Raw genomic sequence first — 63,137 nt, forward strand, 5'->3', positions numbered from 1 at the left:
CACACTTATCTTACCACATCAGCCCTGCTCACCAACTCGCTGCCAGCTTCACTATCCCTTATCCTTTATCTTATCTTATCTTAAGTTAGAGTTGTGTTACTATTAGAAGTAGGTAATTAGGAGTTTGAGGAGTTGGATTACCCTAGCCTAGCCGAATCCAACAAGGAATTCCCTTCTGTAATCTCCTATTTAAGGAGCTACGAGTTGAAATAAAGTATTTAGTTTTCTAGTCAAGAAAAGAGTGAGGAGAGTTCGGGTGGTCTCTTGGACAAATCACCCATTCAGTTTCCGCAATAGGGTCTGCAAGCAAGGGAAGGTGCAAGGGAAAGAAGGGCTTCTCCCCGTGGACCGACCCGTGACGGGATCCTATGCGCGGGCTCATAACATATCTCACCATCCCATGGCCCTTTGCATAATGGGGCATCGATCTACTCGGGCCATTCCCGCCAGCAACGGGTGGAAGGAAGTTCTTAGTAGTGGCAGTGGACTACTTTACCAAGTGGGTAGAGGCCGAACCCCTTGTAACGATCACAACCCAAAATGTCCAAAACTTCTTTTGGAAGAACATTGTGTGCCGCTTTGGATTACCTCGGGTATTGATTTCTAACAACGGCAAGCAGTTCGAGGATATCAAATTCCAAGACTGGTCCCAAGACATAGGAATCCGACAGAATTTTACTTCAGTCGCACACCCTCAAGCAAATGGCCAGGCAGAAGTCACGAACAGAGCCATCCTCCGTGGACTAAAAGCACAACTGGACCGAGCTAAAGGATTATGGGCAGATGAACTACCCAATGTTCTATGGGCCTACCGAACCACGGAGAGGACCACCACGGGAGAAACACCCTTCAATCTCACTTACGGCACCGAAGCGGTGATCCCCACAGAGATCGAAGTACCTACGCTACGATTAGAAGCATACAGTGATCAGACAAACGAAGATGAGCTACGCACCAACCTCGATCTACTCGACGAAGTAAGGGACCTCGCGTACATCAGGACCGCAGCCTACTAGCAAAGAGTAGCTCGGTAGTATAACGCCAGGGTTAGGAGACAGAACCTCCGCATTGGTGACCTGGCCCTTCGTAAAGTTATGGTACCTGAGCCCGACGCTGGCAAGCTCGGGTCCAACTGGGAAGGTCCCTACCGAGTGAACGAGTGCTCGGGGAGGGAACCTACGAGCTCGAGACCCTCGAAGGGAAACAAGTACCTTGAGCATGGAATATCGTCAACCTAAGACAATACTATCTGTAAGAATTGAGTAGGCCACGAGCCACTCCCAAAGCCTAAGGGCCAGAATACCGAGCTAATGTGACCTCAGCACAATAGGACCCAGTCGCCTCTATGGCATGGGCAGCTCCGAGAGCGGGCCACGAGCCACTCCCCCAGCCTAAGGGCTGAAACGCCGAGCTAATGAAGGAACCTCGGCAGCATACAAGGCTAAGTTGCCCCATCAGCACAAACTAAGCGCCTGAGGTACAGGCGGATCGGGCACGAGCCTTACGACAAATAGCCTGCCCTGGCATGCGAAGAGTTAAACCCGTAAGGACAACCGACAACAAACTACTTCGGGTACAGACAGGTCGGGCACGATCCCTACTATGCCCCTCACCCAGGAATACACAAGGCTACCCCTACTAAATAGTTCGGGGCCGCGATGGCCGTTAAGGAACTCCCACCTCGGAAGTTCAATTCGATAAATTAACAGCTTGAAGCGAATAGCCACTTCAACAAGATGGAGTGCACAAAATTCTAAGCAAAAAAAAAAGAAAAAATCTCTTCATTACAGGAAGTTTGGTACACAAATTTCATTAAGAACGTCTTGATTACAAGGGAGATTAAGTTTACAAATACAGAGAGCAAACTACTTCGGAAGCTCGTCGCCTTTGTTAGGGACCTCCTCGGGGGCAGTAACTGGGCCAGCATCCTCTGCTTCATCTTCGGCACCCTCATCTTCAGAATCTGGATCATCTCTTGACTGGCGCACGATGTCGTTAGTGATCCGTGAAGTGGTGATGGCGCTCGTATCCAGGTCGGGGTAGAGGTGTCCGATCAGCCACGGACTGAGCTTGAAGCCCTTACGGTAGGCCTCCGTCATCACGTCGTCGAACTATGAAGAGTTGACGTAGTCGATGATGGCCTGAGTCTTGGCCTCCTCAAGAGCACCCTCGAAGATTGCAGTCTTCTCCCTTATGTCCTCCTGGAGGTACCCCACTTCATGCTCCAGCTTCCCCTTCGCCTCCTTGAGGCCTTGCACCTCGAGTTTCAAGGCATCCCGCTTAGGCTTGAGGCTGCTCACCTCGAGCCCTAAGGCCTCCTGACCGACCATGAGGCCGTTCACCTCGGCCCTCAACTTGTCTTTGTCTCGGGCTAGCTCCCCCTTCTCTGCCATTAACACCTCGATGAAGCTCTTTTGAGCCGAGGCGTCACTCTCCAAGCGGTGAACCTGACAATGAGCTGCCCTCAACTCGATATGGGCTGCGCGAGACGACTTCTCAGCCTCCAGAGCCTGCTTTAGGTGCCGATCTGATTGAAGGGTCAAGGCCCGAATGGCGGTGTTCACCTGCAAAAGGGAAACCGGTCAAAAAAAAAAGGAGAAAGAAGAAGAAAGAAGAAGAAAGACTCACCACCATAGTATGAGTGGCAGCTCGGGCGCCGAGCTGACCAGGAGTGAGTTTGGCCCAATCGCTGACCTCCCCCGAGTATGCAGCCAGCTTGCTCTTCTTCAGATTGCACTGGGAGTTCAGGACGGTTTGGCTCCCCTGACCCTCCGAGCTGGAAGTTGTCATCTCCACATCACGAGTGGAACCCTTAGAGGCCTCGGCAGCAACTTCGGCAGGATGAGCCCCGGCAGCAGTAGCGTTGGCCTCGGTAATGCTTTCTCTAGCAGGTCTAGTGGGCTTGGTAGTAGGCTCGGTGGGCTTAACGACAGGTTCCGCCATCACCTCGGGCCCCTTAGGCATGACCCCTTCTTCCAAGTCAACGACGGGCGCAGCTACCACCTCGGGCCCCGAGGCAGAAGTCTGCGGTGGTTGTGGCTCGGCTGAAGCTTGCGGAGACTCAACGCGCGCCTTCTTGGCTACGCGTTTCTTTCTCTTCATCTGGCGGAAGAGCTTCTGGTTGTCTATTCTTTCCGCCTCCATGGGACCTACTGTGAAACACGACATCAGCAACCCGAAGCAAACATGTAAACGGAAAGCCGAAGTGGGGGAAAACCTACCCGGGCTCAAGGTCGCCTGGATGAGCTTCTCCTCAGAAGTGAAGTCTTTATAATTCAACCCGAACTGAGCCAGTGACTAGAGCGCCTTCTTGGTCTTCCCGTAAAGGATGACACCAGGGTCTTGAACAGCTATCCTCCAATCGATGGGGAAGGGCCACCCCGTACTGCTCTAGAGTACGAAGTAGTCCCGCTTCCAAGCTGGGACTTTGCTCGGGAGCTTGTGCATGAGTTTGAAACCCGGGCGGGGGGACAGGTAATAGGACCGCCTATGCCTGGGGAGAGTGCCCGAAGCACTCTTCTTTATAGCCAAAATTGTACTGAGAACATCTAAATCTATAGAGAGGGAGCGATCGAAGCAAAGAGAGATGGACCCCACCACATTCCGTATGGAGTTTGGGTGGAGTTGGTCCAGGGTGATGTTGAAGTGTACCAACACCTCAACGATCAAAGGGTGAAGAGGAAGTCGGAGCCCGGCTATCAGTTGTTCCCTGAAGATCACGATCTCGTTGGGACCGTGCTCCCATGGGAAGTTGCCGGTGGGAAGGCTATATGAGTATTCCTTAGGGAGGCGAAACCTCTGTATGAGGTCCAGAAGCCTCTCCGAAGTCATTATGGAAGGCCCGAACTGATCCGGTTCCCGACCTCGGTGGGAGGTGGACGCCAGATGACCCGAAGCCACCCGTACTTCAGATGGCTGGGTAGCGGAGGAGACACCCCGAGCTGAGGTACCTACCTCGGGCTCGTCGATAAGACTGTCTAAGCTAGACGACATAGCGAACTAAAAGGAAGAAACAAAATGAAAAGGGGAAGGAAGCTTGGGGAGACTCACCAAAGGAAACGCGATCGGACTGGGAACAGGACGAACCGGAAGACCCGATCTAAGAGGCCTCCGACGCGAGCTCAAACAATAATGACAAGAGCTTGGTGGCGAAGAAAATGGCCAAGGGTCCCCCTATTTATAGCCAAGGCTGCAGGTTCCTCGAGGCGAAAACGGTTGAGCGTGTTTTTTACGTCCACGAAGTCCAAATCGTGTGAGATCTGTGCGTAACCCAGACGTGACTCGAGTCTGCTCTGATTAAACCGGGCGCTAGACCGGTCCAGTTGGATAGAGCGCGCGACAAAGCGGCATGAATACCGATGCCAAATCCACCCGGCGCGTCATGACCTCCCCGTGCTGGGTCACCGCCGCCAGTGCAGGGAGTGGGGGGCAATTGATGGAGGGTGATTTGGCCCGACCTCGCAGCACGGGTACACGTGGGCGTGAGCTTGCTCAAACAGTGACTCAGCATGACAGCGCAACGAGCGTGAGCACAACTTGGAGGGAAAGTCCCACCGAGTTCAGCTCGGCAACTCGGCAAGTAAACTACTCATCGGGAGTCGCCTTACCCGCACCTCCTTCCCGGGGTTATGGCACCTCGGGGTGTCCCGAGTTCGGGGTGCCCTGACCCCTTTTAAGACCCGAGCTCCTCCCAATGGACATCGGGCCACTCCCAGGCAAGAACGCACTGATCCTTCTCCAGACACCCCGAGGCCCAGGCACCTCGGGTCAGCTAGCTCGGCACAACCGGCTACAGGCGGCCTGTCACTCAAAGGATAGCCCGGCTCAGGGTATTTCGGTATACCATAGGAGGGCTTCCTGCTCGACCACCGTACCCGACAAATCTGTGGACAGTAGGCATGTCCCTCTCGCCGTGCCTTCCACCTTTAGAAAGGTGTCCCGCACCTGACAAATACGTACCCTGCAGCGACGGCCCTGCGCGTGCCACTTCTGCCTTGCCTGTAACGGCTGTGGCAGACTGACAGTGGCGGTTATATCTGCCCTGTCAGAAGTCAGAGGGCCTGAAGCAACGGAATTCAGTTATAAGGGGCTTATTCTCAAGGAAAAAGGTATCTTGGAATCATCTGCGCAACCTGCACTCTTAGCCTTCGTTTTCCTTTCGCTTCTTGCACACAATACTAACTTAAGCATCAGAGCGTTCCCGCCAGGAAATCCCCCGGGAGTTCTTCCTCTTTCCTCTCGTCTTAGGTACCTCTCAGGAGCCACGCGAGCGCCAGATAGGAGTGACCGGATTGCTTTACATCAATTCGGTTAACTAAATCATGGACAATTTTTTTCAAACCGAACTGGTCCTACTGGTTTTTGACCGTTCGGTTCTTCAACTTTTTGATTTTTTATATTTATAATATATTATATAAATATATGTATAATATTATATTAGAAATAATAAATGACATATAATATTATAATATTATAAAAATATATAATATATAATATATTTATAAATAGATTATTATAAATATAATATATATATATATATATTTATATACAATGCACATATGTTTATATATTATATAGAAAATATGTGACATATATTAAAATATATATAAAATATACATATAAATATATATACCGGTCGATTTGATTAACCACTGATTTTTTTTAGGTTAATTGAAAAAAACTGAATTGATCTTTCAATTTTTCCAAAATATCAAACCAAAACCAAACTGACCGTATTTTTTGATTCAGTTTTTCGATTTTTTATACACACCCCTAATTGCCATTCCTAATTGTCCTAGAAAATAAGTTTCAAGGAATTACATAATTAAGCAGGATTACGATACACAGTTTATAACTTAGGCAACCGGGTTAATGATCTTGTAGTCTTGTAGTAAGGGGTGCAACTTGGGCCGGTTGGATTGGGTTGAGATTATTGGTAAGAGTTCAACTTGCTGACCCAATTCAAGCACATAATTGTCCGGCCCGAGCTTTTGCAAAGATTGGGTTGTAATTTTTGGGGTGGGGAATGAGCGTAACCTGAAAATTTGTACCCATTAAAGGTAGCCCATTTGCATTACCCATAACCCGTAACTCAGATGAGAGTAGGATTTGATCCCAAATCTCTACTACAACCAACTAGAGACCTTACTAACTGAACCAATAAGCATCGTCCAATATTATCCAATGTTGGTCTTAATTACATGTGATTTTGGGAGGGGTGAACTTGATATAAACCTAACTCTTGGCTTTGTTTTGGATACAAAATGATCATTTTCAGATTTAAACCCACGATACAACAAACATCATTATGCATCCGATGTATATAAAATGCATGTTATATTTAAAAACTATACATATTTATGTACACTTATTGTTTACATATATATAGAGGAAACTTTTGAATTGAAAATTATAAAATTTGGATGCCAATTATTGATGAATTCAGATTTGGTGTGAAGATAAGTGCAGGAATCTAAATCATGATATAGACCCATGTGTATAGAATGTGATCCATTACTTAGTTAGGTTCGCTCATTTGTGTTCGTAGAAGACATAGTAATAAGGTGAATAATACGGGGCTTCTGTAGACAACAAGAATATGGTGATAAGGCATATTAAGACTAGTGAGAGACTTTACATGGTCATTTGATGGATGGGTTATTTAGTGGAATATGAACAACGCCTATATCATCCACATATAATAAATTCTAAAAGGGCCCTAGTAACACTTTATAGTCAACATTCATGGCACAAATTCCATATTAACACCACTATCTTTTGTTTAATTTAAAACATTTGGATCCACATACTAAGTGGGCCCAAATGGGCCCCACAGTTCCTCTGTGACGGACAAATTCCATTTCATCACCACTATCTTTTGTTTTTTTTTTCCTCTTTAATTTAGAACGCCTGAATCCACACAGACACAGTATTAACAAGGTTTTGGGCCCTCGTTTTGGCCCAAAAGGGCCCCATATATTCTTCTGTTACCAGTCCATTCCTTGGACAAATTCCACCTTAGCACCTAGACCTGTTGATGGGTCGGGCCGGACTTTTTATTCTTTATAAATATGATTTTGTTAGGCCTGAGTCCGAGCCCGGCCCGACCAACGGGCCTATAACATAGGCCCGAGCCTGGTCCTAATAAAAAGTCTAAAGCCCGACCTAACAGAAGAAAGAATTCACCATCAGTGAATGTGTCCGCCAGTGCTGAGTTCGCATCAGAGAGAGAGAGAGAGAGAGAGTGGATGCACCAGCCGGTGCTTAGTTTGTAGTGAGATGCAATTTTGATAGTGAAAAGAGGAGTCAGCTTGCGTCCAAGAGAGAGAGAGAGAGAGGACTCACTGCTGCCGCCGCCGGTGCTTGTGTTTGCCGCCTTGCTGGTGTCTGAGATTTGAAAGAGAAGAAGTGAGTAGAGGAATGAGAGAGAGAGAGAGAGAGAAGACTCACCGCTGATCTGACAGAGTTGTTGTGCCGGTGAATGCGGCTACTTGAGAGTGTGAGGAGGATGTGAAGAGAAGAGAGGTTCGGCACTAGGCAGTTTGGTTAATAGGAAATGTGGAAAGAGATGAATAAGAAGGGTTACGATATTAGGGTTTTTGGGTTTAGTCTATAGATCGGACCGGGCTATTTTGGCAAATCCCGAGCCCGGCTCGAATTTATTATGGGCCGAGCTTTTTGGCCCAAAGTCAAGCTCGTGGGCTCATTTATGTGTTCAAGCCTGTCCGGGGGCCGGGCCAGGCCAGGCCGACCCATCGGGCCACCCGATCCATGAACAGGTCTATTAGCACCATTGGCAATACGGCTAAAGTATGCCAATTCTTTTTTATTCTTTTATATTTTCGTTGAGCAAATAAATATACAATTGAGATAATAAAAGCAGAAATATGTACAGACACGAGGGACATCAAACCACAGTTCCTGTTCAACAAAACGAGAACCATAAATAGCTTAAGTAGCCATCAGATGAGCAGGCTTATTAGCCTCTCCCGACCTCAAAATAAGCATCCTAAAGGAACATAATTTCCAGATGGTCCAGAACTACAGAGATGTACAGCTTATTAGAATCTGATTCCACTTGTACAGCTCTCAAATTCCTTTCTTTAGCAAAATAAAGAGCTTTTCAAATGACATGTAACTCAGCTTTCACATGCTAATACGGTTTTGGTCTTGGTCTGGAAAGGGCCCCATCATCTTAGCACCATCAACCATTGGGCTAAAGTAAGCTATCCTTTGTTTTTTTCTTTGGGCTAAGTTTGGTTGCAGTGCAAATAAATGTAAAATAATGGGGTGCAAATAATTTGTGTGTAAATTTAGGTATAAATTTGCTTTACATTTGACTGTCTTATTTGTTTGTGAGAAGTGAAATGATATGATCCCATATATGCAAAGATGTAGGAGGGTTATTTATTTGAGAGTGAAGTAGGAACTAGGAAGCTAGATAATGTGGTCCTCAATTTATGCTGGAAGTTCTCTAGACGGTTTATTTGTGACAAGTGACTGTCCAAAATTTGATCAATGAAGATGGGTTGGGTATAGAAAATCTCTTTCTCTCTCTCGCACACAACGGAAATTGAATACAAGGAAATCATCCAACTGCCACCACTTCCCTCATTACAAGGGTTAGGGTTTTTCTTTGTTCCTACCATGGTTGGATGAAAATGTGGAATCACCTCTTGATTTTCATATTTAATCCAAACCCTCAATTCCTAAACATTAACCTTAAACCCTAAACCCTAAATAGGGCTGTTAATAGGTCGGGTCTGGTTTAGGACAAAGTGTACTAGTCCTCAATCAATTATTAATTGAAACAAAATCATAGACTTAGAATTGTCCTGATTATTAATCAAGATAATCAGGTCAGAACTGATTATATTGACATCTATAATTATCTATGTCAATAATAACTTAGAACTTCATATATAATATAACCAACCTTAATAACAATGACATATAATAGTAAATTCTTTATATGTTAATAAATTATGTGTTTTCAACCAAAGTTATCTTATATTGTATTTGTCAAATTTACTCTTTCAGACATTAAATATAATAAAATTACAAGAAAAACTAGGAAATCTTTATATATTATTAACTCAATAATCAGTTTGAAACAGACAAAAACCAGAATGATCCAATTATTAATGAGAGAAAATCATAGAACCAGAACCGATATAATCAGTTTGGTTTGATTGGGTGGAACTGACCAATTGACATTAAATATACTAAAATTACAAGAAAAACTAGGAAATCTTTATATATTATTAACTCAATAATCAGTTTGGAACAGACAAAAACCAGAATGATCCAATTATTAATCGAGAGAAAATCATAGAACCAGAACCGATATAATCTGTTTGGTTTGATTGGGTGGAACTGACCAATTGACAGCTTTAACCCTAAAGTCATAAACCCCTAAACCCTAAAACCCTAAAACCCTAAGCCCTAAACCTGAACTCTAAAAATTAATGAGTAAAATGCATTTGGTCGAATGCATGTCCTTGGAGTACTCCAAACCCCTAAACCTTAACCTCAAATTAATCCTAAAAAAGAGTACTAGCTTATTTTTCCCATAACCAGGGTGTAGACCCTTTACTAAAAATGAATCTGCCTGAATCATCCCCCTTTCATTAAGCTATCAAAATTAAAAACTAATCAGATGATTAATTAATTCAAGATTATCTAATATTTGCTGGTTTTGGTGTAAGCAGCTGATCAGCTGGCAAAATGAATTCATTTCAATTAGAGTTTCCAATCATCTTAACGGGAAACATGAAGGTGTTGAGAAAGCTAGGGTACTTCTCTCAGCTCTTATGATGAGGACACACCCTCATTATAACTGTTCCTTCCAAAGAAAAATCTAAAATAAAGAACAAAAGGCTGGTGCTACAAGCTTTAAACACGAACCTGCTTCTACTACTCTATCAATCAAAAGACCTTGCGAGTGTCTATCATACTAAATTAATCTTCCACAGTTCCTTTTCTGCTTTTGCAGTATGCTAAGCAGATCGATCCCACATTTTGTTAATAAAATTAATATATAACAAGCACCCTTTAGCATTTCAAAGCCAGAAAACCAGAAGTTACAATTTAACAAACCACATGGGATTGAGCATGATATATCCATGAACAAAGTTTTCTTTAGAAATCAATTCATTCACGTGAAAACAAGAAAATCCCAAGCTAGAAAATGCAAAAACATATCTAGTAAACTTGAAACAACAAAGCAGTTATAACCCGGATTTGTCAGCATGAGTTATCAATCTTAAGGTAGTAGCTAGAGTAGAGCCACAGTGAATCACTCCTCTTCAATTGTAGTGTTTACATTGAAGATACGAGGACAGCTATAGACTGAACAGAAAGCTTGTAAGGTCATCAACAGCAAGAGCATAAGAGCTGCCAGAAGTGTGAGGAGTTGCCATGAACCAAACACATAAGCCTTCAAAAACTTCTTAGCTTTAACCTTCCACCTACTACCGTAATACTTGTTTACATCTTCAATCACCTTATCGAAGAGCTCAACTTTCGTTAACTTGACAGACTTACTCATCCCATTCCACAGGTTTGCCACCTCTTCGTCACTCTTCAACCGGTTCAAAATAATACCTCTTTCTCTGAGCAGCTCTGCATCCTCCTTAGTGTCTATAATACCAGTCATTAACTCGGTGTACCGAGTAAAAATCAATGGCCCTGATGCCGCTGAAGTCTCATACGCTACTAAATTTCTTAATACTACTTCTGTGTTAACGTCCAAACTAATTTTAGGGAGATGAAATGTAACTCTCTTCACATCGAAACTGATGGTTGTGATGTCGCCATTGGTGGGGGAGAATCGGACTCCACACTTGTGAAGCTCAGTAACAGAGGGGATTGTGATCTCCTCTATCAATGGAGGTCTGTCGACACTGTTCGTCGAGCTTGAATCATCATCTTCGGGGTTTCCATCTCCATCACCTTGAGAGAAGAGCTCAGCAGGTTGTTTCAAGATGGCAAATCCAGGAAGACGAGAGAGGATCTCCCATGGGAGTTGTAGCACTACCTTAACAGGTTTTGAAGCTAGAACTTTCGTGACGGAATGCATCGGGCCTTTGTTTACGTTGGAGAGCATCTTCCAAATGAACTCCAGTACTTGTTTTACAGGACCACAATTCTTGAACGTTTCCTCTTTCCTCCCGTCGCCGGCCGGATTATTGCTCCCTTCATCACCATCAACTACTTCATCGATTTCAGAATGCTGTTCCTTATTCAACCTGGGCACAATCGTGGAGTACAGAAAATCTAACAAGTGATGAAAGTGTTCAGAGAAAGAGACACGCTTTCGTGTTCGTTGGAAGTTGTGTATCATCTTAAGCGGGGAGAGCTCCTTGCACAGATCCATTAAGATGGAATATAGAACATCGTCAGCATCAATCTCTGGCGATAAGCACTGGTAGTCCAGGATCTTCTTCAGGAGGAACAATGGAATTTGGTTCTCAAGCATCACTATGTCTCTAAGAATCGGATTGTAGTCCGACTTCGTTCTGGCATAATCAATGAAGTAAGCCATCCCAGATGAAACTTTGGTTAGGTTCCTACTACCTTTTCTGACGGCATTAATATGAAGGAATTCAAGCAAGAAGGAAGCATCGACAGCCATCATCCAGGCTAGTGTTTCACGGTCGAAATCAAGGTATTTATGGTAGGAAGAGCGGATCCTTGGCTCCTGCTTCTTAAACTCCTCGACGAGCTCTTCAAACCCGATGCTGTGTAGCTGTTTATGGGTTGTTCGAACTGCGGCATGCTTGTATCTCACCATCTCGTAGAGCTCCGGCCGCCGGTAATGGTAGGGGCCTAGCGTCACATGTTGGGGAATGTAGGAATCAGGCTTGGTAGATTTCAGGGTTTTGGGGACAATGAAGATGGAGGCATGATCGTCCTCGGGCTCTTTCTTGAGCATATGACGAATTATCATGATCCATTCTGCGTTTGAGTTCGAATTCGAGCGGATGGGATTTTCGGGTGATGATGTTGGTGAGGATGTGGAGGACATATTTGTTTTCTGGAAATGGCTTGGGGGTTTGATTGACGGTTTTGTGTGGAGTTGCAGGAGTTGTGGGATGTGGGAGGGAGGTTGAGTTAAGGCTAGCTTTTGTGGTTGTCACCTGATAGAGTGATATTTATAAATGTATAATTCAATGGAAACCGTCCCTTGGGCATTAATGTTGCAAAATATCCTTGGGCAATCAAGTCATTTGCATAAAATTTCTTCACCGTCCGATCATGCTGATTTCATGGGCTGGTTTTAATCAGTGTTTTTCAAACGTCATTGATCCAAACGGTCAGACCATTTGACTGAAACCATCCAAGCAATGGATTCAGTTTTGTTTTAATTTGAAACAAGACATCTATTCGAACCGGATGATGAAACCGTTAACCCAAAAACTGATGGCCAAATAATTCCGGTCTTGCGTCTGTTTTTAAAACATTAATTTAAAGTGGGCCCTTCTCTCTCTCTACATCACAAAAGTTTACAAGTAGAACTGTAGAAGCAAAAAATGGAATGGATGGCGCCCAAAAGCTCAGAGGGTGATGTTTATCTCCAAGAAGCTGAGGGTCGTATATACTTTTTTGCTTGAACCAGAAGGGGGCGGGCTTGGGGCTTGGGCATAGCCAGGGCCATGGACGTAATTATCGTCCAACTTACGTGCCTTATTAACTAATGATGCATAACGATGCAACGTGATTCTGCTTGAACTCCTAAAGCAGGGAGATTGGTGATGCGACAGAGCTTATGGGCTATGGCTCAAGAGTGCGATTATGTACTGGGGGAAAACTTGGCTTTCTGGAAAGAGTGGTTGCAGACAAAATTCTTTTTAATCAAGAAGAGATGACAAGCGAGCAGTGGTGGATCCAGGAATTTTCTTTTGGGGGCTTTTTTTTTGGTTTATGGAAACGGAAAAATTATATTAAGTTAATTACATTATAAAGATTCATAATAAATAATAGTAGGGGTGAGAGTAAGTTAATTCTAAATGTAATTGACTTATTTTTCACATTATGTGCCTTCTTTGAAAGGACAAGAAAATGATGTGATAAGACTTGAAGAGAAAGAGGGCAAGACTTCAATTCAGCTCTCCACTTCATCATCGGGAGATGTTTTCAATACATCCACAGTGAGAATGTGTTGTAAGACTTTGTAGGAGAGTTATCTTGTGGGGGCAGATTTGATCTCAAAGGGCAAGAGGTTTTTGGACTATTGTGGCCTAAAGAAAAATAAATATATATATTTTTTTTAATTTTGGGCGTGGAGGGACATTAGAGAGTTAGAGAGCGGTCCTTAACATTTTATTAGAACTTCCAATTTTTGAGGAGGCCGAGGACCAACTTTATTACCGTATATCGCTGACTCGCTGCTTCTAATACTTGGCTCCGGCCGGGCCTCCGCCCCTGTAAGCAAGGGACTGAAGGACCGTTTGATATCTGCTGAAGAAACTTATCTGAATTGGTGATAGTTGATCAGCGGATGATGAATGCTGATAAGCTGAAGTTGAACTACAGCTGAAACAACTACTAAATGCATTAAAGCTGCATTTGGCATACTTTTTTTTAAGAACTTTTCTCTTTCTTACTGTTAAAACGCCCCTATGAACATTGAGTTTTTAACTGCAAAAAAGGAGAGAAGTCCTTAAAATAAGGAATGCTAAAAACAATTTAACAAATTTACCCTGAAATCAAGAAGAGAAACACAAAGTTATAATCATCACCCATTATAAAACAGATTTGGGTTCTGGATTCTCAGAAAAAAAATCAAATAGAAAAGGCTAATGGACAATGTGTATATAAGCCAACAAGCTAAAAACTTCAAAACTAATTAAGGGTGTCAATCGACCGGTTTTGGATTGGACCCCGTATACTCCAAAATCAATTTGGATGGATTAGATGGACCAATGAGGCATATTGGATTGGATCAATCCAGTCCAAAATATTTATTAGATTGGATTAGACTTGGTCTGTCTGTAATAAATTTATATTGGATTGGATTGGATTAAGCGAATATCTGTTCCATTGATATAAAAAGAGAATATAGATGTTAATGGATTGAATTTGGGTTAAAACCAATCTAAATCAAAACAACTTTGAACAGATTGGACGGTCTAACATTGAATTGGACCGATCCAAAATGATCTAAAATATTCATTGGACTGTATTAGACTTAGTCCATTTATAATGGACTCACACTAGATTGGATTTAATTGGACCAAATCCAGTCTAATTGACACCCCTATTCAAAACAAATAAAAGCAAGATATGAATTCTAACATGCAAAATATCATGCTTAGGTTGGGAATGATGCTTTCACCGAATAAAAGAAAAGGAATAAAAAAAGTTATGACTGATGTATTCACTTTTCTTGGTGTTCCAATACCCACCAGCAATAATATTAACATGATTCTTCAAGAATCTTTGGATGGAATTAGGAAAATCTCCAATTCCAAAAGAAAAAAAAAAGATGATGGAAATGTCCGTCTCTTCATTAAAAAAAAAAAAAATCAAAAATCGTAACACCACAGAGACAAATTCCAAGATAAAATGGCTTCTTCAAAAACCTTAAAACTATGGTTTTCAAAATCGGGCTGGATCAGATGGTAGAACTGGAAAATCGAGAATGATCAGGTGGTTGGTTCCGTTTTGCCCCAGAACTGTTATTTCCCCAAAAAATGTTGATTTGGTTAGCAATTTGCTGACTTGGGCAGTCAACTATTCAAACTGTTCAACAGTTTGGCCGGTTTTTATTTTTAATTTTTTGTCAGAATGGGCTATCTATTCGATTTGAATGGTCAATCCATTCGACCCAGGAACTGGACCCTAACCGATTCGTTGTCTGATTCGATTTTAAAAGCCTTACTTAAAACAAAAAGGAGAAACGATGAGAACATGATTCTACACCCCTTTCTCAACCAAGAGGAGGTAGCAAAGCAGAGTAAAAGGGGAGGACTCTACCTGGTTTGTCTGGCCAATTTCAACCTCATAGTCCAGCAATCCTGTTCCAAACCTAATCTGAGAAGAGAGGATGATTCAAATGAACCCTTTTGGTCTCGGGCATTGTTTGTCATATTAAAAAAAATACGTGGGTATAAGAGTCACGTAATGACTTATTAATTCAGTTTTAGGTGGTGTTTTGTACCATTGCGGATTTCTTAGAAATTGTCACCATATTGGAGCCACATCAACTACTCACCAAAATTGGTTGAATCTGTTGTTTGGTTGACTAATGCCTGAAAAATCAGAAAAAATCACTTCTAAATCGATTATGCAAATAATTGGGCCTATTTTCATGCTGATTTATTTATTTATTTTTGTTTGGATGACATACCATCTAATGTTGCAACAATAAAAAAATACCATTGCCGATTTGTCAGAAATGGACTCACGTGGCAGCAAAACAAATAAATATTACCGATTTCTAAAATATCAGTGATTTCTGAAATCAGCAATGGTGTCAAACATGGTTTTTAAAACTGAACCGGTGATCAAACCGGTTAGGGGTCTGGTTATCGATTCGAACAGTCCGACCGTTTGACCTGAATGACCAGTCCAATCTGACAAAAATTAAAAAAAATTAAAAATTTTGAAAAACAGTCAAAACCGTTCAAACGATTAATTGACCAATTCAACGATTTACTGACCAAAATCAACGATTTTGAGAGAAAAAATGAGTTTGAGAAAAAACAGAACCAGTTCCCAATTTTTCCGGTCCAACCATCCAATCCGGTCCAGTTTTGAAAACCATCATAGCAAACACTTATCAGCTTTTAAGTAGGTTCTAGTCTCATTGCTTATGGACCTTTTACAGCGTGTTTCATGCTTGAACGACACAACAAAAAATGGACTTGTAATGGAATCTTATAAGCAAAAGTCTATAAGCCACACCTACGACAATTATCTAACGGTCCCCAAGTGAGGTACGTGTCATGTGCAAGAAAAACTTACAAACACTAACGCTGTAAATGGTATTCATTTGTCCGAATTCAAATTCGAATTTAATCCCATTAAGGGTGATCCAAATTCAGTCTGTTTATAATTGGATCGAATGCGGATATACACCTATCCGATTTGATAAAATTTAGATTTAATTAAATTTAAGTATGTATAAGTATATTGTATCTATTCCTAAAGTTGGTTTGAACATTGTGTTTTTACTAAAGTGTCATAGGTTCAAGTTTGATATATATTATTTTTGAATCATTTTTATTCATGAAATACAATATTAAAGTTACTTTTAGTTCACTTTATTTATAATATATGATATTTTGATAATTTTTAGTTTTATTTATTAATAGCATTCAATACTGGTTGCAATCAGCACTCGATTTGAATTTAATGGATATGATCCAATTCAAATTCGAATATAAACAAACCAAAATTGGATCTACCTATATCTGATTCCATTCAATCTATTTTCAGTCCTACTAAGGCTGTTTTCCCCCAATAACCAATGTTTCTCCATCTATTGGCCCGCATTCCAGATACCCCGAACTCTCTTTAAGAAATGGGTTGGTTGTGAAATAATCTTTTCGGGGTCAGTCTACTATTTAAGGCTCAGTTTGAAAGAAGTATAAATACAAATATGTACAATACAAATACATACAAAATAATATAAGATACAAGGTTTTACGCTCTACATATTTGTATTTATACTCCTTCCAAACTGAGTCTAAGTGTCAGGTTCTGTGGTAAATAAGTTGGACTGAATCTGAACTTGTTTTCTGTATAGGGGGGCCATGATTTGAGCACGTTCTGTCAAATGCACTCAAATAACTTGGTTTAGTAGATTTGGGCTTGTCCTGAAAAGCCTTGAACTCAATTACCCTGTTCTTAATTAAGCATCTTGTTCAAAAAATATTTAAATTCTTTCATGCATCCAAATGGGTATTGGGAAAATGAAAAGGGCCTGGGCTTGAAGCTTTATCTAGCTGTGCCTAACTCAGTCTCACTCAGCCCAATAGCATTGCATTTGCTAATGAGGTTGCTTAAAAGAAGTTAAAACTAAACAAAAATTGTGCATGATTAATCCAGATAAAAAACATACGATGTAGCTAGACACAAATTTCTCAAATTGAGAGAAATAATAGAGGGAATGAGATGGGTTTAGAAATACATATTTATGCATCTTTTGTACATTTATATATATATATATAGGCGGTATTTGAATTGAAAATTTGAAAGTTCAGATGCTAACTATTATCTGTGGGGAAGACACATAGTAAGGTGGGTCAAATGGGGCCTCCGTAAACCACAAGAATGACCATAAGGCAGATTTAGCGAGCATTTTATTACAAATGAATGTAATTGTTTTCATTTGTTTCTGAAATTTTCACGTAAGAGAAAGAATAGAAGAAAAGTTTTTTTCTTGAACACTGTCTGTTGTGAAAAGGAAATATAAATTGGTTTCGTATAAAAAACAATGGGTTTAACTATGATACCAGAAAGACATGTAATACGAGAAAAACTTATAACCAATCAGGTGGGTTTTCATTAAGATTCATGATGATTTTGATTGGTCAAATCCTTTCCGATTTCATGAATTTCCGTATGAAAAGGGTTCTGATTGGTTTTCATCAAGATTATTTTACTCTAGTACGATTCAACATTCTTGGGGCAAGTTTCATCTTAGCAGTTAAACCATTAGCATGCTGCTAAAGTAATGATTTGGCAAAGCAAACCCGATGATGCAGTAATCCAAATTGTTGTTTATCTGATGTCGTTTACACGGTCTATTTTGACTTGCCAAAATGTTTTTTGGACCAAAGTTTGATCGGTGATTATGGGAATTGGGTACCGTATAATGTTTTCGAATAGTCGTTGATTTGGACGGTCCAACCGTTTGGCCTGTGAATCGTTCAGACAACCAATTCTGTTTTACCTCAAACTCGGCCCCTGGTCAAAAAATTGTTGAATTGGCCAATGATTCATTGATTAGGATGAACAGATTATCGATCCCTTCACAACCTGCTCAATGGACGGTCAAACTGTCAACTCAGAAACTGCTAGCTAGAATGATTCTAATTCCGAGTTATTTTTTAAAACATTGATACCATATATGTTTATGCATCTAATATATATGCAAATATAGAAAATCTCTCTCCCTCTCTCATCACCATTCTCTTAAACTGCCACCTCTTCCCTGATTATTACAAGCTCCTAGGGCACTTCCATTCTTCAAAAAAAAAAGTACTTTACTTATTTTTCAATCATCCTCTTTCATTAAACCATCAAAATTACTAAGATTATCTCATAATTTCTGATTTTGGTGTAAGCAACTTAGTTTGCAAAATAAATTGAATTCAATTAGGGATTCCATTCATCTATAAGAACATAACAGAACATGTAAGTGTTGAGAAGGGCACATCTCTGAGATGAGGACACACCCTCATTATAACTGTTCCCCACATTAACTAAAATGAAAGAACAAAAGGCATGTGCTACAAGCTCTTAGCATTGATCTACTCCAAATCTCCAATTCAACATTTTATTATCTAAACCACTAGAATATTGAAGGCATCGCATAATGTAAAAGGAAGCAAGAGAAATATAGTTAATCAAAAGGCAATACAGATGTCTATTATACTAAACTAATCTTCCACATTTCCTTTTTCTGCTTTTGCAGTATTGCAAGCAGATCATGATTTTGTTCATAAAGTAACAAGCACCCCTTAGCATTTCAAACCCAAAAAACCAGGCTCTGATCACAATATTTTTTCAGTTCTGAGCTGCAAATTAAGAGATCATGTGATTGAGCATTCTTATTTTAACATTAATTCTCCACTAACAAAGCTTTCAATACAAATCACATCATCACAATCCCATCCATCCGAGTGAAAACAAGAAAATCCCAAGCAAGAACAAACTTCTTTCCTGTCTAAATTAAGCAAAACCATATCTAGTAAACTTGAAACAAAGCACTAAGATTATCTTCATGAATTATCAATCCTTAGGTAGTAAGAGTAAGTCACAGTGAATAATCACTCAACTCTGTTAATATGGAAGACTCGAGCACAGCTGTAGACTGAACAGAAAGCTTGTAAGGTCATCAACAACAAGAGCATAATAGCTGCCACAAGTGTGAGGAATTGCCATGAACCAAACACATAAGCCTTCATGAACTTCCCAGCTTTAACCTTCCACCTACTACTGTAATACCTGTTTACATCTTCAATCACCTTATCCAAGAGTGGAACTTTCGTTAATCTCACCGACTTACTCATCCCATTCCACAGGTTTGCCACCTCTTCATCACTCTTCAACCGGTTCAAAACAATCCCTCTTTCTCTAAGCAGCTCCACATCCTCCTTAGTGTCTATAATACCATTCATTAACTCAGTGTACCGAGTGAAAACCAATGGTCCTGATGCCGCTGAAGCCTCGTACGCTACTAAATTTCTTAATACTACTTCAGTGTTAACGTCCAAACTAATTGTTGGGAGATAAAATGTAACTGTCTTCTCGTCGAAACTGATGGTTGTGATGTCGCCAGTGGTGAGGGAGAACCGGATTCCAGACTTGTAAAGCTCAGTCACTGAGGGGATTGTGATCTCCTCTATCAATGGAGGTTTGTTGGCATTGTTCGTCGAGCTTGAAGCCCCATTTTCGGGTTTGACATCTTCTTTATCTTGAGTGAAGAAGTAGTACTCAACAGGTTGCTTTAAGATGGAAAATCCAGGAAGACGAGTGATGATTGCCCATGGCAGTTTCAGCACCAGCTTAACAGGTTTTGAAACTAGAGCTTGCTTCAGGTAACGTACTGGGCCTTTGTTTAATTTCGAGAGCAGCTTCCAAATCTCGTCCAGTAGCTGTTTTACATGATTTGATTTCGCGAACGTTTCCTCTTCCCCTCTGTCGTCGGTCGGATTGCTCCCTTGATCATCATCAGCTTCATTGATCTCAGATTGCTGCTCCTCTGACATGGGCACGATCATGTGGTACAGAAAATCTAACAGATGAAAGCGTTCAGAGACATGGATTCGTGGGAAGTTGTCTATCATCTTAAACGGAGATAGCTCTGTGCACAGGCCCGTTAACATCGAAAACAGTACACCGTCGGCAGTTTCTAACGATAAGAACTGGCACTCCAAGATCTTCCTCAGGAGAAACAATGGGATTTGGTTCTCAAGCATCACTATGTCTCTAAGAATGGCGTTATGGGCCGATTTTCTTCCGGCATAGTCGACTAAGTGAGACATCCGAGACGACACTCTGGTCAGGATCTTACCTTCTTTGATGGCATAAATCTGAAGGAATTCAAGCAAGAAGGAAGCATCAACAGCCATCATCCACGCTAGTGTTTCACCGTTGAAATCAAGGTACTTATGGTAGCAAGAGCGGATCCTCGGCTCTAGCTTTGTTAACTGGTCGACGAGATGTTGAAACTTGATGCATTGCAGCTGTTTCTGGGTTCTTTTAGCTGCAGAAAGCTTGTATCTCTCCATCTCGTAGAGCTCCGGACGCCAGTAATGGTATGGACCGAGTGCCACTTGTTGGGGAATGTAGGACTCAGGCTTGCTAGACATCAAGGTCTTGGGGACATTGAAGATGCAGACAGGAGTAGAGCCATTATCGTCTTCGAGCTCTTCGTCGAGCGTTCGACGAATTTGACTCACCCATCGGAGCTCGTCGAAGCTTGGGTTCGAATTCGAGGCCATGGTGACTTGGGCTGTCGACGAGGGCATGTTTGTTTTCTGGAAATTCCTTGGCTTGGTTTGGTTGACGGTTTTGCTTAGAGTTGAGGCATTTATGATTGTAACTTGTTACATATAAATGCACTTCAAATGGAAGGATTATTGCTTTTGTTTTCCAGCCCCGAAAAGCACTTTTCCATTTCTCCAATTTAATGCGTCACTTTCACCTTTTTCTTTTTTTTTTCTTTTTGCAGTAATGTTGGAATATTAGGCTTGGAGCAATCAAGCTATTTGCATAAAATTTCTTAACCGTCCGATCACGACGATTTCATGGTTTGGTATAAAGCGGCTCCAAAGACTAGGGAGATAAGTAGGATTGCAAAAATCGGATTCACATGCATATCTAATAGCGACATAATTCTGTCTCTAATTCATTATTACTAGTTTGGTGGCACGTTTAAGATGTATTGAGAAAGAAAGGAGGGCCGATGTTGAAAGGGTGATTTGATATCCTGAAAAAAGTAAGGCTGTGTTTGGTTGCAATGCAAACAAATTTGTACTGATGCATAACTATGGCAATGCATAGGGTTGTAAGTTGGGCCTGGTTAGGTCGGGTTGAGGCCAACCCTAGCCCTACCCGATGTTCTAAACCCCCAACCCTAACCCTAACCCTAATCTAATCCGATCTTCAACCCGACTTACTCAACCTTAACCCTAACCCTAACTAATTCCTTCAACCCTAACCCAACCCGATGTCAACTTCAGGTTGGGTTGGACTCGGGTTGGGGCCCAACCAACCTTCCCGTGCCTTAAAATCTAGTAGAAAAATAAGTGTTTATTTATCATGAGTTATGACTTATGATAGAATTTTTCTCAAAAATATAAATTCATGAAATCAACAATAATGAAACATAAAATTATGGAAATAAAATCACAAATAACAATTCATAGGATCAAGCAAATAATTTGAATCAATTTGATAAGTCACACATAAAAATTACAAGACAAAAGGAAAAGACAAGTAGTCAAATACCAATGAATAACTTAAAGAAAGGCATGATAGTATGTAGGGGGGCTATACAACTATCATGCATCTAAACAAATCAGTGTATGTTATATATATATGACATGTAGTAGACTAGTAGTCTAGTACTATAGGGGGTCGGGTTCAAGAATTTCAACTCTAGTCTCTACCGTTTAATTCGAGAAAAAACAGCTTATTTTAAGAGCTAAGCCTATGTGGTGTGTTACTACAAATAATTCTCCTGTTTTGGGCTTTTGGTACATCCATTTAGTCACTTACTAGGCTTGTTTGATTCACAGGAATAGAGGTTTCGAATCGGAATTAGAATGGGCTATTCTGATTTCAACTGTTTAGTTGAGCGGAATTAGAATCTTATTCTTATTCATGCTGGAATGACATTCTCTCATTTTAGGGAATAACCATTCCCTACCCCTCTTGGGCATGAAATCCCATTCCTGCTGATTTTAATTTTCATTCCTATTCCTATCTAAATCAAACAGATGGAATAGATCATTCCAATTCTGATTCCGATTCCGATTCCGAAGAATTTTGATTTCAATTCTGGCTGCCAACCAAACGGACCCTTAAGCCCTTTACTCCTTTAGCAGCTCTGAAGTCTTTATAAAGTCTGTCTTTGATTTCATTATGCATCCATGAATTGACTACATAGAAAAAAAGTTAATTTCTTGATTCCAAGCAATTAGGGGTCACGGTCCAACCGGTTTCAGAATATTTTTATTTGATCTAAAGTTTTCAGATCTCTTTGATAATCTTTATTTACACATCCCAAGTCCCAACATGAGGGAAACTAAAATAATTAGAAAGCAGATCATAATTGAGCAGACCTGTAATTAATCGATCAAAAATTCATACAATCACACCATGACACCCAACCTCAGAAAAAATATTCAAACAAGTTTCTTAAACATGGGCTAATTATCAAGCTGCAACTAGCCATGGCAGACTTTTAGGCAAGATCAAGCAACATAATTAACATGGAAAGCACGAGCACAAGAATAGACTGAACAGAAGGCCTGAAGAGTAGTCAACAGCAAGAGAAGAATAGTTGCTACAAGTGTAAGCAACTTCCATGAACCAAACACATACTTTTTCATAAACTTGCTTGCCTTCACCTTCCACCTACCATTGTAATACTTGTTAACATCTTCAATGGTTTTGTCAAGGAACAGAACTCTGGTTAATCTAATAGATTTGCTCATCCCGTTCCACAGTTTAGCAACCTCTCTGTCGCTCTTCAAACGGTTCACTATGATCCCCTTCTCTCTAAGCAACTTCACATCCTCTACTGTGTCGATTATCCCATTCATCAATTCAGTATAACGTGTAAAAACTAATGGCCCTGATGCAGAAGAAGCTTCATATGCAACTAAGTTTCGCATCATAACCTCTGTGTTGACGTCCAAACTGATAGTAGGGAGGTAGAGGGAAGTGGTCTTTTCGTCGAAACCAACAGTTGTGATGTTGCCATTAGTTTTGCAGAAATTTACTCCAGAATTGTGGAGCTCAGATACTGAAGGAATCATAATCTCCTCAACCAGAGGATGTTTCTCGATCTTCTGAGACCTCAAACTTTCATTGTCTGGTTTGATCGTCTCTTTATCTTGATGAGAAACAAAAAATTTGTCGATGGGTTCTTTTATGATGGAAATTCCAGGCAGGTTGGGAATCATCTTCCATGGTAATGCAAATATTAGTTTAATGGGTCTTAAAAGCAGGATTTTCTCAAGCAAACGCACCATGCCTATGTTGAAAGCAGATATCAACTTCCAAATCTCAGACAAGAGCTGTTTAATGTTGCTAGAACTCGAGTCCGATCCTTCTTCAACCTTGGTCTCTTCGTTTTGCTCGTTTTCTTCGCAGTCGAGTACTTCTTGTGGCTCATCGGAGTTGGGAACGATGACACGGTACAAAAGATCAAGCAGGTGTGCATGCTGAGATACTTGGAGAAGAGAGAAATTCTCAGTTTTCAGTGGGGAGAGTTCTTTACACAGACCCATGAGAATGAAAGACAATAAATCATCGGCAACATCTGGTGAAGAGCATTGGAAGCCCAAGATCTTCCTCAATGCAAACATGGGAATTTGATTCTCAAGCATCGTGATGTCTCTGAGAATGGCGTTATGGGCCATTTTCCTTCCTGCACAGTCGACCAAGTGCGTGATGGTTTGCGGATGATAGTAACAGTAAAAAAACAGTAAAATATATAATAGAAAAGAGAAAAAAGAGCTTAGTAGATCGAGAGAAAAATTCTGTAGACGTATTCTGTTGTTTCTCTAGATATCCGAAAAGTACAGAAGAGAGGATTTTATAGTAGACGGAGTGGGTGAAGGTGAACCGACTTACATTGAACGAAGACTGTCATTGACTCACCTTGGGAGCAGAATGACTAACTTTGGAATTACCTGACTTTGAAAAATGCAACGACGCACATTGGAATGTAGCAACTTTAAAGAGAGCTTTACTGTTCTTCGAGAAAACTGATTCAATGATTCTCGGAAATGTGAAGCAACATTCAATACTCCTCCTTGGTGCACATTTCAGCAATTCCAATCATGTCTCGTAACACTTCGAACTTGTCTTTTAGTAGAGCCTTTGTGAATATGTCAGCTAACTATTCATCAGTTTTGCAATGCCTGAGTTCTATTTCTTTGTTTTATTTAGCTCCTCTGATAAAGTGATACTTGATGCCAATATGTTTGGTTCTGCTGTGAAATATGGGATTCTTTGCCACTGCAATAACTGATTTGCTATTGCAGCATATTTCAGTAGCACCAACTTGTGGTTCCCCCATATCATCAAATATCCTTTTGAGCCATATAGCTTGGCTCGTTGTTATTGCTGCTGCAATATATTCTGCTTCAGCTGATGATTGGGCAACTGTTGCTTGCTTCTTTGAAACTCAAGAAAATATCCCTGATCCAATTGTGAAAGCATAGCCAGATGAACTTTTCATGTCATCTACCGAACCTACCCAGCCACTGTTTGTGTAGACAATGAGCTTAGAGTCATGTGTGACTCTATACCAAATTCCATAGCTCTTTATACCTTGTAGTGGCTAAAAGGATTCGAACACACATCTCATTGTAAAAGAAAACGACCATCAAACCATATGGCCTATTATATCAATTCGTTTTGTTTAAGACGTATAACAAATATAAGATAATAAGACCTTCGCCCTACTTCTTTTATGAATTATGAATTAAAAAGTTCTTATTCCAAATAGGCCATTAGCATGTTCACTTCGTGAATTTTCAGGTTAACGTGTAAGTAATTGTAGGGAAATTATTGGAGAGAAACTGGAAAGAAAACTGCCACGTGTGGGTGTGTTCCCTTTTGATTCCAAGCAACCCCCATCTCCAAAAATATTTTTCAGATTTTTTTGAATTTTTGGTAATTTTTAGTGATTAAAAACTAATATCTTTCTCAAAAAATTTATTTTAATTAATTTTATCATTTTTCGATCCTAACTAATGCCACGTGTCAAGTGTAAGACCAATCTAAGCCGTACATCTCAAGATAACCCACCCAGTATGATTTTTCAAAAAAGTGATGTTTCCTCCTACCAGAGTCCCAAAAGCTTAACGTACTCTTTGGGGGGGGGGGGGATTCCCCTAGGGGGCGACATTGGTGAGATGCTCGGTTTCCGAATAGATTCCGTTTGATTCGATACCCATTATATACCATTGAAAGGTTCGGATTTGGTGTTTAATAAACGTTGAGCGTGATCCGACTCAATAGATCCAAAATGTTAGTGGGGAATCCGGATCTAAGCATTCGCTTGAAATATACATAATTTTAAGTAAAAGGGCCAACCCAATATAAAATAATTCGAAACATTGTCTCATTTGGCATACTTTTTACTGTTATAAGGCATAGAATTAGAGTTCAAAACTCCAAATATATATGTTATAACTTATTATATAAGGTGAAAATAAAGTGACATGTAGTGGCTAAAAGGATTCGAACACACATCTCACAGTAAGAGGAAACGACCATCAAACCATATGGCCTATTATATCAATTCGTTTTGTTTAAGACGTGTAACAAATATAAGATAATAAGACCATCGCCCTACTTCTTTCATGAATTACGAATTAAAATGTTCCTATTCCAAATAGGTCATTAGCATGTTCACTGGGTGAATTTTCAGGTTAAACGTGTAAGTAATTGTAGGGAAATTATTGGAGAGAAACTAGTAAGAAAACTGGTAAGAAGCTGGTATGTAGTTGTGGGGCCCAGGCGTGCACTGGCTCGGGCGTGCGCACGTTCACGGCGGGGTGCGTGCGCGCGCTCGCGGCGGGGTGCGTGAGCGTGCGCGCGGTGGGCTGCGTGAACTGCCATGTGTGGGTGTGTTCCCTTTTGATTCCAAGCAACCCCCATCCTCCAAAAATATTTTTCAGATTTTTCTCAATTTTTGGTAATTTTAAGTGATTAAAAACTACTATTTTTCTCAAAAAAATTATTTTAATTTATTTTACCATTTTTCAATCCTAACTAATGCCACGTGTCAAGTGTAAGACCAATCTAAGCCGTACATCTCAAGATAACCCACCCCAGTATGATTTTTCAAAAATGTGATGTTTCCTCCTAGTAGAACCCCAAAAGCTTAACGTACTCTTTGGGGGGGGGGGGGGGGGGGCGCCATTGGAGAGATGCTCGGTTTCTGAATGGATTCCGTTTGATTCGATACCCATTATATACCATTGAAGGGTTCGAGTTTGGTGTTTAATACACGTTGGTCGTGATCCGACTCATTAGATCCAAAACGTTGGTGGTGACTCCGGATCTAACCATTCACTTGCAATATACATAATTTGAAGTAAAAAGGGCCAACCCAATATAAAATAATTTGAAACATTGTCTCATTTGGCATACTATTTACTGTTATAAGGCATAGAATTAGAGTTCAAAACTCCAAATATATATGTTATAACTTATTATATAAGCTGAAAATAAAGTGCCATGTAGTGGCTAAAAGGATTCGAACACACATCTCACAGTAAGAGGAAACGACCATCAAACCATATGGCCTATTATATCAATTCATTTTGTTTAAGACGTGTAACAAATATAAGATAATAAGACCTTCGCCCTACTTCTTTCATGAATTACGAATTAAAATGTTCCTATTCCAAATAGGCCATTACCATGTTCACTTGGTGAATTTTTAGGTTAAATGTGTAAGTAATTGTAGGGAAATTATTGGAGAGAATCTGGTAAGAAGCTGGTATATAGTTGTGGGGCCTAGGCGTGCACTGGCTCAGGCGTGCGCGGGGGGATGCCTGCGTGCACGAGCAGCGGCTGCGTGCGTGCGCACGCGGCTTGCTGCGTGAACTGCCATGTGTGGGTGTGTTCCCTTTTGATTCCAAACAACCCCAATCCTCCAAAATTATTTTTCATATTTTTCTCAATTTTTTGTAATTTTTAGTGATTAAAAACTAATATTTTTCTAAAAAAATTTATTTTAATTAATTTTATCATTTTTCAATCCTAACTAATGCCACGTGTCAAGTGTAAGACCAATCTAAGCAGTACATCTCAAGATAACCCACCTAGTATGATTTTTCGGAAATGTGATGTTTCCTCCTAGTAGAGCCCCAAAAGCTTAACGTACTCTTTGGGGGAGGGAGGGGGCGCCATTGGAGAGATGCTCAGTTTCCGAATGGATTCCGTTTGATTCGATACCCATTATATACCATTGAAGAGTTCGAGTTTGGTGTTTAATACACGTTGGGCATGATTCGACTCATTAGATCCAAAACGTTGGTGGTGACTCCGGATCTAACCATTCGCTTGCAATATACATAATTTTAAGTAAAAGGGCTAACCAAATATAAAATAATTTGAAACATTGTCTCATTTGGCATACTTTTTACTGTTATAAGACAAAGAATTAGAGTTCAAAAATCCAAATATATATGTTATAACTTATTATATAAGGTGAAAATAAACTGCCATGTAGTGGCTAAAAGGATTCGAACACACATCTCACAGTAAGAGGAAAGAACCATCAAACCATATGGCCTATTATATCAATTCATTTTTTTTAAGACGTGTAACAAATATAAGACAATAATACCTTCGCCCTACTTCTTTCATGAATTACGAATTAAAATGTTCCTATTCCAAATAGGCCATTACCATGTTCACTTGGTGAATTTCCAGGTTAAACGTGTAAGTAATTGTAGGGAAATTATTGGAGAGAAGCTGGTAAGAAGCTGGTATGTAGTTGTGGGGCCCAGGCGTGCACTGGCTCGGGCGCGCGCCGCGGTGTGACGGTTCAGCACAGGCTTAGCCTTGCCTACGCTTGGCAGGCTTACGTTAGGGACATGCCTGTCATTTTCGCCTGTAAGATTTTTGGGAGAACTGATGTCATCTTCAGGCAAACCACCAAAAGCTTAACGTACTCTTTGAGGAGGGGTGGTCGACCTCTTTGGGTGCCTATCCTTGGCACTCCAAGACCTTCATCCCCTTGCGGGGCGGCCCTGGTTAACGACTAGCATGGCTACTAGGGTTCCTCATGGGCGCACACTTGCTCATGGGGACAGTGTTGGACCGGCACTGTGCTACCGATACTCAAGGGAGGCTTGGCATGCGGGCCTGGCTCAAGCATGTCCCTTCACCTCGCCAGCCCCTTGCCCAAGCTGATTGAGCTATCTCGTTGCCCCTAGCGGACGGGTGTGTTCCGGCCCAAGCGGTTGCCTATCATCATGGCACACAGGTGCCTGTCATCATCGGCATACAGGAGACCCTTCACATCGGTGCTAAGTCACCTCTTCGGCGCATGGTCGCCTTCCATTATGGTTGTCCCCCTTTAGAACGTAAGCGGCGCCTCCCATGGACCGGTCTGAGACAGGAGAGTGCCCCAGCCATTGAACTTGAGGTCATGATCCAGTGCTACTGACTTTGGTGGAGCCATCCCATCGGGCAACTCCTAGCCTCTAAGTGCATAAAGGCTTGTCCTGGCCTGCCTTCGCCGCACGGGTTTCTTCCGCTGTAGAACTACCCCCGTGACAGTTGGTATCAGAGCAAGTTGGCTAATTGCAACAGCAGTTGGTTTTCAGTAGATTAGCCTAGAGCCAGTTGAAGCGGTCATTTCGACAAGCAGCATTTTGTGGGGTGCGGTCTCTAGGCACTTCCACCCAGGATCGAGTAGATTTCAAATCAGGCCTGGTAAGAGGCCATTTAATAGTTCGTGTCCCCATTCCAATGACATTAAAATAGCTTCCCTTGCGGTTGCAAACGCGATGGTCGCTATCCTCATGCGGTGGCAGACGCGTGAGCCTTGATAGGAATGTGGGTACACTACTCGGGCAGATTGTTCATCAGGCCTATCAAGAGGCCATTCAATGTTTGCATTCCCATTCCAATGACCCTAAAACAGCTTCCCTTGCGGTTGCAGACGCATTGGTTGTTGTCCTCATGCGGGGGCAGACGCGTGGGCTTTGTTAGGAATGTGGTTATGCTAGCCGTTGGAGCATGGCGGCCCTACACCGGCAAAGTATCAGGTGGACATGCTCAGTTTTCAGGTTGAATACTTGCAGTAGCAGAAGCTCATCACAAGGCGAGTGCATGTTCGGAAACTCATGGGTAAAAGTTGCCACACTCGCGTTTGAAGCGGTTAGATCTCCTTGAGGCAACAGCAGTGGGGCCCCCTCGGAGCAAACATGTAGCCTGAACCAGCGAGGTGAAGCGTAGTTTCGAGGGCCGTGAGAGCATAAGCCATGACTAGGTTTGAGTAACCCGCATAGGGCGAGGTGAAGACCACAGGCCCGCATGGTGAAAGGGTACACCCAGCATCCATCGCCAACAGTAGGAGTAGACCTATCAACGTGTTCGGTAGCATCACTGAAAAGCTACCAAGAAGACGGTTGAGCCTTGAGGTAAGATGATACATGGGGCGGACCTCTGCGAAGCACCACACACATTTCTTTGAGGGCCCTTCTTTCACAGTTCAACGGCATAGCCATTGCGCGGTTTGAGTAACCTCGACACTGGGGGTGAAGTCCAGGCAGGCCGACATGGTGAAATGGTTCCGTCCCCATAAATGGACACCAATATAGGCAAGACCCGGGTTGGCCAGGCGAGCCCTGGAACTGGCTGAAGAGTGGATGGCGTGGGACTCAAACGCCCATTCACGGAAGGAGTCATTGTCGAGGACGACAATGAATTGAGTGGGGGAGCCTATGACGGTTCAGCACAGGCTTAGCCTTGCCTACGCTTGGCAGGCTTACGTTAGGGACATGCCTGTCATTTTCGCCTGTAAGATTTTTGGGAGAACTGATGTCATCTTCAGGCAAACCACCAAAAGCTTAACGTACTCTTTGAGGAGGGGTGGTCGACCTCTTTGGGTGCCTATCCTTGGCACTCCAAGACCTTCATCCCCTTGCGGGGCGGCCCTGGTTAACGACTAGCATGGCTACTAGGGTTCCTCATGGGCGCACACTTGCTCATGGGGACAGTGTTGGACCGGCACTGTGCTACCGATACTCAAGGGAGGCTTGGCATGCGGGCCTGGCTCAAGCATGTCCCTTCACCTCGCCAGCCCCTTGCCCAAGCTGATTGAGCTATCTCGTTGCCCCTAGCGGACGGGTGTGTTCCGGCCCAAGCGGTTGCCTATCATCATGGCACACAGGTGCCTGTCATCATCGGCATACAGGAGACCCTTCACATCGGTGCTAAGTCACCTCTTCGGCGCATGGTCGCCTTCCATTATGGTTGTCCCCCTTTAGAACGTAAGCGGCGCCTCCCATGGACCGGTCTGAGACAGGAGAGTGCCCCAGCCATTGAACTTGAGGTCATGATCCAGTGCTACTGACTTTGGTGGAGCCATCCCATCGGGCAACTCCTAGCCTCTAAGTGCATAAAGGCTTGTCCTGGCCTGCCTTCGCCGCACGGGTTTCTTCCGCTGTAGAACTACCCCCGTGACAGTTGGTATCAGAGCAAGTTGGCTAATTGCAACAGCAGTTGGTTTTCAGTAGATTAGCCTAGAGCCAGTTGAAGCGGTCATTTCGACAAGCAGCATTTTGTGGGGTGCGGTCTCTAGGCACTTCCACCCAGGATCGAGTAGATTTCAAATCAGGCCTGGTAAGAGGCCATTTAATAGTTCGTGTCCCCATTCCAATGACATTAAAATAGCTTCCCTTGCGGTTGCAAACGCGATGGTCGCTATCCTCATGCGGTGGCAGACGCGTGAGCCTTGATAGGAATGTGGGTACACTACTCGGGCAGATTGTTCATCAGGCTTATCAAGAGGCCATTCAATGTTTGCATTCCCATTCCAATGACCCTAAAACAGCTTCCCTTGCGGTTGCAGACGCATTGGTTGTTGTCCTCATGCGGGGGCAGACGCGTGGGCTTTGTTAGGAATGTGGTTATGCTAGCCGTTGGAGCATGGCGGCCCTACACCGGCAAAGTATCAGGTGGACATGCTCAGTTTTCAGGTTGAATACTTGCAGTAGCAGAAGCTCATCACAAGGCGAGTGCATGTTCGGAAACTCATGGGTAAAAGTTGCCACACTCGCGTTTGAAGCGGTTAGATCTCCTTGAGGCAACAGCAGTGGGGCCCCCTCGGAGCAAACATGTAGCCTGAACCAGCGAGGTGAAGCGTAGTTTCGAGGGCCGTGAGAGCATAAGCCATGACTAGGTTTGAGTAACCCGCATAGGGCGAGGTGAAGACCACAGGCCCGCATGGTGAAAGGGTACACCCAGCATCCATCGCCAACAGTAGGAGTAGACCTATCAACGTGTTCGGTAGCATCACTGAAAAGCTACCAAGAAGACGGTTGAGCCTTGAGGTAAGATGATACATGGGGCGGACCTCCGCGAAGCACCACACACATTTCTTTGAGGGCCCTTCTTTCACAGTTCAACGGCATAGCCATTGCGCGGTTTGAGTAACCTCGACACTGGGGGTGAAGTCCAGGCAGGCCGACATGGTGAAATGGTTCCGTCCCCATAAATGGACACCAATATAGGCAAGACCCGGGTTGGCCAGGCGAGCCCTGGAACTGGCTGAAGAGTGGATGGCGTGGGACTCAAACGCCCATTCACGGAAGGAGTCATTGTCGAGGACGACAATGAATTGAGTGGGGGAGCCTATGACGGTTCAGCACAGGCTTAGCCTTGCCTACGCTTGGCTGGCTTACGTTAGAGACATGCCCGTCATTTTTGCCTATAAGATTTTTGGGAGAACTGATGTCATCTTCAGGCAAACCACCAAAAGCTTAACGTACTCTTTGAGGAGGGGTGGTTGACCTGCTTGGGTGCCTAACCTTGGCACTCCTAGACCTTCATCCCCTTGCGGGGCGGCCCTGGTTAACGGATAGCATGGCTACTACGGTTCCTCATGGGCGCACACTTGCTCATGGGGACAGTGTTGGACCAGCACTGCGCTACCGACACTCAAGGGAGGCTTGGCATGCGGGCCTGGCTCAAGCATGTCCCTTCTTATTGTCACTCCCCCAAAAGCTTAACGTACTCTTTGAGGGGAGGTAGGTAGTCGAGTGAGCTCATAAGCGTGTAAAGGTTAAGCACGAGATCCCCTCAACACTGTACTGTGTGCTTGTGCTTGCCACTGATTATTGCAATACAAATAGCCTTTTGCTAATTCGTGTTCCATCTTGTTGCCTTTTTGTGTGATTTTGCTTTGTTGCGTAGGCTTACTCGCCCCTTTCGAGTGCCGCACGGGGCCCCAACGATTACCCCCGTGACAGTTGGTATCAGAGCAGGAGCTCTTTTTAAGCCATTCAACCCGCGACGTGAGTGATAGCATGAAGCACAACAGGGACTTCGTGGAGATCGAGCATGGACTCTCCACAGCCCATGAGGCCGATGATGCGCCTGCCGATGACATCGGCAAGGATAAGGAACCGAAGGCCAACAAACATGAGAAATCTTCCAACAAGCATGCAGCCGTTGAGTTGCGCATGCTACGTTGCGAAGCCACCGTAGGTGAGATGCGAGACTCGATAGACGAGCTGCATCAAAACATGGAAGCCATGGACAACACACTGGTCGAGATTGAAGGTTGCTTGAGTGGAGTCATGGACGAGGTCCGAGACATAATCAATGGCACGCTCAAGCAAATTTGCAGCACGCTCAAGCAAATTTGCAGCACTGCGCCAGCAAGAAGCAAGCTCCTCCAACTCGTAGGTCCAAGACAGGCTTGATAGTTTTCAAGCCCAGCTCGATGAGATTAAGAACGAGTGGGCAATGTGGAGAAGAAGCACCTCCACATCAATGGCCGTCCAGGCCCAACTAGATGAAATGAGAGCGGAGTGGGCCTCAATGAAGTCCGTCGCACGTTCCTCCTCCGAAACCCAAGCTCAATTAGAGGAGCTCAAAGCAGAATGTGCAATCCTGAAGAGGGCCGTCGCTAATCTAGCCAGCACTTCCTTTACACATACTCCCTCCCACATTAAGATTAGGGAGCCAATCCCCTATTCGGGTACCCGCAATGCACGAGAGCTCGACAACTTCCTGTGGCAAATGGAACAGTACCTTGCCGCCGCCAACGTGACTGATGAAATGACTCAGGTACGTACTGCTACTATGTATTTGACTGATGTCACTATGTTGTGGTGGCGCAGAAGGTGTGTCGATATAGAACGCGGTACGTGCATTATCCGTACCTGGGTTGACTTTAAAAGAGAGCTGAAGAGACAGTTCTACCTAGAGAATGTGGAATACCTCGCTCATCGCAAGATGAAGACTCTCAAGCATGGCGACTCCCTCCATGACTATGTCAAAGAGTTTTCAGCCCTCACATTAGAAGTCACCGATATGTCAGACAAGGACTTATTGTTCAACTTCATGGATGGTCTAAAGCCTTGGGTTGAGCCCGAGCTCCAACGACGCAATGTTCAGGACCTTGCCTCCGCCATGGCCGTGGCCAAACAACTTAGTGAACAGAGATTGTCGGATGACGAAGGAAGCAGACCAGCCAGCCCGCGTACCACATATTTGAGTGGGGGAGATGGACAACCCAATCCTCCGAAAGAGAAGCCACCCTTCAGCCACAAACTAGTCGAGCACCACAAGGGGAAGCAGCCACAAGGAAGTCAAAGCTACTACAACAACAGATATCAAGGGAGACCAAGCCATCCTCCCATTTGCTACATTTGTGGGGAGGAGCACTTCACCAGAAATTGCCTAAAGCGAGTAAAGCTAAATGCCCTCATTGCCAAGCTAAGTGATGATGAGCAGAGTGATGGGGAACGGAGTACCCCGGCGCCAAGAGTGGGCGCCCTCCAACTTTTCAATGCCATGATGAAGAAAGGGGCTACCTCCAAACAGCCCTCCTTAGTCAGAGGTATGTTGATGTAACCATTGGTGGGAGGCCAAAAGAGACTTAACTTGGCCATTTCCAAAGAGCCTAGCTGGCTCAAAGCAGTTAACACCAGTGCCAAACCTACTGAAGGCATGGCCCGTCGAGTAAGACTACAACTCGGCACCTGGGATGGAGAGATTGACCTCTCTGTCGTCCACATAGATGATTTTGATGTTGTCCTTGGAATGGACTTCATGATACAGGCAAAAGCAGCACCGGCGCCTCACCTCGACACCCTGATGATCTTGGACGAGTAGTCACCTTGCATGGTTAACATGATCGCCACCGCCAGCACCAAGAAGAAGCACGTCTCTGCCTTACAATTCCAACACCACCCTCTACCATTGTTGGCAGAGAGATGTACAACAATCACCATTGCAACCAGAAGTGATCACAGCAACTCTGGGAAGAAGTCAGCGCCAGTGCCAGTGCCAACGTCAGTACCAGTTCCGCCACAACAACAGAAGAGGAAGCCACCTTTGCAGCAGAAGCCGCACACACCCACAACTGGTGGGCCCAACAGAAGACCCAAGGCCGTGTCAAACTTTGCCCACACCTACTACCACAACCACTGGGGAGAGCGAGTGCCACCCGAGCCATTTAGGGGCCACATTCACATCATCCCTCAAGATAAATCCCGTAGTAGCATTGCGAGTCACCCTTGGGGAAAAATGCATGAGAACCAACACCCTAACAATCCAAAATATCATTTTGACTTAGCCTTGGCCACCAACTTTCCTACCACCATTAGGAACAAGTCAAAATCCTACCATGAAGCAGCCAAGCAGGGACATAACTTAGGGACTAGCCATAGGTTTTCCCACCATCAAGAACATCAACTAGCAATCTACCCAACCTACTATCTGGGCCTTGGAAGAAACCCGGTTCGTTGAGTAGTCGAAGAACCTTCTTTCACCAACAACAAGTTCAATCCTCAAGCAGAAGCTAATCTTCAAGGACGAAGACTGAATTGAGTGGGGGAGACTATAACAAGTGTTCTCTTCGCCGCGCCGTCAAGTGCCATCCACCGTACCTACAGCTGCCACTCCAGCGTCCAAGTGTGTGTCATGGGTGGGCTAAACATGTACTTTTGTATGGGGACTGCCAATGGCATTATTGTAATATTGTAGTACGCTTTTTCATCTTTTTGATGCTTCTTATTGTCACTCCCCCAAAAGCTTAACGTACTCTTTGAGGGGAGGTAGGTAGTCAAGTGAGCTCATAAGCGTGTAAAGGTTAAGCACGAGATCCCCTCGACACTGTACTGTGTGCTTGTGCTTGCCACTGATTATTGCAATACAAATAGCCTTTTGCTAATTCGTGTTCCATCTTGTTGCCATTTTGTGTGTGCTTGCTTTGTTGCGTAGGCTTACTCGCCCCTTTCGAGTGTCGCACGAGGCCCCAACGATTACCCCCGTGACAACGTGTCATGTGTTAGACCAATCTAAGCCGTACATCTCAAGATAACCCACCCCAGTATGATTTTTCAAAAATGTGATGTTTCCTCCTAGTAGAGCCCCAAAAGCTTAACGTACTCTTTGGGGGGGGGGGGGGAGTTCCCCTGGGGGCACCATTGGAGAGATGCTTGGTTTTCGAATGGATTCCGTTAGATTCGATACCCATTATATACCATTGAAGTGTTCGGGTTTGGTGTTTAATACACGTTGGGCTTGATCCAACTCATTAGATCCAAAACGTTAGTGGTGACTCCGGATCTAACCATTCGCTTGCAATATACAGAATTTTAAGTAAAAGGGCCAACCCAATAAAAAATAATTCAAAACATTGTCTCATTCAGCATACTTTTTACTGTTATAAGGCATAGAATTAGAGTTCAAAACTCCAAATATATATGTTATAACTTATTATATAAGGTGAAAATAAAGTGCCATGTAGTGGCTAAAAGGATTCGAACACACATCTCACAGCAAGAGGAAACGACCATCAAACCATATGGCCTATTATGTCAATTCATTTTGTTTAAGACGTGTAACAAAGATAAGATAATAAGACCTTCGCCCTACTTCTTTCAAGAATTATGAATTAAAATGTTCCTATTCCAAATAGGCCATTACCATGTTCACTTGGTGAATTTTCAGGTTAAACGTGTAAGTAATTGTAGGGAAATTATTGGAGAGAAGCTGGTAAGAAAACTGGTAAAAGCTGGTATGTAGTTGTGGGGCACAGGTGTGCACTGCCTCGGGCGCGTGGCGGGGTGCATGCGTGCGCGCGCGTCGGGCTGCCTATGCGCGCGAGCAGTGGCTGCGTGCGTGCGCGTGCGGCTTGCTGTGTGAACTGCCATGTGTGGGTGTGTTCCCTTTTGATTCCAAACAATCCCCATCCACCAAAATTATTTTTCATATTTTTTTCAATTTTTGGTAATTTTTAGTGATTAAAAACTAATATTTTTCTAAAAAAAATTATTTTAATTAATTTTATCATTTTTCAATCCTAACTAATGCAACGTGTCAAGTGTAAGACCAATCTAAGCCGTACATCTCAAGATAACCCCCCCCCCAGTATGATTTTTCAAAAATGTGATGTTTCCTCCTAGTAGTGCCCCAAAAGCTTAACGTACTCTTTGGGGGAAGGGGGGCGCCATTGGAGAGATGCTCGGTTTCCGAATGGATTCCGTTTGATTCGATACCCATTATATACCATTGAAGGGTTCGGATTTGGTGTTTAATACACGTTGAGCGTGATCCGACTCATTAGATCCAAAACGTTGGTGGTGACTCCGAATCTAACCATTCGCTTGCAATATACATAATTTTAAGTTAAACGGCCAACCCAATATAAAATAATTTGAAACATTGTCTCATTTGGCATACTTTTTACTGTTATAAGGCATAGAATTAGAGTTCAGAACTCCAAATATATATGTTATAACTTATTATATAAGGTGAAAATAAAGTGCCATGTAGTGGCTAAAAGGATTCGAACACACATCTCACAGTAAGAGGAAACAACCATGAAACCATATGCGCTATTATATCAATTCGTTTTGTTTAAGACGTGTAACAAATATAAGATAATAAGACATTCGCCCTACTTCTTTCAAGAATTACGAATTAAAATGTTCCTATTCCAAATAGGCCATTACCATGTTCACTTGGTGAATTTTCAGGTTAAACGTGTAAGTAATTATAGGGAAATTATTGAAGAGAAGCTAGTAAGAAAACTGGTAAAAGCTGGTATGTAGTTGTGGGACCCAGGCGTGCACTGCATCGGGCGCGCGGCGGGGTGCGTGTGCGTGCGAGCAGCGGCTGCGTGCGTGCGTGTGCGGCTTGCTGCGTGAACTGCCATGTGTGGGTGTGTTCCCTTTTGATTCCAAACAACCCCAATCCTCCAAAATTATTTTTCATATTTTTCTCAATTTTTGGTAATTTTTAGTGATTAAAAACTAATATTTTTCTAAAAAAAATTATTTTACTTAATTTTATCATTTTTTAATCCTAACTAATGCCACGTGTCATGTCTTAGACCAATCTAAGCCGTACATCTCAAGATAACCCACCCCAGTATGATTTTTCAAAAATGTGATGTTTCCTCCTAGTAGAGCCCCAAAAGCTTAACGTACTCTTTGGAGGGGGGGGGGGGGGGGGGAGTTCCCCTGGGGGCGCCATTGGAGAGATGCTTGGTTTTCGAATGGATTCCGTTAGATTTGATACCCATTATATACCATTGAAGTGTTCGGGTTTGGTGTTTAATACACGTTGGGCGTGATCCAACTCATTAGATCCAAAACGTTAGTGGTGACTCCGGATCTAACCATTCGCTTGCAATATACAAAATTTTAAGTAAAAGGGCCAACCCAATAAAAAATAATTCAAAACATTGTCTCATTCAGCATACTTTTTACTGTTATAAGGCATAGAGTTAGAGTTCGAAACTCCAAATATATATGTTATAACTTATTATATAAGGTGAAAATAAAGTGCCATGTAATGGCTAAAAGGATTCGAACACACATCTCACAGTAAAAGGAAACGACCATCAAACCATATGCGCTATTATATCAGTTTGTTTTGTTTAAGACGTGTAACAAATATAAGATAAGAAGACCTTCGCCCAACTTTTTTCATGAATTACGAATTAAAAAGTTCCTATTCCAAATAAGCCATTAGCATGTTCACTTGGTGAATTTTCAGGTTTAACGTGTAAATAAATGTAGGGACATTATTGGAGAGAAACTGGTATGTAATTGTAGGTCCAAGGCATGCACTGGCTCGGGCGTGCGCGGGCACGGGCGTGCACGCGCAGTGGGGTGCATGCGTGCGCACGCGGCGGCTGTGTGCGTGCGCGTGCAGCGGGCTGCGTGAACTGCCTCGTGTGGCTATGCTGTGGTGTCCCCATAGTGTGTGTCATGGTGCAAATGGTTACTGTGGTGCCTCCACATGCGGTGACCAATATTAGAAAACACTAAAGTACTGTGGTGTGCATTAAACGACGTGTTAACACTATGTGTAGTGTTTTGTACTGTTGTACTGACAGAGCTGTAACACACCAGGTATTGTTTAGAACCCTACTACACCCACCTACACACATCGTGTCTAGTGTAGTGCTGTAACACTACCACTTGTGTTAAGTGCACCAATTCCACCTTTGCATAGTGTGTAATTTACAACCCTACTACAGCATTAACACAGGGCGCAAGTGGGTGTGCGTCGTAGTGGATGTGCTGACACTGCACACAACACCCCATGCTGCATCATTTTGCACTGGGTGTGCACACCGCAAGTGGTGCCTCATGTTGTGTGTCATGGTGCAAGGGATGTGCACACCCACATTGCACTTGTGACCATTGTTGCTCTTTCAACATATCACCCATACACACCCCCATGTCACCGCTTTGGTTGACAGTCGCAAGCTTGTCTTTGTACACCTTTGTTGAATGAGACTAGCTCATCTTTTCATAAAAGTAGTGTAGGAGTGTTCCCTTTTGATTCCATGCAATTCCATTTCCACAAAATAAATTTTTTCAATTTTTTTATAATTTCTAGAAATTAAATATTTGTGAAAAACCATTTCTATCAATACTTTTTTGGCATAAACCAGCTAATTTTGGTGCACAAAGTTTTTTGCAGGTGTTCCAAGCAACCCCCATCCTTCTAAATTATATTTTCATATTTTTCTCAATTTTTGGTAATTTTTAATGATTAAAAATTAATATTTTTCTCAAAAATTTTATTTTAATTAATTTTATCATTTACATCTCAAGATAACCCCAGTATGATTTTTCAAAAAAGTGATGTTTCCTCCTACTGAGCCTCAAAAGCTTAATGATGTTTCCCCTGGAGGCACCATTGGAGAGATTCTTGATTTCTGAATGGATTCCGTTTGATTCGATACCCATTATATACCATTGAAGCGTTTGGGTTTGGTGTTTAATACACGTTGGGCGTGATTCGACTCATTAGATCCAAAATGTTAGTGGTGACTCCGGATCTAATCATTCACTTGCAATATATAGAATTTTAAGTAAAAGGGCCAACCCAGTATAAAATAATTCGAAATATTGTTTCATTAGGCACACTTTTTACTGTTATAAGGCATAGAATTAGAGTTCAAAACTCCAAATATATATGTCATAACTTATTATATAAGGTGAAAATAAAGTGCCATGTAGTGGCTAAATGGATTCGAAAACACATATCATAATAAGAGGAAACGACCATCAAACCATATGACCTATTATATCAATTCGTTTTGTTTAAGACGTGTAACAAATATAAGATAATAAGACCTTTGCCCTACTTCTTTCATGAATTACGAATTAAAATGTTCCTATTCCAAATAGGCCATTAGCATGTTCACCTGGTGAACTTTCAAGTTAAACGTGTAAGTAATTGTAGGGAAATTATTGGAGAGAAGCTGGTAAGAAAGCCGGTAAGAAGCTGGTATGTAATTGTAGGGCCAAGACGTGCACTGGCTCGAGCATGCACGGGCGCGCGCGTGCACGTGCGACGGGGTGCGTGCGTGCGCACACGGCGGGGTGCGTGCGTGCGCGCGCGGTGGGGTGCATGTGTGCTCGCGCGGTGGCTGCGTGCGTGCTCGCGCGGCGAGCTGCATGCGTGTGTGCGTGGCGGGCTGCGTGAACTGCCACGTGTGGCTGTGCTGTGGTGCCCCCGTAGTGTTGTATGGTGCAAGTGGTTACTATGGTGCCTCCACATGCGGTGACCAATATTAGAAAACACTAAACACCCGTGGTGTGCGTTAAACGACGTGTTAACACTACGTTTAGTGTTTTGTACTGTTGTAGTGACAAAGCTGTAACACACTGTGTAGTTGTTTACAGCGCTACTACACCCACCTACACACACCGTGTCTAGTGTAGTGTTGTAACACTACCACTTGTGTTAGGTGCACCAATTCGACCTTTACAACCCTACTACACGATTAACACCGGGCGCAAGTGGGTGTGCATCGTGGTGTGTGCTGACACTGCACACAACGCCCCATGCTGCATCATTTTGCACTGGGTGTGCACACCCACATTGCAAGCGGTGCCTCATGTTGTGTGTCGTGGTGCAATGTATGTGCTCACCCACAATGCACTTGTGACCATTGTTGCTCTTTCAACATAGCACCCATACACACCCCCATGTCACCGCTTTGGTTGACAGTCCCAAACTTGTCTTTGTGCACCTTTTGTTGCATGAGACTAGCTCATCTTTTCATAAAAGTAGTGTGCGAGTGTTCCCTTTGATTCCATGCAATCCCATTTCCACAAAATAAATTTTCCCAATTTTTTATAATTTCTAGAAATTAAATATTTGTGAAAAACCATTTCTATCAATACTTTTCGGCATGAAACCAGCTTATTTTGGTGCACAATTTTTTTGCAATTGTTCCAAGAAACCCCCATCCTCCAAAATTATTTTTTCAGATTTTACACAATTTTTGGTAATTTTTAGTGATTAAAATTTAATATTTTTCTCAAAAATTTAATTTTAATTAATTTTATCATTTTTAAATCCTAACTAATGCCACGTGTCAAGTGTAAGACCAATCGAAGCCGTACATCTCAAGATAACCCCAGTATGATTTTTCAAAAAAGTGTTGTTTCCTCCTAGCAGAGCCCCAAAAGCTTAACGTACTGTTTGGGGGGGGGGGTTCCCCTGGAGGCGCCATTGGAGAGATGCTCGGTTTCTGAATGGATTCCGTTTGATTTGGTACCCATTATATACCATTGAAGGGTTCGGGTTTCGTGTTTAATACACGTTGGGCGTGATCCGACTCATTAGATCCAAAACGTTAGTGGTGACTCCGGATGTAACCATTCGCTTGCAATATACAGAATTTTAAGTAAAATGGCCAACCCGATATAAAATAATTCGAAACATTGTCTCATTTGGCACACTTTTTACTGTTATAAGGCATAGAATTAGAGTTCAAAACTCCAAATATATATGTTATAACTTATTATATAAGGTGAAAATAAAGTGCCATGTAGTGGCTAAAAGGATTCGAACACACATCTCATAGTAAGAGGAAACGACCATCAAACCATATGGCCTATTATATCAATTCATTTTGTTTACGACGTGTAACAAGTATAAGATAATAAGACCTTCGCCCTACTTCTTTAATGAATTACGAATTAAAATGTTCCTATTCCAAATAGGCCATTAGCATGTTCACTTAGGAAACTATTGGAGAGAAGTTGGTAAGAAGCTGGCATGTAATTGTAGGGCCAAAGCGTGCACTGGCTCGGGCGTGCGCGCGCGGTGGGGTGCTTGCTCGCGCGGCGAGTTGCATGAACTGCCACGTGTGGCTGTGCTGTGGTGCCCCCGAGATGTGTGTCATGGTGCAAGTGGTTACTGTGGTGCCTTCACATGCGGTGACCAATATTAGAAAACATTAAACTACTGTGATGTGTGTTAAAATGACGTGTTAACACTACGTGTAGTGTTTTGTACTGTTGTAGTGACAGAGCTATAACACACTGTGTAGTAGTTTACAGCCCTACTACACCCACCTACACACATCGTGTCTAGTGTAGTGCTGTAACACTACCACTTGTGTTAGGTGTCCAATTCCACCTTTGCATAGTATGTAATTTACAACCCTACTACACGATTAACACTGGGCACAAGTGGGTGTGCATCATGGTGGATGTGCTGACACTGCACACAACGCCCCATGCTACATCATTTTGCACTGGGTGTGCACACTCACATTGCAAGCAATGCCTCATGTTGTGTGTCATGGTGCAATGTATTTGCACACTCACAATGCACTTGTGACCATTGTTGCTCTTTCAACATATCACCCATACACACCCCCATGTCACCGCTTTGGTTGATAGTTCCAAACTTGTCTTTGTGCACCTTTTGTTGCATGAGACTAGCTCATCTTTTCATAAAAGTAGTGTGGGAGTGTCCCCTTTTGATTCCATGCAATCCCATTTCCACAAAATAAATTTTCCCAATTTTTTATAATTTCTGAAAATTAAATATTTGTGAAAAACCATTTCTATCAATATTTTTCGTCATGAAACCAGCTTATTTTGGTGCAAAAATTTTTTTGCAGGTGTTCCAAGCAACCCCCATCCTCCAAAACTATTTTTTCAGATTTTTCTCAATTTTAGTGATTAAAAATTAATATTTTTCTCAAAAAATGTATTTTAATTTATTTTATCATTTTTCAATCCTAACTAATGCCACGTGTCAAGTGTAAGACTAATCTAAGCCATACATCTCAAGATAACCCCAATATGACTTTTCAAAAAAGTGATGTTTCCTCCTGGCAGAGCCCCAAAAGCTTAACGTACTCTTTGGGTGGGGGGGGAGGGGGGGTTCCTATATAAGGTGAAAATAAAGTGCCATGTAGTGGCTAAAAGGATTCAAACACACATCTCATAGTAAGAGGAAACGACCATCAAACCATATGGCCTATTATATCAATTTGTTTTGTTTAAGACGTGTAACAAATATAAGATAATAAGACCTCCACCCTATTTCTTTCATGAATTACGATTTAATATGTTTGGTTCTGCTGTGAAATATGGTATTATTTGCCTTTGCAATAGCTGATTTGCTATCGCAGTAGATTTCAGTAGCACCAACCTGCGGTTCTCCCATGTCATCAAATATCTTTTTGAGCCATGTAGCTTGGCTCATTGTTATTGTTGTTGCAATATATTATGCTTCAGCTAATGATTGGGCAAGTGTTACTTGATTCTTTGAAGCCCAAGAAAATATCCTTGATCCAATTGTGAAAGCATAGCCAGATGTACTTTTCATGTCATCAACCGAACCTGCCAAGTCACTGTTTGTGTAGCCAATGAGCTTAGAGTCATGTGTGACTCAGTACCAAATTCTATAGCTCTTTGTACTTTGCAAATATCTCAGTATTCTTTTAGCTCCTCCATGGTCGACTTGACTTGGATTCTGCATGAATCTTGATAGTAAACTAACTGCATACATGATATCTAGTCTTGTAGCAGTTAAATAGAGAAGACTTCCAATCATACTCTGAAATTGTGATTCATTTGCCTTTGGTGAGCCATCTTCCTTTTTGAATGCTTTAGTGTTGTCTAATGGGGTGGAGACTGTTTTGCACCCCTCCATTTTGAATTTCTTCAAAAGAGTTTATGTATACTTCTTTTGTGAGATGAAAGTCCCTACTTCTTCTTGAGTTATTTCAATTTCAAGAAAATAGTGCATTAGGCCCAAATCAGTCATCTCAAAAGTCTTCATCATGTCTTTTTTAAACTTCTTGACCATCTTCTCATTATTTCCAGTATAAATGAGATCGTCAACCTATAAAGAAACAATGAGAGTGTCATTTGTACCTTGAGTCTTGATGTAGAGTATTGGCTCATTATAGCTCCTCCTGAATCCTTGCCCCAAGAAGTAATTGTCGATTCTGTTGTACCAAGCTCGTGGAGCTTGTTTTAAGCCATATAATGCCTTATTTAATCTGAGAACTTTGTCTTCTTGTCCTTGCACCACGAACCCTTGAGGTTGCTCCACATAGATTTCCTCCTTAAGATAGCCATTGAGGAATGCAGATTTTACATCAAGTTGAAAAGTTTTTCATTTCTTCTGTGCAGCTAGTGCTATTAATGCCCTGATTGTGTCAAGGCGAGCAACTGGAGCAAATATCTCATTGTAGTCGATACCATATTGTTGTGAGTATCCTTTGGCAACTAGCCTTGCTTTAAGCTTCTGGGTTGAGCCATCTGAGTTAAGCTTTGTCTTGTAGACCCACTTAACTCCAATAGTGTCTTTGTCTTGTGGACGATTCACAAGCTCCCAAGTCTCATTTTTTTCGATCATTTTTATCTCTTCATTCATAGCTTTTCTCCATTTTTCTTCCTTAAAAGCTTCTTGAAAGCTTTCTGGTTCTATGATCATCAAGTTGCATGTTTCATATATTTCCATTAAGGATTTAGTTCGCCTTGGTGTTGAGTCCGGAGTAGACTGTGAAACTTGTTCCGGTTCCGATTGTGTTGGCGAATTGATTTGATCACGATCTTCTTCAATTCTTTGACTTGGTAATAGAGGCAAGTTGATAGTCTTTTTTTCAACTTTTTTTGTCTCCCAATTGTATGCAGCATCCTCATCGAAGCTTATGTCTCGACTAATTATGAGTTTTTCTTTCCTTAAGCTATAGACTCGATAGCCTTTTGATTAAGTGCTATAGCCTAAGAAAATTCCTTTCTCAGTCTTCTCATCCAGTATGCCTCTTTTCTCTTGTGGGACATGTGTGTAGCATATGCATCCGAAAACTCTGAGATGCTTTGTTGATGGCTTTTGCCCACTCCAAGCTTCAATTGGTGTCCTATCTTGCACAGCTTTTGTAGGACATCTGTTGAGTAGATAGACAGCAGTGCTTACTACCTCTGCCCAGAAAATTTTGGGAAAACCCTTTTCCATGAGCATGGCTCTTGTAGTCTCCATAACTGTTCAATTTTTTCTTTCGGATACTCCATTCTGTTCTGGAGAGTACCCAATTGTAAGTTCATGCTCTATGCCTTCATCTTCACAGAACTTGTTGAATTCATTATAAGTATATTCTTTGCCTCTGTCACTTCTTATGGTCTTAATGTTGTGACCACTTTGCTTCTCAACACGAGCTTTGAATTTTTTAAAAATATCAAAAACCTGCGATTTTTCTCACAAAAAATAAACCCATGTCATTCTACTATAATCATCAATGAAGAGGATGAAATACCTGTTTTGATTATTTGACGGAGTACGCATTGGACCACAAACATCTGTATGAATTAACTCCAATGGCTCTTTGGTTCTCCAAGCTTTGTCGGATGGGAAGGGTTGTCGATGTTGTTTTCTGAGCATACACCCTTCACAGACATTGTTGAACTCCTTGATAGCTGGAAAGTCACGCATCATGTTCTTCTAGTGAAGAAACCTTAATCCAGGGAAATTAAAGTGTCTGAATCTTCTATGCCATAGCCACGACTCGTCCACTTGTGCTTGCATTGCTATATAACTTGCATCTTTCCATTGAATGGGGAAGCATCTGTTTTCTGTCATTTTTGTTTTTGCAATTTCAAGGAACTTGTCTTGCTTATCATAGATTGTGCAAGAATTTCCCTCAAAATGTAAAGAGTAACCTCTTTCTATCATTTGGCCCACACTAAGTAGATTTTGATCAATATTGGGGACCAAAAGTACATCATTTATGTATTTCTTGCCTTGTTTGGTGTCAATAACAATGGTGCCTTTGCCGGCTGCTTCCATGAAGTCGTCGTTACCAATTTTGACTTTTGTCTTGATTTTATCAAGACTATGAAAGATACTTTCATTTTTAGTTATGTGGTTACTGCACCCACTGTCAAGATACCAAGTATCATTTTTTTCTTCTATTGCAGAATGACAAGCATAAAAGAGATTATTTTCCTCATTTTTCTTTTCTAAAAAATTAGCTTTATGGGTTTTCTTGAATCTACAAACTTTTTCAACATGGCCAAATTTTTTACAGTTATGGCATTGTGGTTTTCCTTTAAACCAACAATCTTTCTCCAAGTGGTTTCTCTTCTGGCAAATACCACATGAAGAATACTTGTCATTATTTTCTTTTGGTTTTCCTTGTGACTTTCTCCCACCAGCTTTTGGTTTTTGAGACCACAGATTAACTTTAGATTGAAAGGCAGCTTCAACCGAATTTTCATTCTGCCTATCACACCTATTTTCATATGTCTCGAGAGAGCCCATTAATTCAGTTGGTGATAGTGTTTCTAGATCTTTTGTTTTTTCTATCACCGAAATTATTGCATCATATCTCTCTGTACAAGAGATTAGAATTTTTTCGACTATTTTCTTGTCAGAAATAGTCTCTCCATAGGCTCTCATTTGATTTACTATTTCTTTTATTCTAGAATAGTAATCATTTGTAGTCTCATTATCCTTCATCTTAAGATTTTCAAAATCCCTTCTAAACTTCTATAATTTAACAGTGCATACTTTGACAGATCCTTGAAACTCCTCCTACAGTGTATCTCATGCTTTTTTTGCAGTTGATGCGCCCATAATTCGAGGAAATATCTCCTCAGCCATTGCTTGCTGCAAGCAGAATAGTGCTTGACAATCTTTTTGTTGATTCTCTTCATAGATCTTCTTTTGATTTGCTGAAAGAGTAGAGATGTCTTCAGCAATGCAGAATCCTTCCTCAACGATTCTTCATAAACTTTGTGACCGAAAATAGGTCTTCATTTTGATGGACCAGAAGTCATAGTTTTCTCCATTAAAGATTGGAAGAGAAAGGGTGGAAAAATTGGCTTCTGCACACATACTGTTTAGAAGAAATCACGCCCAAGAGATTGATCGAACGAGCTCTGATACCACTGATGGTTTGTGGATGATAATAACAGTAAAAAAATAGTAAAATATATAATAGAAAAGAGATAAAAGAGCTTAGTAGATCGAGAGAAAATTATGTAGATGTATTCTGTTGTTTCTCTCAGATATCCGAATCAGTACAGAAGAGAGGATTTTATAATAGATGGAATTGGTGAAGGTGAACCGACTTACATTGAACGAAGACTGTCATTAATTCACCTTGGGAGCAGAATCGACTAACTTTGGAATTACCTGACTTTGAAAAATGTAACGACGCACATTGGAATGTAGCAACTTTAAAGAGAGCTTTACTGTTCTTCGAGAAAACTGATTCAATGATTCTGGGAAATGTGAAGCAACATTCAATAGTGCGGTATCCTTGAGGAAGTACTCTTCTGGGTCATGCCATCTTTCTCTGCATAAATCTGAAGGAACTCCAGCAAGAAGCAGGCATCAACGGCCATATCCAGGCTAGAGTCTCACCGTCAACATCCAAGTATCTGTGGTAGTGGGAACGGATCCTGGTTTCATGCTTCATGAGTTTGGTGATCAAGTCTTGGAACTTAAGACTCTGGAGTTGCTTTTGGGTCCTCTTGTCTGCAGCCAGCTTGTATCTCTCCATCTCGTAGAGCTCTGGACGCCAGTGGTGATACGGGCCTAGAGCGACTAGTTGTGGGACGTAGGCTTCTGGGTTGGTGGAGATTAGAGTTTTGGGCACGTTGAAGATGCAAACAGGGATGCCGCTCTCATCTTCAACATCTTCATCGAGGATCTGACGGATTTGGATGACCCAACGCTCATCACGGCTGGAATTTGAATTCAAGGCCATGGTAAACTGTGTAGACATGTTCATGGATGGTCTATCTATCTTCTGTTGGTCTCTGGCTCTGGCGTGAGAGTTTGAAGTTCTCTGTGAAGTGAGCCAGTGGTCATGGATGGAATGTAAAATTAAGATGGAGCTAGCTGTTTATAGAATGAAATAAGCAATTAATCAACATTTAACATTCAGTTGTTTTACTCATTTTTCACGTTTAGTTACAAGCTTTCTTTTGTAAGAGTCCAATAATGGATCCCTGCTGGTCATTAAACACTCTTGGTCGGTAAGATATTGAAATCCACCGTGGGAGGGACAGCGATATTTCATTTGTTATTTCCCGGTTTTTTATCTGGATTTGCGTTGAAAGGTTCAAAGGTAGAGTAGTATATATATATATATAGATAGATAGATAGAGAGAGATTGTATTCACAGTCAATATAAATGTAAGACTACTTATAGTTATAAACTTGTGTATTTTGTTTTTGTTATGAAATCAATTACAAATTTAAAGGGCTAGACAGGGGCCGATCAAAATGGACATGGGCATGGGTCCAATTAATAATAAATGATTTTATTAGTCGTCGTAATTTAACAATGGATTTGACATCAGACTAGAATGACGAAACTAGATTTATGTAGTGGACCCATATAATTAGAATAAGGCTCAGATGATGATGTAAATAAAATAATTATCTTTTTAATAAAATTTAAGGTGGCTGCGCCTCCACCTTGAATAAATTTTGAAAAATCAATTAAAAAACAAAGGCTGTGTTTGTTTGATTTCGGTGGAGAAATGATCAATGTGAAATTCAATCGATGGAAAAACCAATTAATGGGTTTAAAATTTTAATGGACCATTGGAGGTTTTTTTATATGATAAATTGATGTAAATCGATGTACATTTACATCAATTATTGATAGAAAAGTTAGCCGATTAGATGATTTACATCGATTTATCATAAAAACTTTACATTAAAAATAAATAATAAAAATATAAACCAAATATGAAGTTTTACAACAATCCCTATTTACACTGAAAACAAATGTAGAGATTTACCTTAATTCACATTTACACCGAAATCAAACTCAGCCAAAGTTGAAATCATATCTTAGAGGCAAATTTCAAATTAATTTCTTTTAACAGTTTTCACTAGGAGAATTTCTAGCCATATGACCCATAAGACTCACTTTTTGTGCAATCAAAGAACAGAATGACAGGCAGATTATTACAGGCACTTCGATTGATGCATTTGGAACAGTACTGCTTAATTTCAAAAACTGACAAATGACAAAGGCTCTTGTATCGTACATTCTTCTCTACTTCATATTCTTTGGTTGGTCCATAGCTGATAGGGCCATCTTGGTGTTCCTGCGGGATATCATCTCTTGGGGTTGGAGAGGGTATTGGGCCTTGCAAAAGCAGAGGCCTGATGTACTCTTATAGGGCGGAGATGGTCTGCAATTATGGCTCAGTTTGGAAGGAGTATGAATACATAATTTGTACAGTGCAAAACCTTGTATCTTGAGTGATGAGATAAAAAAGAACCTTATTTTTATCCCCCTAATATTCACTCTTTTACATTTATTTAGCACTTAAATGGATTCATTACTCTTGTATTTCGATTCAGGGCAATAAAAAATGCAATTGGAAGAAAACAGGGCAAATCAGGTGATTTTGCACAGTTTCGACGATAGTTAGTGATCTGGGCCTAACTCAAAATTTCGGATTCCGAATTGGACAATTCAAGAAGCATTATAAAAAATAAAAAAAGGCCCACAACTTTTATGTTTTGGGTTTTGACTGATTCGGTCCGCATCGAATACGGAACCGGGCCCGAAGTCGGAGCAAGTTCGTAGCCAGGCCCATTTAAGAGCTGAAGCCCAACTCGCAGAAGAACCTGGAAGCAGCCCAAATAGCAGAGAAGCCCAACTCGGAGGCAAGAGTCTAGAGTCCTAATTCGAATGTAATCTCCCAAGAGGGAGAGAGTCTTATTAGATCTAAACTTTGAATGTAATCCTATAAGGATAAGAAGGTTGGGGATTAAATAAGAGATAGGATAGGATTAGTTCAAAGAAGATCAAGACTCCCTAAAGATAAGATGATCTCCTAGAAGGAGTTGGAAAACAGCCATCTCCTTTGGCTATATAAAGATGGGGTGAACCAGCTCTAGCATCACTCACTCTCAGATCCAAGAGATCATCAAGAAGACCAAGAAGCTCAAGAAGGCAGTTCGGATATGGAGAAGAAGAGCATGGAGATTACGCAGGTCATGAGCAGCTAAGCTTCTTTCTCTGGTTCAAGGGGGGAGGTTCGATTGTGCCATTGTGAGGTTCTGTAGTTAATTTATTTTCTTGTTTTTTAATTCAAGTATTCATTGGTTCTTGTGCACATTTTTATTGGATGTTAATGTTAATTAGTCTGACAAACTGAATTAATGTTGATTTTCCTACTACTATCCATGATTTCGGTGATCCATAATTGTCACGAATAATGGTACAAGTACCAATTAGGTTGATATCTTTTTGGGTCAATTGTTCGTGACAGCCTTTGACCAATGTTTTAACATGGTTCAACCTAAAGGAATCGATGGAACAAAATTCAGTAATTGCAGCTATCTCAATTATTGTTATTTTGGTTTAACTGTTTTCACAAATCTTAATGCTATCATTGTTTAACATGGAACACTATCGTACCCAATTGAGTGGTGATAAGTGTTGATCGAATGCTGGGTTTGGTCAACTGAATTAGGAAAACACAAAGTTTATTATGGCTATCCTAATAAATCTAAGGTTAAATGCTTGAATTGCAAGAATGCTGAAATGTACCTAGGATCGATGGCCAATTGATTCAACCCGAAATTGAGAGGACCACCCGTCGTTTAAGAAAGGAGGCGAAGCAAAGGAAGAATCGTTCACCTAAAAGGGTGAACTCAGATTTCAATCTACCCACTTGTGATTTTCCCATCTTCGAAGAAGTAGAAAGAATGGCTGACAGAGAGAGGACATTAAGGGAGTTGGCTGCACCAATTATGTGGTGGTGAGACGCTATATGAATATTGGGAAAGGTTTAAACAACTTGTTGCTAGCTGTCCACACCACCAAATACCTGAACAACTGTTAATCCAATACTTCTATGAAGGGCTTCAGCCCATGGATAGAAGTATGGTCGATGCAGCCAGTGGAGGAGCTTTAGTGAACAAGACACCCGAAGGAGCCAGGGAGTTAATCTCCAACATGGCCAAAAATTCACAGCAGTTCGGTGCAAGGACAGACGGTACCATTAGACGGGTTAATGAGGTAAGCCATGAAAATTTAGAAAATCAGATTTCTGACCTAACTGCTTTGGTAAGACAACTCGCTACAGGACAATTTCAAACTGCCAGGGTGTGTGGTATCTGTTCAATCCCTGGCCATCCTACGGACATGTGTTCATCATTACAAGATGGATCGATGCAGCAAGTAAACGCCGTAGAAGGATTCCCGGGGCAGCCCCAACGAAAGTATGATCCCTACTCCAATTATTACAATCCGGGGTGGAGAGATCGTCCAAATCTAAGCTACGGGAACCAAGGAAGACAGCACCAATATCAGCCCCATTTTTTTAGTCGACAGCCCCAGTTTTTAACACCCATTACAGTACAAGGACAACCCCCGAATTCAGGTACATCATTAGAAGATATAGTTAAGGCTCTAGCTACTAATACTCAGCAATTTCAGCAGGAAACAAGAGCCAGCATTCAGAATTTGGGGAACCAAATCAGCCAACTTGCCACTTCCATTAGCAAGTTGGAGGTGCAGAGCTCCGGGAAACTACCATCACAAACGGTAGTCAACCCCAAGGAGAATGTAAGTGCAGTGATGTTGAGAAGCGGGAAGGAACTGCAGCTAGAACCTACCTCACCAAGGAAGGCGGATAAAGGACAAGAAGAAGAGGAGGTACAGGACTCAAACGAGAACCCCATTAAGGTAGGAGCTGGAGAGAACGTTTCAGCCATGATCAAGAGGACCTTACCAGAAAAACATGCTGATCCAGGTATGTTCACCCTACCTTGTGTGATTGGCAATAAGCAAATCGAGAATGCCATGCTAGACTTAGGTGCACCTATCAATGCCATGCCATACTCGATTTATTATGCTTTGAGATTAAGTCCTTTAAAGGAAACTAAAGTTATTATCCAATTAGTTGATCGTTCTAACACCTACCCAAAAGGGATTGTTGAGAATGTAATGGTGCAGGTTAACGATTTAATTTTCCCAGTTGATTTTTACATTCTGAAGATGGAGGACACGATCGAAAGTTCAGCCCCACTTCTATTAGGCAGGCCATTTATGAAAACGGCCAAGACCAAAATAGATGTGGATGAGGGTACCCTCTCCATCGAAATCGGCGGGGAGACTATTAAATTTAATATTTTTGAAGCTATGAAGTACCCAAATGAAGACCATTCAGTTGACACTATTGATCCAACTGTGCAGGAATTTTTTGAAAAAGATATGAATGAGGAGCTAGAATCGAGTGCACAATTGGATACGAAGGCCCCTATTCCAGATTTGAACCCGCCCATGATGGATGGAAGGGGAGCACACCGAAAGCTGAAACCACGAGAGCTAAAGTAGCAAAGGAGGACGTCGAGCATAACGACGTTAAACAATTGCGCTTATGGGAGGCAACCCATTGTGTTTAGTTAATTTTGTTATTTTGTTTGGTTTTGATTTTTTGTGTTTAGCAGGAACCCAACAAGACAAACAGGGAAGTACCCCCAAATCCTTCTACTTTATGCATAATCACATACATTGGGGACAATGTATAACTTAAGTGTGGGGGGATTACGAAAATCTGATGGAAATTTGGGATACCTTACCTTCTTGAAATTTCTGCTCCCTGGAAACTTATCCTTGAACGATTTCAACTTATCAGGAATCATGTGCTTAGGCTGAATAGATAAGATAGGATGCAAGCATGACTAACTAAATCTTTCTTGGCTGCATATGGTACCTCATGATTTTAATCGATCAATAGGCAAGATGCATAAGGGTTTGATTGATTTTCACATAATTATCTGTCAAACATGGGTTGATTATTCTAGAACTTGCTGTGTTAGGCATATAGAGACCACGATCAATGAATTCATGGATCAGGCGGTGAAACCCTGTGATTCTTGTGAAAAAAAAGGGAGTTTGAAAATAAAATCATAACTAATGTGAGATGGAGCATAAAATGCACTCACATCTAGAAACAAAAACAAGTGTGAGATGGATCATAAAATGCACTCACATCTAGAAATGAAAGCAAGTGTGAGATGGAGCATAAAATGCACTCACATCTTGAAAAAATGGCAAGGATGAGATGGAGCATAAAATGCACTCACCCTAGAACCCCAACCCCATTCTCACCTTCAGATCCTACGAATTCACACTAAGTGGTGGAGATGTGATACATAACAAGCTTATGGCAATAAGCACACCTTGTTTTGATTCAAAGAAAAGTAATTGCATCTGGCTGAATTGGTTTGTTAAAAGCAATGAGCACCCGTGCAGTCCAAGGAGTTTCAGCCCTAGAAGGCTTGTCTCCTTGACTATCGATTTAACTTGGGACCATGAGGAATGGTGATTTGCGATCACTCTTGGATAAGAAAAAAGGGAGAAAGAGATGAAAAGGGAAAGGTTATCAAGTCTGAACTAAAGCATGAAATGAACCAGGCCTCATGTAGAGAAAAAGAAAGATTGAAAATCAATAGTTAGTGTCTCTTGTGTTACTTGAGTTTTTGCCTTGCCCGAGGACGGGCAAAGTTTAAGTGTGGGGGGATTTGATGAGACCAAAAAGAACCCTATTTTTATCCCCTAATATTCACTCTTTTACATTTATTTAACACTTAAATGAACTCATTACTCTTGTATTTCGATTCAGGGCAATAAAGAATGCAATTGGAAGAAAACAGGGCAAATCGGGTGATTTTGCACAGTTTCAACGACAGTCAGTGATCTGAGCCTAACTCATAATTCCAGACTCCGAATTGGGACAATTCAAGAAGCATTATAAAGAAGAAAGAAAGTCCCACAACTTTTATGTTTTGGGTTTTGACTGATTCGGTCCGCATCGAGTACGGAACCGGGCCCGAAGTCGGAGCAAGTTCGTAGACAGACCCATTTAACAGCTGAAGCCCAACTCGCAGAAGAACCTGGAAGCAGCCCAAGTAGCAGAGAAGCCCAACTCGGATGCAAGAGTCTAGAGTCCTAATTCGAATGTAATCTCCCAAGAGAGAGAGAGTCTTATTAGATCTAAACTTTGAATGTAATCCTATAAGGATAAGAAGGTTGGGGATTAGATAAGAGATAGGATATGATTAGTTCAAAGAAGATCAAGACTCCCTAAAGATAAGATGATCTCCTAGAAGGAGTTGGAAAACAGCCCTCTCCTTTGGCTATATAAAGAGGGGGGTGAACCAGCTCTAGCATCACTCACTCTCAGATCCAAGAGATCATCAAGAAGACCAAGAAGCTCAAGAAGGCAGTTCGGCTATGGAGAAGAAGAGCATGGAGATTGCGCACATCATGAGCAGCTAAGCTTCTTTTTCTGGTTCAAGGGGGGAGGTTCGATTGTGCCATTGTGAGGTTCTGTAGTTAATTTATTTTCTTGTTTTTTAATTCAAGTATTCATTGGTTCTTGTGCACATTTTTATTGGATGTTAATGTTAATTAGTCTGACAAACTGAATTAATGTTGATTTTCCTACTGCTATCCATGATTTCGGTGATCCGTAATTATCACGAATAATGGTACAAGTAGCAATTAGGTTGATATCTTTTTGGGTCAATTGTTCGTGACAGCCTTTGACCAATGTTTTAACATGGTTCAACCTAAAGGAATCGATGGAACAAAATTCAATAATTGCAGCTATCTCAATTATTGTTATTTTGGTTTAACTGTTTCCACAAATCTTAATGTTATCATTGTTTAACATGGAACGCTATCGTACCCAATTGAGTGGTGATAAGTGTTGATCGAATGCTGGGTTTGGTCAACTGAATTAGGAAAACACAAGGTTTATTATGGCTATCCTAATAAATCTAAGGTTAAATGCTTGAATTGCAAGAATGCTGAAATGTACCTAGGATTGATGGCCAATCGATTCAACCCGAACCCTTGAACCAGAATTTGGTAAGACTGATTTTCTCTTGTTTGTTTAGTTTGTTATTCTTTTAATTTTAGTTATTAAATTTTCCCACACAATTACTTTATCCATTCGGCTAAGAGATTACTGATTTGCTCCCTGTGGAATTCGACTTAGAACTACTTTTACTGCAAATATTTTATTGTGGGACTAGTACTAATTTTGAGGGCTTCGACAAACCCGTCATTGAGCAAGGTTTAAAGTATTGATATGTATCAGCTCATATTGTTGATACATTTCAGAGGGTAGTTGGGACTTAAACCGACTCCTCTGAACTGATTTTGAAAAATGAATAAATAAAACTTAAAAAAAAAGCACCAATACAGGCCGATACACCCTACCGTATCAATACTTTGAACTTTCATCTTGGGTATTATTTTGTATATATTTATATTGTATACATTTGTATTTATAGTCTTTCCAAACTAAACCTATGGGAATAACATATTAATCATGTTGTTTGACCCAAACATTCGTTTCATCACATAAATAAGTTAAAAGGCTAAAGTGGTCTTTTAGCATGCTTGTTAGCATCACAAACCATATGCATTCATATTTTTGTTTAAATCTTCAATTTTTTGTAACTAATTGAACATTTTGTTCGTCACACTTAATAATTCTTGTGCTGAAAATGTAAATGAACCAAGCCTCACAAACTTAAGGGGCGTTTTTCAATGTGATTTTTTTTAGTTCTAAAAAAATGAGGTTCTGCATTTACAGTCTACATGTGACCCGGCCCATATAACAGAACGGGGTTATCTGCATTTACAAGTGGAAATTGGGTGGCCCAAGTGTGGCCCGGCCCATTCTCTAGGCATGCAAATGCAAGGCTGTTGTCCGGACTCCAGGAGCACACATATTTAATTATTTTCCTTATATAATTTATAGCAAAAAAAGACTGTACAATGATAATATTCTCAAATGTATTCAAAACTCAGAGCCTCTATTGGAAAGCTAAAGCATACACACGATAAGAGCACAAGAACATGTACAAATATTTGTATGGTACATATTGGGAAAGCATTTCCTCCTCTCAAAACTTGGGGTTCTAGATTACATGAACTATGCTATTTTTGCCACATTGAGGGATGATTTTGGCTTCAAAACTGCCCATCAAGTAGGAGATACTGTTGCTTTTGGTATGAGTGCAAATACAAAATTAAGGTGAATTTTTGCTTCAGTTTGATTTTGCAATTGTTTGGTAAGAATTGTCTTTGTAATGAAATTATTTGTATTTTTCTTATATATTTTTACAATCAAGGAGCAAAGTTTGATTAAAAAAATAGAAGTAAATTTTTGTACTTAAAGTTGGTCATGTAAAATTTATCATTGTAAAACCAAAGCAAGTTTGCATTCTAACTTTTGACCGAACTTGCATTTACATCAATGCCTATGCTTTTTAAACTCATACCAAATACAGCCAACATGGAAAATTTGCTCTGCAGACATCATTCCAGGAATGCCAAAACATGGTGAGTGTGATATGGATTGAGGAATTGAATACATTGTGAACTAAAGACTTTGGACTAAGGCGAAGAAGAAGAAGAAGAAGATGATGATGATAATGATGATGATGATGATGATCTCTTGTAAGGCTGCAACTTGGGCTGGGTTGGCCCAAATCCAATCTTAACCCAACTTTACTTTGGATTGACTTAAGGTTGACCCCTTGGGTAACCTGACTCAATTCGGATCCGACTCTATAGTATATGTCATATATAGATATATGTTATATATGATATATCATACATTGATTTGTTATAGTTGTATTGCCCCTACTACATACTATCATGTCTTTCTTTAAAGATAATCACTTCACTTAATCCTAATAAAAAAAACTAAAACCTTAATAATATATTTTATGCTTTTTGAATATTTTATTCTTCATCTCCTCTTTGCTGTTTACTAACCCATAAAAGACCTATCATAAACCATAACTTATAATAAAGTAAGTCATTTCAAACACATTTTGTTTTTTCGAATTTTGTACTACAAAAATTAATAAAAAACATCAACAAATAAATACTAATAAAACATATGATTAATATATATAGGGAAAGTAAAAGTTAAATTAAAATCTGAGATTAAGAAGTTTTATAAGATTTTAAGGGATGGGAAGAAGGTTGGGTTGGGCCCAACCTTAGTCCAACCTAAGGTTAGGGTTATGGTTGGGTGTTTAGAATCTTTAGATCTTTAGGGTTGGCCTCAGCCGAACCTAACCTGGCCCAACTTGCAGCCCTAATGTCCATAAAAGAAGGGTTTTTTCTAAAGTTAGGGTAAGGTTCTTGGGTTGAAACTTTCCCATGCAAAAATGATATCTAGAGAAAATTCTGGGTCTATTTTGGTTTAACAGCCATATTTCTATATAAAGATTCTTGATCATTAGGTTTCCCTAAACAATTCAATAGGTAGATCCATAAAAGAGAATTGTTTGGGCTGAAATGACCCATACTAGCCTTTGGTTTGACTTGTTTTATGGACAGTCTGGGCCGAGATCCCTATACAACCATAAGAAAGGAAGTAGACATTTTAATTTTCATCATTAATTTCCATGCCTCAATCTTCTTCCTGTCACATCTAGGCAAAATCTATGATGCATCTGTTGCATCGTGCACCAAACAAATGTAATTGTTAAACATGAAAGTATATTTTATAAAACCTGAATCAATTAAAAATAGGTAGACTTTAAAGTAATTGATTGAAATTAAATCTATCTAAAGTAATGCTATATTCATCTAATCAATTCATAACAAACTAACAACCTCTTTATCACATTTTTAAAGGATGTTCTCCATCAGAAACGTTTTTGTTTACCTTGCTTCTAAAGAATGCCACCCAACAAAAGGATGCTTTCCATAAACAAAAACATGCATGGTTTCTTTTCCGAAGGGATGATGTGGGCCACACACATCAGAATTTCCATAGATCCTCATACAAGTTTTGCTTTAAAGCTCCTTTATATCATACCAAACCCACATTTGAATGGATCTGGATCTAAGAAAACTGATATCCATATATAGCAGTCAGAACCTCTATTTGAATGTTCTATTCTTCATGAAACATAATACCAAAAGCCATGTTTTTTGAAAGTAGAAATTCAAGTACACATTTGTTATTTCAGTCTTGTAAAAAGAAGAAAACATGGCATAACCCACAAGTGTTTTATGCATTTTTTATTCTAGGCCCAACTTTTTTCTAAATCACTGAATCATTAAAAAAAATTCTTGAAATTACAACAAAGGAAATAATTCATGTTACAGAACACCAACAAGAATGTTTTTGTTTTCATTTGTTTTTGAAATTCTCATACCAGTGAAAAAATAAAAAACATGTTGAGCACTGTTTTTGTTTTCAAAAGTTTTGTTTAAAAAAACAATACATGTTTTTGAAATCATCAAAATAATGATTTTTTAAAAAATAATAAATTTTGTAGTGTAGAAATTATATGATTTATGGAATATGTTATTAAATAACTACATGAAAACATGTTTTTAAAATAGAACAGATTTTTTGTTTCAGTTGTGAAAAAACAAAAAAGAAAAATGCACAATCAAGAATATGTTTTCCTCTTTTTGTGTGTTTTTGTTTTGAGAAACAATATATTGTTTTCAAATCAGATGGTTCTGATTTGTTTTTGGAATTAGCAACAAGAAAAACAATTCAAGTTGTAAAACACCCCCTAAATAGTGTCATATATAGTGTGAAATCCAAGGGTCCAAATGCAATGATGCCCCATTTGCCACATAGGCTTAGTTTGGAAAGAGTACAAATACAAATTTGTAGAGCACAAAACCTTGTTTTTTTTTCTGAATTATTTTGTATGCATTTACACTATTCATATTTATATTTGTACTCTTTTCAAACTGAGCCATAATAAAGATAAGATCCAAGTTAATGGGCCGATAGGGGTTCTTGTGGGTAGGAAATCTGAATTCAATTTAGAATGACTCTAATTGGGTTAAGGTTTCTGGAAGTTGGTTTTCAAGTGTCAACGAGAATCGCTATATGCACCAATTTTCTTCCAGCAGAAAGGACTAACTGAGACGTCAACATGTTAAAACTTGTTATGGAGCACTATCTTCTTCGTAGTGTCCGTTGGGAGGATATCGAGCTTGGATGAACCATTCATGTCTGCGTTTCACAATCCTCGTCTAAGTGCCTATAGGCTATATAGTAGTAGACTGCACAACTGGATACCCTTGTCGTCATTAGATTTTCGTCAACGATTTGACTGATTAAGATGGTTCAATGGATTGAAAAAAAAAAACAAACAAAACCCAATGTTGATGCTCGTTTTGGCTTGAATTCGAATTCAAAATCTTGGGTTTTTTTGTCTTATCTTCAACGTATATGAGAACACTGTTGTGGAACGATTGGAGGACAAATTCTTATTTATTCTATATGGGTTTTGTTTTGAAGACTAGATATGATTATATATCTGAACTTCAATGGTGGATTTCTCCTCCTTTTAATTTCCTTAGAGATCACAGAAGCCAGAAGACAAACTGATTGAATGAGTCTTGACCCATCTGGCCGGCCATCCAATCTAAATTAATCCACCTCCGCATATTCATTAATTAGATTGAGGTATTGACCCTCCCATCTCATAAGATTAGGTGATGTTCTACGTACGTGGGTTAATTATTGAGTAGTTCATCCCTCCGCAATATCGAGGCCCATCGCATATTTTACACGTTTGAATGCCTAAAATCATCAAACAGTGTCTGTTTATGAACTCTGGAATTATCCAAAACTCATCAAATGGTAGAATTTTCAAGCCCTTGAACATGTGCTCTGTATAGGCATTTCTGGAGCAGAGATGTAAATTAAAGCTACACCGTTGAGACTCAAGGTCTAGATCATCCTTTGCGTTTAAGCTATATCTATACATAGCTAGATATTGTTGTGTCGATGAGATCAGTTTTAATCAATTTTAAGACTCCACAGCAAAGCTGGATTTTTGTTTGTTTCTGGCTTCAAAACTCAAAAGAAGCCAAAACTAGGTTCCATGGTTGCCCAAGGCTCTACGTTGTAGAGCAATTAACAAACTGCTAGCAACTATGATGCCAAAGACAGACTCCATGAAGTCTAGGCAAGATTCATGCGAAGAATGGCCTAGTTTCCAGCTCTCTTAATGTACAACTGATTAATGTTGCCACTCTCTAGCTAGAGTTAGACATGTATTTACGCATCCTCCACCAGGCACCAGCAAAATGTAAATAAAAAAGAAATCTTAAAAATTAATATAGGTTTTCGAACCATCGTTACCTGGAAGGTTAGACCATTCGACTTGGAAATCGTTATAACAACCGGATCCATTTCACCCTTGAACCGGAACTTTGTCAAAAACTATTGATTTGGTCAACAACCTATTAACCTGTCGAACAGTCAACCCATTTGCGTTAGACAATAGTTTTTGACATTTTTATTTTTTATATTTTTAAAATTGCAACAAACTGTCTGTTCGAGCCCGATGGTGGAACTGCTGATTGTGAACCAGTGGGTAAAATGGTTCTAATTCGAGGTTGGTGTGCATGCCTACATACATTCATAAAGAATGTGCATACATCATATGAAAAATATTAATTAATTAAATAAATTAAGGTCCTTTTGGTTACAATGGAAATTGGAATCAGCTGGATTGGGATTTTATTCCCAAAACAGGGGAGGAAATGACCGTTCTACTAAGAGTAAGAATGGATTCCGATTCCATCAACCAAACAGTTGGAATTAGACTGAGCCATTCCAATTCCAATTCCAGACTCCTATTCCCACGAATCAAATGGGACCTAAGTGTTACTGACAATTGATCCCCATCCAAGAAACATGATATTACAAAGATTAAAAAAAGAATCAGAGAAGGAGAAAGAGGACTCTACTGTAGAAGGAAAAACATTTTGACCTTTTCAATGTCTTCTAATCTTCCTAATATGAGGATTAGTCATAAATCACAGTATATTTTCCTTGTAAACAAGAGAAGTAGGGTTTGAAGATAATATATGTAGTTGTTAACCATCTTCATTGTTGTTAGAATTTTGGATCAATACTCTGCAATATGAGAAAACAACTTGTGTTCATTAATTGAACCAACAAATATGAACACATCCTTCTGTGCAACATGGAGCACGTGCTTCCAATGAGAGAGGGAGACCAGTGTGAAAGGAAGAAAAGGGGTGTATTTCACATACTCTCTTAAGCTCTTATAAATGGTCGTTATAGTTATTTTGATAACAGTAGGATTAGGACCACATTATTATATTGTTAAATTACTCTAGAAAACATTGGACTTTATTAACTATTATCTCCACTACAAAAGCTGCTATTCCAGTTTCACTCAATTATGGCTTTCAAAAAAAAAAAGTTTCACTCAATTATACCACTAAACGTTTTAGTGCTAATTAATTATTTTCAAACCAAATACCCAAATTCACATTTTGATAAATAGTCCACAATTTTGAGAAAGCAGCAATAACTGTTTCAATCACCTTTATGATTGTAACAATGAAAAGATAAGCATAAGCTGCCAGCCATTCTAGCCATCTTCTTTATTTAGCATTTACCATTTTGTGTTTGGTTACAAAACCAATTTGTTATTTTTAAGATATTGGGGGGGGGGGGTTATGTGTAAATACTTCATTTCTATTTTTATATTTTTAAGACAAAAATTACAAATTTATATTTCAAAAAACTATTGCAGAATTTTTTTTTTCAGGAGTAGTAACTCTGCTATGAACCATTGAATTATAATGACATGGAACAGTCTAGGTATTTTTCACTTATTCCTTGTAAATTTGTAATTTGGATTTCTATTCTAAGAACCTATTTTAAAACAAATGGAGTTAATTTTGAGATCAGTTTCACTCAAGAGTCAGCTGGATCAATTTGATACTTTGTCCACTTTAATTTGCACACTTGAGTCAATTGATTCACTTAAGTGATCAGTTACCTTCTAAAAAAGAGAAAAAAGCTCAATTGGTTCACTGGGGAAACACTTTCACAAGCAAATTTGAAACAAAAATAAATCAGAATTTTATTTAACTCATTTGCATTCCCTTATATATATATATACCAAAATAAATGAAAATTCCAGGGTAATGATTAAAAACAAATCAAAATTTGCATTGCAAACAAACTAGACCTAATATCAAAGGCTAAATATTATATTTCAAATAAATAATGGAAATGGAAAAGTACTTAAAAGAACAAAAGTACCATCATGGCCATAGCAAGCAGGGTAATTAGAAATTTAGCTATAGCATTTCATATGTAATAATCATCTTTTTCATTTTTAATCATCACTCACGAAGACTTGCTCTTATTTTTATTCTATAAACTACTCTTCTTTATCATATGACCAAGTGTACCAGCTCCATGTTTCTTTGTCTTAAGTTCATCAAAATACTAACTCTGAACATCCAAGGAGTTCTCTATCCCCTCAAGCATATGACGCTGCAGCCTAAGCTCATGAATCAAAAGATTAGATACAAAACTATGGCAGTACAAATGATTTGAGTGTAAATTCTGACCTATTTTTGTTTTAAATTTTAGCTTATTTTGTTTGATTGCAATGCAAATGAAGTAAATTAAAACATGAAGCAGAATAAAGTAAAACCCAAAACGAAATTAAACAAGAATTTACATTTTTTCATTTGCACTTACATGCATTTGTACTAATACAAATAAAATTGCACTGCAATTAAACACAGCCTAAAGATTTCACTTTGTCCTAAGACTCAAGAGACTAATTTGAATAGAGTTACCTTTGTAAGATCAATTGGCACATAGAGATTTGAGCTTATAGAGGATTTTCTTCCCTGTAGAATAATAACATTCAAATTCTTGGTTTAAGAGAGGTTCCTAGATAGTAATAAAACAAGCTAGATCATAAGAGGACAAGTCTAGCCGTTTCACTAGCCTTTCTTTAGCTAGAATGAGTCAGAATATTATTGATTATAAGGAGATTATTAAGAATTAATATAAAATTAATTTAAGTTGGTTCTTGGTTTTATTCCCTCTCAGAATTCATGCATATGAGAACTTAATAAGAAATTGTATGAGCGGGCCCATATTGGACTTGACTTTGGATGTTAAGGGAGATTTTTATTTAAGAAATACAGACGCTTCTCATCTGTACCATTATATTGAGCTAGCCAGCTCCAACTTTTCTGTGAAGCCCAACAGACTTTTCATTTTTTTTTTTTCCTTTTCATCTACTCAAATATTTATAGTTCACCATTGCAGTAGCAACCATCTGTAGCCTATCCTAGGCAGCAGCAGACTAATGGAAATTGGTCACTTCATTCCATT

The 63,137-nt window shown here is 40.6% G+C and overlaps 1 protein-coding gene and 2 pseudogenes across 1 annotated transcript; all 3 read right to left on the bottom strand.

Annotated features, from left to right (window-relative positions):
- Window positions 1–10,088: 10,088 nt before the first annotated feature.
- On the bottom strand, window positions 10,089–12,135 carry LOC104592657 (putative UPF0481 protein At3g02645 pseudogene; annotated as a pseudogene).
- Window positions 12,136–18,721: 6,586 nt separating this feature from the next.
- LOC104592658 (putative UPF0481 protein At3g02645) lies at window positions 18,722–20,726 on the bottom strand. The gene has a single exon (XM_088893995.1). The coding sequence runs from the start codon at window positions 20,703–20,705 to the stop codon at window positions 19,002–19,004; it is 1,704 nt and encodes a 567-aa protein (XP_088750121.1). The 5' UTR covers window positions 20,706–20,726; the 3' UTR covers window positions 18,722–19,001.
- A 1,793-nt stretch (window positions 20,727–22,519) lies between these two features.
- On the bottom strand, window positions 22,520–48,176 carry LOC104592659 (putative UPF0481 protein At3g02645; annotated as a pseudogene).
- Window positions 48,177–63,137: the final 14,961 nt, after the last annotated feature.

This window comes from Nelumbo nucifera, chromosome 8 (genome assembly GCF_055504915.1).
Source record: "Nelumbo nucifera cultivar China Antique chromosome 8, China Antique-T2T, whole genome shotgun sequence".
NCBI classification, from domain to species: domain Eukaryota; kingdom Viridiplantae; phylum Streptophyta; class Magnoliopsida; order Proteales; family Nelumbonaceae; genus Nelumbo; species Nelumbo nucifera.

Bases quoted from the DNA above. Each gene is read 5' to 3' on its own strand.
- LOC104592658 (XM_088893995.1), bottom strand. From the start codon at position 20,705: ATGCCCTCGTCGACAGCCCAAGTCACCATGGCCTCGAATTCGAACCCA.